The 72,089-nt window shown below is 43.1% G+C and overlaps 1 long non-coding RNA gene across 1 annotated transcript; it reads left to right on the top strand.

Annotated features, from left to right (window-relative positions):
- Positions 1 to 30,609: 30,609 nt before the first annotated feature.
- On the top strand, positions 30,610 to 64,846 carry LOC137517791 (uncharacterized). The gene is made up of 3 exons (XR_011020668.1): positions 30,610 to 30,755; positions 61,383 to 61,425; positions 64,650 to 64,846. It is a non-coding gene; the product is annotated as an uncharacterized lncRNA (long non-coding RNA).
- The last annotated feature ends 7,243 nt before the right edge of the window (positions 64,847 to 72,089 follow it).

Genomic DNA, 72,089 nt, shown 5'->3' with positions numbered 1-72,089 from the left:
GATGCAGCAGAGCAGCAGGCAGCTGTAGTAGTAAAGAAAACTGCCACCTGGAGCTTTTCTAAGTGGTTTGCTCTGCAAAATGAATGAATGTCGGTTAGTTAAGTCCCAGATAACTGGGGCTCTACTGTATTAAACTAGTCTTACATCTGCATCATGTTTTTCTCTGCTCTCTGTAAATTCTTCCTGTGCTGTCCATTCCTATGTGAAGATTTTACCTCGGTACTATTAACAAGCTGACACATCATTGCATTCCAGCAGCTCTGGAGGTGTGTCTAGCTTTCAGGGACAACAAAGGGGCAATTTGCATATTCAGCAGTCATGCGCTGTGTCGTATGCTCACTCCAACCTGATCAATCCCAAATACCTTCCGTTTTAAGAAGGCAAACTTCTGCTTTGCATAGCATCTTAGTAAGGAGGCTTTTTGGTCCTTTTTAGCCCCTTAAACACTCCTAGGAGTTCTGGCTCACCATGAGCTGGGCAATCTGTAACCTTGATACCAGTGATCTCTAGACGAGTCTGAACTGCACTCTGCATTTACCATTCCTCTGAATGCACTGTAAACAATAACCATCCAGAACATAGCACGTCATGGTGCCCATACATTTATAGATTGCCACTGAATGTGGCAAAATTATAGATACCTCACTCATCTGAATCTGATCATAGAGGGATCTATTACTTGCACAAAGGGCCCATAGATATTAAATTGATTTGAATATCTATCTATTAAATCTCTTTTAAATCTATTGAAAATCTGCTGATCTGCTGCATTGAACTGCTCAATGCAGTATGGGCCGTCCATCTACCGCCGCTCTTCCTACTGGGGGTCAGATTGATCATTTTGATCGGTTTTTAGTGAAATTATGATCAATCTGCCATGTTGGGGCATATATTTTTGGCAGATTCTATCACAGTTAGTGAACTTGCCAGGAATTGACAAGGAAAACATATACCGTAATCCCCCTTATGTTTCATGTTTACTAAATGAGCATGTAGCAGTATTCATGATGTTTTCAAACTTGCTTGCAAATTTTTTGCCAGTCATTTTTGCATCGAAAATTTTCGATTTTAAGAAAATATGGAAAATTCGCAAAAAAATGCAAAAGTTATTTTTATACTGAAAATTTGTGAAAAGTGTGAAAAATCACAAACTTATTACAAAATGACTTTCAAGGGCATTTTCGCTGGAATGTGTTGTGTATTTGTGTTGCTGGATATCTTGATTGCACAGTGCGTACAACTGCTCATGTACATCTAGTCCTGTTTTTGTACCATGTACAATGCAATGGAAGATGTTGGCACCGATATAAATAATAAAAAAAATAATAATAATATAAGTATATGTGCACATTAACTGTCTAAATTGCTTATTTATCAGATTACTACTATCTTATGCTAGGTACACACGATACAATTTTCAGACAGATTTACTGTTAGATCGATTATTTCCAACAGGTCCGATCTTATTTCCAATCAATTTTCCAATCAATTTTCCATAGAAGGAATGGAAAATCGATCAGAAAATCGATTTTAAATCAGATCAGACCTGTTGTAAATAATCGTTCTGACAGTAAATCTGTCAGAAAATTGTATCGTGTGTACCTAGCATTATTTTTCAATAGTATTTTTCCTTTACATCTGAAAACATGGAAAGCAATAAATGAGAGGTTAAGGCCTCTTTCACAGTGGGACATTGCGTTTGATGCGACGTTAAGGTCGCATAACGTGCCCCTAGTGCAACGCATTGAAAGACTATGACTTGGACGTTATAGTACATTCTTTAGCCCTGCGTTTGGTGCGCCGTTTTCGTCACACAGTGATGGAATGAAAACTGCGCATGCGTTACATAAGAAAAAAAAAACATTACTGAGCATGTGCAACACACACAACGCATCAAATTTATTGCTAAACGCACAGCATGCAGCACTTTCTAAATATTGCTACACGTTACACACAATGGAACGTGGGCACTGTGAATGTTGCACAGACTTAAAGGGATACTGTAGGGGGGTCGGGGGAAAATGAGTTGAACTTACCCAGGGCTTCTAATGGCCCCCCGCAGACATCCTGTGCCCACGCAGCCACTCACCGATACTCCGGCCCCGCCTCCTTTTCACTTCTGGAATTTCAGACTTTAAAGTCTGAAAACCACTGCGCCTGCGCAGCTGCATCCTCTCTCCCGCTGATGTCACCAGGAGTGTATTGCACAAGCCCAGTATGGTCTTTTGTCTGCGCAGTACGCTCCTGGTGACATCAGCGGGAGCGAGGACACGGCAATGCAGGCGCAGTGGTTTTCTGACTTTAAAGTCAGAAATCCCAGAAGTGAACCGGAGGCGGGGCCGGAGCATCGGTGAGTGGCTGCGCGGGCACAGGATGTCTGCGGGGGACCATTAGAAGCCCCGGGTAAGTTCAGCTCATTTTCCCCTGACCCCCCTACAGTATCCCTTTAATATTGCTGTGCGTTAGTCCATGTTAAAACATTTTCTAACGTGCGACTTTAACGTCGCACTGTGAAAGAGGCCTAAAGATAATATCTATCACAATATAAATGTTCTTTCTAGTAGCTCTACTAAATGCTCTTTCTAGCTTTTCGTGCAGATGTTTATATTAGTCCCAAAAAAGGAACAATGAAGAAGAAAGAGGAACATGGCAACTTGATTTCCATTTAGGGAGATCTGAGATGCTCCAAGGTGCTTTTTTAGATCTGGTTAGTGGTTAAAATGGTGAATGTATTTAATTGTTTTCTTGATTGATGCTGTTTCATACATTTACACTATAACCCCAATTCTACATTACTATCCGAGAGATCTACCCACAGTAGGCAGTCGTTAGTGTTTTTTTTTTTTTCTTCTAGAATTAGAAATCTGCATAGCTGTACTTTCTTCTGAAAAGCAAACACATCACATTCTAGATTACACGTTTCTGAATTGTTTTTTTGTCCCCCACCCTTTTAGTACACTGTGAAAATTGTTTACGTAGCCTATTCTAAACCCAAGCCCTAAGGCTGACCATTAACGTTATTTTTGGAACACTTTACGGTGGTTCTAAGCAACAGTGACATTTCTGCAACTTCCAACAAAAACAAATTGCCATGGTTATAGATGGCATAAACCTGCCACCAACAGCTTGTTAGTGAGAAAAAAATCACGATGCCAACCGCTATACTGCAAGCCAGTTCCGCTGCTATATGTACATGTCCTTTAGCTCGGTGACTTGGACCAAACGTGTTTTATGTATAATTGTTTAGTTTACAGTCAACAGTAGGTGAGATGTGTTGTATAGGTGAATTCTGCCACCTTCCAAGAGCGGAGTCGCTGTAAATCGAAATCAAGCTAATCCCTGCCATGTCTTGTCAACCTGTAAAGATGATCTTCATCTTGTTACTCTTAAATCCCGGTAATAAGAAAATCCTCAGCAGTTATCTCTTGGAAAGTGTAAAAAATGTTTCTTGAAGTCATTTATTAACTCTATTCCTGCCGAAAAACCTGGATTCCTCTTAATACAGGGAAATATATAATTAGTTTATCCTTGGAGATGATTTAATGTGTTTCTTTCAAAGAGCATCTAAACTTTCATTGAAAAATTGAATAATATGTATCGGTGGTATACAAGCTATTATATGACCTCTCTCTTTTAATTTGCACTCAGTTATCATTTTCTAGGTATAACAAATAATTAAAATTGTGATTCCTTGAAACCATAGCAACAGAGCAAAGTATGATGCACAGAAAGCAGGTGTATAACAATCGCCCCTGCTATGCCTGCATCTGAGGGTGGGCTGGGGGGGGTAAAACCCTGGGGGGGGGGGGCATGGAAACCCATATACATTTATTTTTTATTTACTTGGCGCCTCCGGTGCCTGGCGCAGGCTCAGGCTGTGTGGCTGTGCTGGTGTGGGCAGGCTCTAGTACCCGGGCCTACTTGGGCTGGGCTGCAGTGTTCCTGGCTGCTACTTCCTCATTTGCCCGGTCTGCCCCGCCCCCAGCATGCAACATTGTCCTGCAACTCCCATTCTCCTGACTGTAGCAGGAAGAAGCAGACGCTGTCACCGCCGGCGTTGCCATTGTGGCACAGCCTACCTGCGGCTGTGTCTGGACAGAGAGGGGCTCACCGGCTTAGGCTGCCTGCATAGTCAGAGACACCTAATTCCCATCCTGCTTTGGATCTGATATCTCCTGCTGTGTACATCAGAACTTGTTTATAATTATTTTTATTTATAACCTGCCTTTCTTCATTTTATTAGTTTTTTTTTTTCCTTGGGGGGGGGGGGGGGGGGGGAGCCCACTTCCAAAGTTGTGTGTGCATGTGTGTGTGCAGGGGAAGGGGGGGCACAGTGGTTTCTAGTGTTACGCCCCCGACAGAAAGCTCTTACATTCTTTCTGCCTTTGATGTGAGAAAAATGCAGAGGCTGGGAGCACGCTTGTCTGTTGGTTTTCTGTGTGCGTTTTTCTGCATGATTTTTCTGCACACCATTTGTGCTTGTATGTGGGGAAAAATGCATGGCTTTTCACAGCAGCTTATGTAATTGATAGCAAAAACACACACAGTGCGATATTGCTGTCAGTTTTTTTTTCTGTTAGTGAAAAATGCATTCAAAATGTACCTGTACTGAAAAAAAAAAGTGCTAAAAATTGGTACTCGCCACAGTAGAGTGAACTTTCTGGGTAATCCAAAGGCTACTCCCGCCCTTTCTCCACTGGGCCATTTTAGCGCAGGGCCCTCCGGAACACAGTTGACAAGCTCTTGCTTGCTTGCAGCTATTCATCGGGAGGAGGCATTTTACCGTACTAGCAGTCTCTGGTCCGTAAGGCGGCAGAGACTGCTGGTACAGAAATGGTTCACATGAGATCCATGATGTGTCTGTTGCTCCACTGCAGTCTGCTCAATTAATAAGACCATTTCTTATGTTAAAGGGAACCTGAAGCGAGTAAAATTATTTAAAATAAACACACGACGTAGCTTCAAATGAATATTACATACTAACCTCACAGTCAGTTCCTCTCAGAAGCTCACCATTTTCTTCTTACAGTGATCCCTTCCAGTTCTGACAATATTTTATCAGAACTGAAATATACCAGTTGCTGTCAGTTGCAGTATATATCAGTAGCTGTCAGTTACAACTGAATGTGCAAGGTAATGTCCATGTTTCCCTATGGCTCAAGTGGGTGATATTACAGTTTAACAGCGTGCTGACCAGGAAGCTGTTATGGGGTAATGGCCATTTTTAAAATGGAGAACGGAGAATTCCATTGATCACAGTGGACAAACAGGATGCAGGAGAGGAGAAAGAGATTGAGGAGTAGGCTACACTGGAGGTAAGTATGACCTGTGTATGGTTATTTTGACTTTTTATTTTCAGTTCAGGTTCTCTTTAAGTGTGGACCTACAGTAACTGTGCCTCAAAGGAGTTAACAGTATAATCTCTTAAATAGTCATAGTATAATGTCCATGACATTGTCTAAAGCCAATTTGGATTTAAACCAATTAACATATCAGTATGCTTTTAGGAAGGAACGAGAGTGCCTAGAAAAAAAAATGTAAACATGATGTGAACACAGACACTGTAACATGTATGTAAGCATATGCATAACATAAGTAGTAAAGCTCCACAGGGTATCCTGGCAGTTAAGCTCCACAGGGTCCTCTGTAGCATTCATTCCCTCTGGTGAAATGAAATGCGATGTTTCCCAGAGAATTTTTTTTTCTACTATAGTTCCACTTAAAAGTGAACCTAAACCGAGTACAATTATTGGAAATAAACACATGATGTGCCTGCAAATTAATAATACATACTTAGCTCGCCATCACTTCCTCTCAGAAGCTCATCACCATTTTCTTCTAACGACGATCCCTTCCAGTTCTGACAAGATTTATTCAGAACTGAAATATATCAGTTGCTGTCAGTTATATATCAATTGCTGTCAGTTATAACTGAAAGGACAACTGATGAGCAAGGTAATGTCCATGTTTCCCTATAGCTCAAGTGGGCATTATTACAGTTAAACAATGTGCTGACCAGGAAGCTATAATGGGGTAATGGCCATTTTCAAAATGGAGGACCATTGATCACAGTGGGCAAACAGGCTGCAGGATAGGAGAAAGATTGATGAGTAGACTACGCAGGAGCTCAGTAAACATGTGTATGTTTATTTTGTTTTTTAATTTTTAGTTCAGGTTTGCATTAAGGCAAATCATTTTAGATAATTCATGACATAAACGGATAAGGGCCTTTATTCAATTCATTTTTCCTCCTAGATTTTCTTCTAGGATATAATTTTTGATCACCTGTTTAACCACTTCACCACTAAGGGTTTTTTTCCCCTTAAAAACCAGAGCAATTTTCACATTTCATTTTCCCCTATTAATTCACCAATAACTTTATCACTACTTAAGACAGCTAAATCGTCTATACATTGTTTTTTTTTTCACCACAAATTAGGCTTTCTTTGGGCTGTACTTTTTGCTACAAATTATTTTATTTTATATGCATCTTAAAGGGAATAAAAATAAAAAGAATAAAAAAATCATTATTTCTTAGTTTTTAGCAGCTATTATAATTTTAAAGTAAAACGTGCTACTATAGCTAAAATGCACACATTTTATTTGATCATTTCTCCCGGTTTAAATTGTGTCCATAGTTTAATGCGTGGCGACAATATTTTATTTGGAAATAACGGTGTATTTTTTCTGTTTTGTGTTCCTTTATATTGTACTAGAACAATAATTACAAGCCCTTATTTACAAAAATAACAGTAATATAGCCTCATGACATACACATTAAAAAGCTGACTCCTTAAGGTAACTATTTATTTATTTTTTTAAATACTGTTACTGTTTTTTTTACAAGTGTTTTATTTTGATAACTGTGGGAAGTGCGGGAGAAATGTTTAATAATTAATGGGTAATTTATTTTTTCATTTATTTTAATGTACTTAACATATCTTTTGACCTTTTGGCCACTAGGTGTCCACACACTATCCTGTGTACTATACAGCACACAGAAAGTAATGTGTATGTGTGTGTTTTTACTTTCATTTTGTGAATGACCACAGGCATCTTGCTGATGCCGGTGATCATTCACTACGGGTACTTTGATTGGTTTTGGGAATACATGTAAATACAAAGATACATGTATCTATGACCCTGGTTGTGAAGTGAAGTCCAAAGGGGAGTAGATACAGAGTTGAGGAAGAGATTAAAATAATTTTTCAACACTTTGCATTTAAAAAAAAGTATCAAAAAGTTGGTGAAAAAAGTTGATCCAAAATTATTTAGAGTATTTTATTGCTTGCTGGTGGCTTATGGCATTTTATTGGTGAGGTATGACAATATCACTTAGAAGAAAAATGTAATAAAATTAGGACCAGAGAGATAAGTCATAAGTTTTGTGAATTAACTATACTGTCCATTTTGATATCAGGGCCCATATGCAATTTACAATTTTTCCTGAGTTTTCTCCTGGGTGATAATTTTTCATCTTCTTTTTTAAATAATTTTTCAACATTCTGCAATTACAAAAGTACTAACAGTAGTAGAAAAAGTACTGTCAAAAGGATTTTGTGTACTTTCTTGCTTGCCGAGGGTTTAACCCCCTCCCCCCTGGCATTATTCCCGAGCTGAGCTCGGGCTGAGATAAAGGTGCTGAGAGCAGTAAGCCCAAGCTCAGCCCGGGCTAGCCAAAACCACTGCGTGCATTGTTTTCCTGGGTCCCGCGCACAATCAGCGCTGGTCAGGCTTCTCCCCCCCCCCCCGGCCGCCGGGATCCCCTTTACCTTTATTCTCTTTCTGGGGATCCCAGCGGCTAATCACGTTGGCAGAGTGGTGGTATGCGGCATGACGTCGGGCTGCGTGTTGTCATCGGGGGTGGGCAAATAAAATTAAAGTGAACCTGAACTTTTGCACAGGGTAGAATGAAAACAGAGAACTGCACCCTGTATGAAAGTAGAGAGTTTAGCCTGCCTGATCCCCCCATCTGGACCCCGATCTGACTGCTGCACATGGCAGAAGGAAAACAGAGAAATGCACACTGTATGTTTCTAGAGAGTTAACCCTGTCTGATCCCCCCATCTGGACCCAATCAGCAGGACAGAAGGTAAACAGAGAAATTCTGCCTGCATGTTTATAGAGCATTTAGTCTGATTCCCCCTCATTTGTCTCTAATCACAAGTTGCAATTTGATCTTTCCCTCTTTTCACCTGACTGCCATGGCAGAGATGGCAGATAAGCTCATTTGAAAGCACAGGATGTTAACAATATAGCCATTTGGTTCCCAACTGCTTCTGAGCTAAGTGCTTCTGCCTTACTGTTACTGATATTTGCCTGGATTTTAACTAATCTTTGCCTGCCGCCTGCACTGACCTCTGCCTGGATTTTCACTACTCTCTGCCTGCTATCTGCACTTACATCTGCCTGGATTTTGACTACTCTCTGCCTGCCGTCTGCACAGACCTCTGCCTGGATTTTGACTACTCTCTGCCTGTCTTATTTGTACAGTTTCACATTTTTTTTTTAAAGTTTATTCATAAATGTAATTACTTCAACAATTTTGTGTTCCAGTCTTTTATTTATATGAAGAATGTGTACCAGGCTTTTATTCTGATATATATTGGTGAGTTATGACTTAAAGAGAATCTGTATTGTTAAAATGGCACAAAAGTAAACATACCAGTGCGTTAGGGGACATCTCCTATTACCCTCTGTCACAATTTCGCTGCTCCCCGCCGCATTAAAAGTGGTTAAAAACAGTTTTAAAAAGTTTGTTTATAAACAAACAAAATGGCCACCAAAACAGGAAGTAGGTTGATGTACAGTATGTCCACACATAGAAAATACATCCATACACAAGCAGGCTGTATACAGCCTTCCTTTTTAATCTCAAGAGATCATTTGTGTGTTTCTTTCTCCCTGCAGCTATCTTCCACTGAAGTGTCAGGCTGTTTCTTCCTGCAGAGTGCAGACAGCTCTGCCTGTATGTAATTCCTCAGTATGTGAAAGCCCAGCCAGCTCAGAGGAGGATTTATCCAGCTTGTAAAAGATAATAGAGCAGAGAGAAGCGGCACTAATCTAAATAACACACAGGCAGTGTGCAGAGAGGAGCCTGGAGGGGGGAGATGCATCACAGAACCACAACACTGAAGAACTTGGCAGCCTTCCAGACACAGGCTGACAAGTCTGACAAGAGAGAGATAAGTTGATTTATTACAGAGATGGTGATAGTAGAATGTGCTGCAGTAAGCCAGAGCACATTAGAATAGATTTTGGAACTTGTAGGATGGAAGAAAACCGGATGAAATTTTTGTTACGGAGTCTCTTTAACAATTGGAGGCCTAAAATTCTTGAAACAAATGTACTGCTTTTAGACCAATAATTCCAGACAGACATGCACCGGCAGGGAAGTTAAATGCATTTTATTGACAAGGTGTGAAAATATCAACTTGGAAAAAACTAAGGAGAAAGGGTGAATTGCATATGGCCCAGGTCTTTAACCACTTAATGACATGCTGACTTATAAATACGTCCTGCTAGAGCCTCTTAATGGCTCCAGGACGTTTTCATAAGTCAGACAGTGCTGCTGCCGCTGTGCGCCTGCACGCGCACGTGTGCAAGCGTGTGCGTGCACGTGCACGCTCCCGTGTGTGCACCTGCACCCTAGTGCACGTGCATGTGAAAATAGTGAAAAAAAAAATCACCCAAAAAAAATACACCTTTATTTCCAAATGATATATTGTCCCTATACTTTGTACTAGGAACATAATTAAAATCTTGTGATAACCAGGACAAATGGGCAGATAAAATGTGTAGGTTTTATGTACAGTAGCAGTGTTTATATTAAAACCATAGGGGATAAAATTGGAGAAATAGTGTATTTTTTCATTTTTTCCTTGTATTTCCCTTTAAAATGCATAGAAAAGAAAGTACTGAAAACAAATATCAACCTCAAACAGCCTAATTGGTGGTGAAAAAAACACGATATAGATCATTTCATTGTGATTAGTAGTGATTAAGCTATTGGCAAATGAAAGGGATGAGCACTGAAAGGTGAAAATCGCTCTTGTCCGTTAGGGTAAAAACCGCCTTGGGGTGAAGTGGTTAAATCAAACCTGAAGCGAGAAAAAAAACTTTTGATAAAATGAACTGTATGTGTAGTACGAATAATGAATAGAACATTAGTAGCAAAGAAAAGTCTCTTATTTTTATTTTCCATTATATAGGTTTTTTTCTTTATAACATTGCATCATTCTGTCACATTTCCAGTTTACAAACCACACTCTGTATTTTAAACTATAAACCAGAGCAGAGCTAGTGATACTTTGAACCTGTAGTAAAACCTTATCTCAAGTTCTCAACCTGTCTCTGAGCCAGTACACACCAAAAATCTCTAGCAGATCTGCAAAACACTAGAGGTTTTTGAAGCACATTTTCAGAACGATTCTAGGCATGTTTAGAGAGGTTTTCTACACATGCCTGGCTTTTTTGGAGCGTTTTTTGTGTAGCAGATTTCATATGTTGTTACAGTAAAGCCGTTACTGAACAGCTTCTGTAACAAAAACGCCTGGAAAACCGCTCTGATCTGGCATTTTTATAAGCGGTGTGAGCTTTTTCTATGCTTTACATTGAGGCAGAAACGCGTCTGCAAACCGCAAAAATGCTGCAGGAGCCACGTTTGCTGTTTGCTAAAAAAAACGCAAACCGCTGGTGTGCACCATCCCATTGAGATACATTAGCCAAGCGTTTTCACAGGCGGCAGCGGTTTTGAAAAACGCTACCAAAAACGCTTGGTGTGCACCAGCCCTCTCACTGTTTCTTGGCTGTTTAAGTGTTTCAGAAAACAGGACTGTTTGGTTGAAGAGCCCAGCGAAGCTATTTTGCATATATAACAACCTAAGTTCCTTAACTCTTCCTGTACTGGAAAACAATATGAGACTTTTTTTTGCTATTAATGTTCTATTTCTTAGCTGTACTGCACACACAATTCATTATTTTTGCTTCAGTATTGCTTTAAAAACTGACATATAATCCCAGGGGTTTTGATTTTTTGTATAGTATTGTTAAAAAATACATTTAAATGATTTATATTATAAGCTCAATACTGTGGAAAATGCTGTTGCATTCTATTCCAATGAGATAACTTTACCTCTAGTACTCGGATAACTATACGCTTAGAAACCTGCACATCTGTCCAACATCAGTGGTAAGAACTGCGCCCGGTAATCCAGATACCGAGCATTTATATTGTTTTTTTCTTGCGGCGACTATTACGGAAGAACTTTAAACTTACTTCCATGGTCTTGCAGACCCAATGATGATCAATACAGTGGGGAGAGAGGGACTTGACTGGAACATCAAAATGGAGCTATTGTGAAAAGGCAGCAAGACAGAAGGATGAAGTGTTGAGGATTATAGTGCATGAAATCATTTTCCGCTACTACTACATTAAGTGGTGCATTCAACAAGCCCTGTAAAAGCAAATTGCATAGCGATCACACCAAAATTCAGCTGACTTGGATAGGCTTTGTGATGAATGGAACAAAAAGACACTTCCATTTCCTACGTAAAAGCAGTACTTGTGCCAGAGACATCTTACTGAAATGTAAATACAATCTGAATGTATTTCACAACTGGAGACCAAAATGGCACAATTGACAAAGCAATGAAATGTGAACAGATGTTCATTGATGTTACAATGAATTTTACTGTTTCATGTGGCTCTTTTATGGAGGGAAAGTTGCATTCGGCCTTGTTCAGAAACATCTTTATTTTGACTAATTGACGCTTAAAGTGAGCCCTATCCTTTAAAAGAAAATATTCATGATTAAAATAGCGTCTCCTCGGCTGTGGTTAAAAGTGATGATGTGTCAGTGCATATACTTGCTTTTCAGGCAGGAATGCTGAGAATTTACTCTTACAGTGTCAGTCACATGACCAGTGCTTTGAAGCATTTGTAACATCACAAGCAAAACTGTAAGTGCAGCCATTCGAGTCATTGAATAAAGCTTTTGCATTATTTTATGCATCAACTAGTTATTATTATGTGGTATGTATATAGTGCCGACATCTTCCGCGGCACTGTACAGAGTATATTGTCTTGTCACTTAAAGAGAATACATAATAAAAAAGTGCCCCTGGGGGGTACTTACCTAATGAGGCTTCGCCAGTCCTCCTGTGTAGCCCTGATCCAGTGCGGGCTTCCCCCCAAAATTTACCGACAAGCTTGTCAGCTGATGCACGTAAGCGCATTCGGTCTCCGACGAAGGACGGAAGTCCGATACGTGTCAGACAGTTTTTGAGCCCAGCCTCGCTCAGTGGACAGCAGCACTCTTGGGGTAAGTGGATCCATCAGACGTTGTTATTATACATGAGTTGCCAGTTATTTATAGATGCATGTATCTTCATTGCAGCTTATCCGGACTTGTATGCATTTTTCTGATGTGATTACCTCCCTTGATGTATGTAAAAGATTTTTTGTACTCATTTCACAGTATTGGATATATTGGCCTCGATTCATCAACACTTAGCAAATTTGTTAACAACAGTTTGGTAAAATACCGAATTTGTTAACTTCATTTCAGGATTCATCAAAGTTATCTACAGCTGTTAGCGAACATTCGGTAACGATTCGGTAACGATTCGCTAAAACGGAATAAAGTGCAATTCATGAAAAAGAAAGTGGGCGTGGTTTAGCGTTACATTTAGGATTAGTTATCTCGTTCACTGCTCTGTCGTTATTCCTGTCAGATCATTGCTGACAGAGAAGATGGAGCCATTTGAAGTGGTTATGTATCAGCTGAGAGTGATTCAAAGGCGCAGAAGGGCAAGAATAAGGTCTGCAACCATATCAATTTGTAAGAGAATAGATTTATTTGCTATAACACGACATCTGCATTTCTCTTGAATCATCTTGTAAGAGAACACAGGCAGTGTCAGGGTTAACTAGTTTGCTAGCTGCACTATAATTTTTTAGAAAAGGCTCCTATCAAATTGTGGGATTGTCCCAACCACTTTCAGAATCCTGGTCCAGGTGTAAAGCCCTATTCAGAATGTTGCTACGTAGTGCTCAAAGGACTGCATTTTACCCACAATTCCATGGGAATCTTATGGCCTTGTGTTAAAGTACCACTGTAAAATGGAAATATCGACACGTTACCGAATGGTTACCGAATTGTTATCGAATTCACACCGAATGAGGAAAAACCTTGATGAATACAACTAGAAATTGCTAAACTTCGAATTTGGTAATTTAACAAACTGGAAAAAGTTATCTCAAAGAGAATGATGAATCGAGGCCATTGTCTGCTGTGCGCAGAGTGTTGGGCTCTATGGCCTCGATTCATCATTCTCTTTGAGATAACTTTTTCCAGTTTGGTAAATTACCGAATTCGAAGTTTAGCGATTTCTAGTTGTATTCATCAAGGTTTTTCCTCATTCGGTGTGAATTCGATAACAATTCGGTAACCATTCGGTAACGTGTCGATATTTCCATTTTACAGTGGTACTTTAACACAAGGCCATAAGATTCCCATGGAATTGTGGGTAAAAGGCAGTCCTTTGAGCACTACGTAGCAACATTCTGAATAGGGCTTTACACCTGGACCAGGATTCTGAAAGTGGTTGGGACAATCCCACAATTTGATAGGAGCCTTTTCTAAAAAAATTATAGTGCAGCTAGCAAAATTAGTTAACCCTGACACTGCCTGTGTTCTCTTACAAGATGATTCAAGAGAAATGCAGATGTCGTGTTATAGCAAATAAATCTATTCTCTTACAAATGTATATGGTTGCAGACCTTATTCTTGCCCTTCTGCGCCTTTGAATCACTCTCAGCTGATACATAACCACTTACAAATGGCTCCATCTTCTCTGTCAGCAATGATCTGACAGGAATAACGACAGAGCAGTGAAGGAGATAACTAATTCTAAATGTAACGCTAAACCACGCCCACTTTCTTTTTCATGAATTGCACTTTATTCCGTTTTAGCGAATCGTTACCGAATCGTTACCGAATGTTCGCTAACAGCTGTAGATAACTTTGATGAATCCTGAAATGAAGTTAACAAATTCGGTATTTTACCAAACTGTTGTTAACAAATTTGCTAAGTGTTGATGAATCGAGGTCTATGTGTTTTTAATTGCTTTTATGAGCATTCCTTAAATAAAATTCAATATTTATCTTGCTTGGAGTTGCACCTATTCTTTACTATTTGGTTCAGTATGGACTTCTGTTTGGTATTTTAGAGTTTGGTTGGTCCATGAACATGGATTTATTGTATTATATCTTTATTGTGCTCAAATTGTTGTTGTGCCGTAAGCGCATTCAGGGCTGGATTTGTACTGTTTACCATCCAAGGCCACTGTCACCAGCTGCCCCTTCAGTATAGGTAGCAAGATGACCCCTCTCCCCTTCCGTCCAGTATAGGTAGCTAGATGACCCCTCCCCCCTTCACTCTGGTATAGGTAGCCTGATGACACCCCAGTGTAGGTAGCCAGATGACCCCTCCTCACTTTCTCTCCAGTATAGACTAACCAGCAAGCTCATGGTGACCCAGAACTCATTGGAGTGTGTAAGGGACTACAATGGTCCTAAAAGCCCCCTTACTAAGATGTTAAGAAAAACAAAAGTTTGCTTTCCTAAAACAGAAAGAATTTGCGATAATTCAGGTTGGAGTGAGCTTGAGATGTCTCCCAGAGCAACACTGCTGAATATATGCAAATTAACCATTGTGCACTTAGAAGCTAAACACACCTCCAGAACCGCTGGAATGCAATGATGTGTCAGGTTGTTAATTTGTACAGAGCCATAATAATCCAACATGCATACAGACTGTTTCGGATGTATAGTATAGGTATACTCTCCAGTATAGGTAGCCAGATGACCCCTCCCCCTTTCCCCCCCAGTATAGGTAGCCACTGACTCCTTAATACAGGATGACTTACCTCCTCAGTAATGACACAGTTGTAAAGATGATAAACAATTTATTCTTACTCCAGAAAACCTTTTCTAAGTTTTTCTGGAGTAAGAATACATTGTTTATGATCTTTACAACTGTGTCATTTCTGGGGAGTTAAGTCATCCTGTACCCCCCATTTTAGAAGTTTTAAAGTGTTTTATTCTTCCTGGCGCCTCTGTTATCCTCCTGTTATAAGGTTGTCAATCATGCGTGTGCTGGCTGGCCAACGGTATGCTGGCAGTTAAACTCTACAGGGTCCTCTGTAGCGTTCATCCCCTCTGGTGAAATGAAATGCAACTCTTCCCAGTTGGAATCACCCAGGTGTTTATAGTCACATTATCAAGAATGTGGGATGGATAAAAAATATGTAAGTGTAGACTTTATTTAAAGTGTACCAGGAACAAATCAATACAAAAGATTTATACATACCTGGGGCTTCCTCCAGCCCCATCTGCATTGATCGTTCCCATGCCGTCTTCCTCCGCCTTCTCCTGGTCCCATTAAAAGCCCCGTAAATTTGCCCAGTTGGGGTTAGTCAGCACATGGGCAGTGCGGCTGCAGCCCCCCCCCCCCCAGGTCTCCATCCCGCAGCTAGTAGTGTTTTGCACTTACGTAGTAATACTGCACAGGCGCAGGGCTCTCCCAGCCATTAGTGGGCAGCACATGCGCAGTGCACATTGACTCACCAACAGTGATGCTTGGATGCCCCCAATCACGAATTCGAGTGATCACGAATTCGACTCCACCCACTTACAAATTGACTCACGATCACGAGTAGAAATAGATATCGTCGTGATTGGTGTTTAAAAACAGACCGATTTTAACATCTTTTTAAAAAGACCTTATAGTTTCTGAGAAAATCGATTTTAAAATTTCAAAGGGAAAAAGTATTTGTGATTAAAAACCCACCAAAACCTGCCGACTTTAGCTGTTAAAAGCAAAGCCCTCTTACATGCTAAAAACACCAAATTTGTCAGATTTGTTAAGAAGAACAGTGGGAACAATTTTTTGAGAAAATCGATTTTAAAGTTTCAAAGGAAAAAAATGATACATTTAAATGCGGTAAATACATCAACTGTCATTGACCGCATTTAAATGTATACTTTTTTCCTTTGAAACGTTAAAATCGATTTTCTCAAAAACTAACTATAAGGTCTTTTTAAAAAAATGTTTTCCTCTTGTTCCCACTGTTCTTCTTAACATTATCTGCCAAATGTGGTGTTTCTAGCATGTAAGGGGGCTTCGCTATGAACCATTAAAATCGGCTGGCTTTTAATCACGAATCACGACTAGTGATCTTAAGTAGCTCGTGATCATGAGTCGGGTAACGAGTGCAATCACCAGTGCATTCATTATTGGCATTCGTGATTGAGAGACGATCATGAATGCGAATTACGACCTCGTGATCGCAAAAAATGACTCGTGATCACGAGGTCGTGACGAGCAACTGTGCTCACCAAACCTACAGGGCTACTACTAGGACCAGGAGAAGTCGGAGGAAGATGTTGTGGGAATGATCAATGCTGAGGGGGCTGGAGGAAGGCCCAAGTATGTATTTATTTTGTATTGATTCGTCTCCGGTTTACTTTAAGGTTTAAAGCAAACAACTCACATACATGGGATGCAAATTATATGTACACATATCCTCCCAAATGAAATCTTCATACCTCCCATGAAACCCTCATGTTTTTTAGCTTAGTCACCACTGTTCGCTATTGTGTCCTGGACTTCTCATGAGTTTCACCTCTCCTTTGGACCTCTCCTCCATCTCTTGTGCACCATGCTCCAAACCTGAAAACGTTCAAAATCATCTTTGAAATTCACCTTTTCAGGTAAGCCTATAATCTGTCATAGTTCCCTATCAGAGTTACATATGAGATGCTGAGGCCCCTGAGTCTCCTTCTAGCTCCATTTATCTCTTCACCTGGTGTCTCTACTCCACTACCCTTGAGACTGTAAGCTTAGGAGAATGGGGTTTTCTCCTGGTGTTTGTAATTTCTGCTTTACTTATTCTGCTAAATTAACATGAACCTCTTCTGCTGTTTTTTTATACCACACATGAACTATATATGCATTAGGTATATGGCCGGATTTGAGGCAAGGCCACAAAGACCATGGCCTAGGGCAGCAGGAAGCAAGGGGCAGGCAGCCGCTGGCACACATAGGCAGTTAAATTGCCAAACATGTAAATGGCAGTGGTCACAGACCCGGTCCCTGGCAGTGAAGGACATTGCAGGGTGGGTGAGAACAGCACAGGATTGGGGGGAGAGAACAGCACAGGGGAGCACAAGAACTGAATGGGACGGGTGCGGTTGATGACAGTCGGCCTTCAGTGGTAAAATGTACAAATCCGGCCCTGATTATGTACTTGTGTTGTTGAATGTTTTATTATAGAATGCATGACATGTTTATAGATTCATGGTCCCTGCTATTGTCTCTTTTGTACTCTGTACAGCTCCATGGAAGATGTTAGCACTATATAAATATATTAAAATAAAGTAATTATAACAATGATTATCTATCTATCTATCTATCTATCTATCTACATTATAACTTGTCAAGCACCTCCAAGCTTACCAGCATATTACATTTGATCTCATAGCCAATATATAATAATACATCTTAATTGAGCTATACGTTTAAGGTGTAATTATCCCTAGAATTTAATCCCACAGAGCTTAGTTCACACAATTATGCATTTTTTCAGCAGCATACCTCATTTAAGTGAGCGTATGAAGCCTCAGGTAACCTCTGCCTATCACCAGTTATGACATTATGACCTGCAGGATCACACAGTGCTCAGGAGCATGACAGATAAAGACAAGAATTACTACAAAACCTCTAACACAGGCAATTATCATAAAACAATGGTTAGCCTGCCACTTTTCATGCAGGGACTTACAATGTTCTGTTCTATAAATACTTCTCATAATAATTCCACTATTTAATTTGCGCCTACAAATTACACATTCCATAAATTGAAGTTGTGGCTTTATTGTGACTTAAGAGTTATATTTCTATAGGAAGGATGGGGCAGGGGGGCATATTCCCTCAGAAGCAAAACATTATTTACGAATGCTGTATATATGTACAGTAAAACCTTGGATTAAGAGTAACTTGGTTTGAGAGCGCTTTGCAATACAAGCAAAAATGTTTGACTTGATATACAAGCAACGTCTTGATATACAAGCAAAAAATATTTACACGTGTCACATCATTACAAATGGGCTGATGTCTCTTCACTCCTTGGCTCAGCAGAATTGTACTTAATTGTACTTAATCTGAGTGTAGGGACTGTACAAAGTCATATTTCCGTGAAATCCTCAGGCTGGTTTCACACTGCACACTGACGGTGCAGTACGGCAGTCACACCGCCAGAAACAGGACTCGGGGAATACAGCACATCTGGCCAAGCAGGAAGTGATGGTGACTTCCTGCCGGCCAAACCATCATGTGCGCGGAAGTGTATTGTAAAAAATACACTTCCACGCATGTGCACTGTAACATCACGTCGGAAAGTGTTTAAAAATTCCCGCGTCGCAATAGACTAACATGACTTCCAGGCCGACGCAGAACGCCGCAGGTAACTTAGTTTTGGAGCCGCGTCAGATCGAGGACTTCCGGGGGAACCGTGGTGTAGGTAATGTATTTTCCCCATAAGTTTGCATTGGAGTGCGGTAGCAGTTCATCATTTTGACGCACCACCCCAGTGTGAAAGGGCCCTCTAAAGTAATAAGCAGCAACTGTCATTGGATAGGTTCCCTGTTAAAGCCACACTAAAAAAAAAGGTTGGTGTGAGCCAACAGATGGCAATGATTCTGTTAGTCATAGTAAAAGCCTTGTTTACATCATTTTTTTATACAGTACAGTACTTTTGTATTAACCTCCTTAGCGGTATGCCCGACACTGTGTCGGGCATACCGCTGGCTGTCCCCAGGAGTCCCCCAGTATAATTGTAAGCGATTGCATACCTGTAATATCTTCAGCTAGCACTAGGCTAGCTAGTAGTGCTGGCCGGCATCTCCCTGATTACTTCTGATCCCCCCGACCGCCGCTAAATACATTACCCAGCCTGGATCCAGCGATCGGCACAGCCTCCCTGGACAGCTCTGCTCTTCTCTATGGGGAGGATCGAACATGACGTCATGCACAGACCCGATCCTCCCCATAGAGAGGACCGGAGATGTGCAGGGAGGCTGGGCCGATTGCTGGATCAAGGGGGGTAATGTATTTAGCGGCAATCGGGGGAATCAGAAGTAATCAGGGGGATGCCGGCCACCACTACTAGCTAGCCTAGTGCTAGCTGAAGCTATTACAGGTATGCGATTGCTTAAAATTATACTGGGAGACTCTCGGCTGCAAACCCTCTGTGGTGCGTAACGCTCAGGAGGTTAAATATTTTTCTGTAACTGTTTTTGGATTGTGGAACGAATCACTTGAATTTACATTAATCCTTATGGAGAAATTTGCTTTGATATAAGAGTGCTTTGGATTACAAGCATGTTTCTAGAACGAGTTATGCTTGCAAACCAAGGTTCCACTGTATTCTAAAATATTGTAATTTAGTTAACCAGTATATGCTATGATGAGATTGCAGGGCACTGTGTCAGTTGAACATCATCTTTTATTATGCTATTTCTAGTATTTATTTGTAAGGTTACGGCCGAACTACAATGCACCACCTATGTGCCGTTCACAGTGCGGCCGTTGCAGAATAAGGGCATCTGGCATTGTCAGTGAAGCATATGTTTCGTTGACTGTGTGCTTCGCTGTATGAAATGTAATATCCGGACAGCGTGCGTTGCGACTTTCCTGTTCCATTGTGATGCATTCCTGCTTTTACAGGAAATACAACCCAAATGCCCACTGTGAACCTAGCCTTACAGAGTACATAGAATCAGTGACATATGTACTTGTCTCCAAAGGGGTTCAAAGATAGTGGCGTCCATTTTCTAAGGCTGTTCGGTAAATAAAATTAGGTTAGTACAATACCGCACTCTGTAATCTCCACACATATGATAATAGTTCAGTAATTTACCCCAAAAAATTTGCTTCAGTTCATTAAGATCTGCTTAGTAATGTAGTGTGCATTCTCATTAAACGATGTTGCGCGATATCATGGAAAAAATTGTTGAGAAAAATCACGGCGTGGGAATGGGCCTTAATATCACCAACCTTGGATGGTGCCAGGATGAGGTATAGCTGATAACAGAAGGAAAAAGAAAAAGGGGCATAGCTAGAGCTGGATTTAGGCCAAGGCCTCCTAGGCCATGGCCTAGGGCATCACCAGAGAAAGGGAACCAAAGCAGCAAGCTAAACTTATGCAGCATTTGCAAGCTTGCAAATGCTGCAGTGCAGGGAAATCAAGCGAGTGTCTGACCACGGTACTTCACGAGTCATCTAGCTGCCTAAACTGGTGGGAAAGGGGGAAGACGTCATCTGGCTACCTATACTGGAGGGAAAGAGGGGGAGGGGTCATCTGGCTACCTACACTGGAGAGGGGGTAATCAGGTTAACTATACTAGAGGTAAGGAGTCATGTGGCTACCTATACGGGGATGGGAGTTCGGCTGATGACAGTGGCCTTGGGCGGTAAAGATTACAAATCTGGCCCTGGGCATAGCTGTGAGTGACTGGGATGACAAAGACTAATGACACTTGCTGCACTGTTCAGACAGCACTATAAGGAAGCTCAGCGCTGACTGCCAAAACTGGGTGCCGCAGTAGCAGTATTGTTATGCTGTACGGGGCACGTAACGGTAATTCGAAGCTCGGTGAATCACCAGACCTTGAAATACATCTCCCTCTGAGTTGCGAAGACTCGGATGGGGAATCGTATTTTAAGTCGCCAGGGATTTGGGCGGCAGCAGGGTAAGCCGTCAGTCAGTACGTCGCCCACCTCACTGGCGACGTACATATACGTATGCCATTATGATTACTGAACCTCACCCTACAACTGAAGAGACTGATAAGGTAGGAATGCTTACATTTTCTTGCTTTGATACTAAAACCAAGGAAAACTTTCCTGAAATGTTCAGCATTTGCATGGCATTGATTCTGCTACTCCTTATTGGCTGACAAAAATCAATACCATTTTTTTACGTTCCAGCTATGAGTAGCCTGCTGGAGGATAAAGCTTCAGAACTATCAAGAGTGCTGCTTCTGCATGTGTTTTAAAATCCCTTATTAAACATATAACACATGTTGTACTGTAGGTTACAATTAACAATTGCCCCCTGAGCCAAAAGTAGCTGACCAGTCATGGATTCCAGATGTCGGTTTGCACTTAGCTGGTTTGACTTTTTGAGAGATTTCAGTTTTGTAGTGAAAAGTGGATTTTTATTCTTGCTATATGTAGAAAGACAGGCTTTCCAGAAAATATCCATAGACACAGAGCCCGTCAGACCCTTTTTTGAATGTATTAGAATTAGCCTGGATTTTGTGGAATGTAATAAAGTGTAAGATTTCAGAAGCTATTACTAGCTTTGGGCAAACAAGGTATTCGCAGGGCATATGCACAAATTCACAGATGTGAACACGTTTGCATGCATGTGACTGCGCACGTGCATACAAGTTAGTTTTTGACTTGCCATCCCAGCTGAGCTCAACTCAGTTTTTAACCTGTTCAAAAGTGATGTGGTTCAAATTTGTGCTGGTGGCTGTCATGACGTAGATTTCACTGACCATGGTCCACGCACTCCTGCATGTGATCACTACGATCGGTAGTGATCATAGAGGTAAACAAATGCTTCACCTGTCCACATTCCCCCGACAATTGGCTGCGCATGTCTGTCCTTATTGGTAGCCAGCCCCACACTGAAGCATGTACTAGCCTGGCTTGATGTTGTCATCAAGCCAGGACCCCGATACATGCTTCAGTATGAGGGTGGCTGCTGTGATGCCTGTTCATCTCTGGAGAGGGACAGAGGCAGGGCCGGCGCTACCATATGGTCAAAGGGGGCAATTGCCCCAGGGCCCCAGGATCCATGGGGGCCCCAAGTGTCCCCTTCATCCCACTAAATTATGTGGCTGAAGCCCCTCTCCTCTCTCCATGTGCACTCCCTCTTCCACCAGCAGAAATATGGAGACAATGGGGACAGGCACAATCTCACTTTGTCCGAGTTCAGAGGGGCCCCTTGGTTAGTTTTGCCCTGGGGCCCCATTGTAGCTAGAACAAGTCCTGGACAGAGGTGAGTAATACTCACCCAATATCGCTTACTGCTGACAATCTCTGCATGGAGGGGGACAGGGGGGCAGACACACACACACACACACACAGACACACGTGTACCGCCCCCCCCCCACACACACACACACACAAACACACACGGACACACGTGTACCCCTCCCCCACACACAAAAACACACACACACACAATAATTCTCCATTCTCCCAGTTGCTTGATTCAGTAAGGAATGGACATGTCCGATTAATTTTGATCAATATTTCAAGCAAAATGCTTGCAATCAAAGTGCTATTGGGGTTGATGCGTGAAAGGCAGCACTCAACAATATTGCCATTACTACTGGGAACATTGTACTTCGTGTTACTCTATTAACAGGACCTGAGCTACTCGAGCTGCATGAGCGTTGCTACGGTAATGTGTGTTACTAATGCGTATTGCTGTAGCAACACTTTTGTGCATCAACCTCATAGATTTTCACAAGATTCATTTTGAACCAAATCTAACACCTAATCTGTTGAACTAAAATCCACTAGTGTATGCCCACCTCAAAAAGGAACTGTACTGAAAATAACGTAATGAAGAAAATTGCTTGTATTTTTTTTTACAGTATTTATTTAAAAATTATTGTAAACATTTTCCTCACCCTTATTTACACTCTGAAATTTATGAGAGGTGAGGGTGGTGACATTTGTAGACCTGTCAGATGATCTCTGAGGAATGTGTGTTTACTGAAAGTTCTGAGGTCAGTACAAAATATACCTAGTCTCCCAGAACGCTTTGGGGGGGAGGGGCGAAGGGGGGATTCCACATAGCTAATCAGCCTAGGCTAAACATCATTGGGAGGGCAGGGCTACATTCAGTATACAGCGATATATTAATATAGGAAGTGTTTCTGATGTTGGAACCAGGATATCCCTTAATCAATTCTATAACTGACACCATGTGTGTTTTGGGAGGTGCGCATAGACTTACAGCACCTTCCGTGGCCCGGCTTCTGTCTCCGTTCATCTAAAAAAGATCTTCGTCCAAAGCAGTGGTCGGCAGGGTCAGCGCAGCGGCAGTATGTCGCGCACTCCTGCAAGAAGATGTAGCCAGCGCGCATACTCCCGCAGATACACTGCGGCTGCACTGCCCCGGCTGCTTACTGCATTGGACCGGGACCTCTTTTAGATGAATGGAGACAGACCCCGGGTAACGGAGGTGATGTAAGCTTATGCACACCTCCCCACATGCACAAAATGGCGTCAATTACTGAATTCATTAAGGGCTAAGGTATCCCTTAAAGGGACTCCGAGCTCAAAATAAAAATGAAATTTCTACTTACCTTGGGCTTTCTGCAGCCCAGTGTAGGTCGGGAGGTCCCACGACGGCGTCCTGGCTCTTCTCCTAGGCCTTCGCTCAGAAATGGCCGCCCGGCGGCTCCCGGCGACACAGGGCCCGAGCGTCGGGCTTCTTCTTCCTCAAGCGTCACGCTGTCATCACCACGCCGGCCGCCTCGCATCATCACGGCAGCCGGCGTAACCTTACGGCACATGCACGGTTTAATCGCGCATGCGCAGTAAAGTCACGCGCCCGCTGTGATGACGCGAGGCGGCCGGCGTGGTGACGACAGTGTGACGTTTGAGGAAGAAGGAGCCCGACACTCGGGCCCAGTGTCGCCGGGAGCCGCCGGGCAGCCATTTCTGAGCGAAGGCCTAGGAGAAGAGCCAGGACGCCGTCGTGGGACCTCCCGACCAGCACTGGGCTGCAGAAAGCCCAAGGTGAGTAGAAATTTTATTTTTATTTTGAGCTCAGAGTCCCTTTAATATAAAAGGGTATCCTGCATAATTTACTGCATACTAATATAAGTCACTTCTGTGCCTCTTTTAGAAACTAGCTAAAATCACCTGTGCAGAAAATCACTTTATGCACAGACACATTTTTTTTTTTTAATTGCCTTAGTGTTTTGCTGTGGAAGTTGGGAGAGTATTGACATTTTATACACACAGCTTTTTTAGTGGCATTCTTCTTTAAGCGTACAGACAGTTTAAAATGATTACATTGGACCACACTCAAAAATGGGACACTGTCATAAGTCCCTTACACCTACAAGATTAACACACGCCTGCCTGACTACAAAAAGCCTGCACTATATAATGGACCAACTGTGCCTTAATGAAGTCCCTGAGGGCAGACCTAAAACCAAAAAGGACACAGAAAATTAATAGCATGCCACCCAGTAGGCTCCACTACATTGATATCAGCAAAGGATGTCCTGTCATGTAGGGGATGGTCGTATTTCGTGGTTCCTTTTTATAGCTGTGTGGATTAAAAATGAAAATGATCTGTGCCAGAATTCAGGATCTTTTGGTCAGATTTTGTAGGGGAATACATCATTCCTGGAGTCTCCTCTAAACTATGTCTCATTTTGTTAGAAAAAGCTACAAGCCGGTTTGTAAAGGTGCCGCATTCTGTTTTATACGACTAGGAACTGAGGAAATCCATTTCTAATACTAATAGGTCAGTATAGAGACAGTGAGGATAATCACAGAAACAGGTGTGCAGTGTGCAGTGTGCTATGCATGTGGCCTACAAAGTACAGGAAACCTGAAGGATCGATTACTGACACAATGACTAGCAAGTGAATGTAGCACAGAGTAAGGCATAAAAAAGGCGTGCATGAAAAAGAGGCTCAAGGAAAAATGGGCACCTGTTTTTGTTCGTAAATTATCGTTAATTTCTACTGACCATCTTTGTTTTTAAAGTGTAAATAGTGTAAATGATCATATTAAAATATCGATATATATTATTGATATTTTACTGCAACTTAACCTAACCCTACTCTCACACAGTACCCTCCCCCCTCGGATGCCTAACCCTAAGACCCCCCCCTTCCTGGTGCCTAACATTAAAACCCCCCCTTCCTGATGCCTTAACCTAAACCCCCTTCCTGATGCCTAACCCTAAGACCCCCCCCCTTCCTGATGCCTAACCCTAAGACCCCCCCTTCCTGATTCCTTACCCTAAACCCCCCTTCCTGATGCCTAACCCTAAGACCCCCCCTTCCTGATGCCTTACCCTAAGACCCCCCCTTCCTGATGCCTTACCCTAAGACCCCCCCTTCCTGATGCCTTACCCTAAGACCCCCCCTTCCTGATGCCTTACCCTAAGACCCCCCCTTCCTGATGCCTTACCCTAAACCCCCTTCCTGATGCCTAACCCTAAACCCCCCTTCCTGATGCCTAACCCTAACCCCCCCTCCTGATGCCTAACCCTAAACCCCCCTCCTGATGCCTAACCCTAAACCCCCCTCCCTGATGCCTAACCCTAAACCCCCCTCCTGATGCCTAACCCTAAACCGCCCCTCCTGATGCCTAACCCTAAACTCCCCTTCCTGATGCCTTACCCTAACCCCCCCTCCTGATGCCTAACCCTAAACCCTCCTTCCTAATGCCTAATCCCAACCCCCCCCCTCCTGATGCCTAACCCTAACCCCCCCTTGCTGATGCCTACCCCCCCCTCCTGATGCCTAACCCTAAACCCCCCTCCTGATGCCTAACCCTAAACCCCCCTCCTGATGCCTAACCCTAAACCCCCCTTCCTGATGCCTAACCCTAAATCCTCCTTCCTAATGCCTAACCCTAACCCCCCCCCCTTCCTGATGCCTAATACTAAAATCCCCCTTCCTGATGCCTAACACTAAAACCCCCCTTCCTTATGCCTACCCCCCCCCCTCCTGATGCCTAATACTAAAACCCTCCTTCCTGATGCCTAATCCCAAACCCTCCCTCCTGATGCCTAACCCTAACCCCCCCCCCCTTCCTAATGCCTAACCCTAAACCCCCCTCCTGATTCCTAACCCTAAAACCCCCTTCCTGATGCCTAACCCTAAACCCCTCCTTCCTAATGCCTAACCCTAAACCCCTCCTTCCTAATGCCTAACCCTAAACCCTCCTTTCTAACTGCACTGCCACACAGACACAGGGAGAACATACAAATTTCTTGCAGATGTGGCTGGGATTCGAACCGGGGACCAAGCGCTGCAAGTGAGAGCGCTAACCACTACGCCACCATGTTCTTCTTAATATCTTACCATTTTCTTCTTATGATTCCTTGCAGTTCTGACAAGATGTTGTCAGAACTGAAATATATGAGTTCCTGTCAGTTATATATATGTTGCTATCAGTTATAACTGAAAGGACAACTGATGTGCAAGGTAATGTCCATGTTTCCCTATGGCTCAAATGGGCGATATTACAGTTTAACAGTATGCTAACCAAGAAGCTGGTATGGGGTAATGGCCATTTTCAAAAAGGAGGACAGAGAATTCCATTGATCACAGTGGGACGTGGGAGCGGAGAAAGAGATTGACGAGTAGACTACATGGGAGGTAAGTATGATGTGTGTATGTTTATTTTGACTTTTCATTTTCAGTTAAGGTTTGCTTAAATGAATACATGCTGCATCTGAACTAAAGGATGGTTTGTATGTGCGTTCAGAGATCTGCTTTAATATCTTTGAAATAGAGCGTATGCAACATTTATATCTGAGGTTTTGTTATTCTTTTCTTGTAAGAAATTCATAAATTATGGTTTGGTGTTAATATTTAACAATACAGTTTAACAACATGATGGAAATTGACCTCTTATCCATTCATTGTTGCTGTTAATAATGCACCCCACAGCCCAAACTATTTTTCTTTTGTTATATTTGTTTAATTTCTCACAGCCATATAAATGTGTACTTCTCACTCCAGGAGCACATTTGTTGTCGATGTTTTTCATTAGAAAAGGGAAATTAAAATAAAATGTGCTATGTTAACATTTATTGTTTAATATAATTAACAAACAGTGCATTGTGGGCTTTCATTTCTTGGAGCCGAAATAATAGATGATGTCATGTCACATATAATTTGTTCTTAAACTTCCAGCAATGTGGAAATATACTGTAATTATAATCACTGTAATGTAAAGAAGGAAGATGTTAAAGAGAACCTGTGTAAAGGTCACTGTGGATGCTGGTGACAGCACCAGTGGTGTATCTAGAGGGGTGCAGCCATGGCTCGTGCCATGGGTGGTACAACACCATAGCCCATATGCAATTAATGTTTTCTCCTAGGGGATATTTTCAAAATTGTCAATAAAATACATTTAAAACCAGCAGCAAGCAGGAAAATACTCAAAATAATTTTGATAATACATTTTCACCAACCTTTTTGTACTTTTTCAGTTGCAAAGTGCTGAACAATTATTTTAAATAGAAAATGAAAAATTATCTCCTAGGAGAAAACTCAGGTGAAAAAGTGAATTACATATGGGCCCATGTGTGCCATGCCTGCACCCTCATCCCTCATGCCGCAACGCCGTACTGGGGATGCCTCTCACCACCTATACAAGGGAAGATATTTATACTGAGGGACTCCTCTCATTACCTTTGCTGGGGGGGGGGACACCTCCAATCACCTATTATGGGGAAAGTTACTTATACTGAGGGACACCTCTCATTACCTATGGGGGCGGGGGCTACTTGTTTACCTTGAGGCAAGTGGCTACCTAACTACCTGTGGACCGAGCGAGTATAAACCTATGGCGGGCAGGGGGCGCTGCGGTCCTGACCGGTCATAAGCTCTACGTCCCATTGACGGCGCGCCCCCGCCCTTCCCTGTCGCTCGGTCCGCTCTGCCCCCACCGCAATGTGATGCCCTGCCGCCTCTATGAAGGCAGAGCACTGTGAGCTGGGCAGGAGCCGTTTTCATTGGCTCCTGGCCCTGTCATTCATGTAAGCCGTTCCCATTGGCTTACATGGAGTGACAGGGTCAGGAGCCAATGAAAGCGACTCCTGACCGGCCCACAGTGCTCTGCCATCATAGCGACGGCAGAGAGAGCAGCCTGCAGCGGGGACAGAGCGGCGTGTCCGGCGGGAGCGACGGTAACTTGCGGCGATTCGTCGGGAACCGGCGGTTTGCTGGACCAGAACCCTCTGGTCCTTAAAGGGAACCTTAACTGAACGGGGGGTAAAGAGTTTTACTTACCTGGGGCTATTACCAGCCCCCTGCAGCAGTCCTGTGCCCTCGGCGCCGCTCTGGAATCCTCTGGTCCCCCGCTGTCACTTAGTTTCGTTTTTGACGACTCACCAGTCGCCGGCCGCCATGCGTATTATTGGACGCATTCACCAATGCAATTAGCGCTATTGCGGACCGCAACGCGTACAAAAATACGCGTTGCCGCATATCTACGCGTGCGGAATGCAAAGTGCCCGCTGCGTGTGCTGCTTTTTATTTGGTCTGAATCGGCCCAGCAGGGCCTGAGCGGCACCCTCTGGCGGTAATGACGAGCTGAGCTCGTCCATACCGCTAAGGTGGTTAAAGAAATAAATAAATAAGTAGTTCCACACTTCCAGATAAAATAATTAAGTAGTCCCATGCTTCCACATAAAATCATAAAATAATCAAATAGCTCCCTACCTCCAGATAAAAGAATGAAGTAGTCACATGCCCCCCAATAAAAAATAATAAGTAGTCACAACAAGTATCCAGATAACTAATTATTTACATACCTCCAGATAAAATAATTAACCCTTTCTGGACCAGCACCCTCTGCCCCCTTAAGGGAACCTTAACTGAACGGGGGGTGAGGAGTTTTACTTACCTGGGGCTATTACCAGCCCCCTGCAGCAGTCCTGTGCCCTCGGCGCCGCTCTGGAATCCTCTGGTCCCCCGCTGTCACTTAGTTTCGTTTTTGACGACTCACCAGTCGCCGGCCGCCATGCGTATTATTGGACGCATTCACCAATGCAATTAGCGCTATTGCGGACCGCAACGCGTACAAAAATACGCGTTGCCGCATTCCGCACGCGTAGATATGCGGCAACGCGTATTTTTGTACGCGTTGCGGTCCGCAATAGCGCTAATTGCATTGGTGAATGCGTCCAATAATACGCATGGCGGCCGGCGACTGGTGAGTCGTCAAAAACGAAACTAAGTGACAGCGGGGGACCAGAGGATTCCAGAGCGGCGCCGAGGGCACAGGACTGCTGCAGGGGGCTGGTAATAGCCCCAGGTAAGTAAAACTCCTCACCCCCCGTTCAGTTAAGGTTCCCTTAAGGGGGCAGAGGGTGCTGGTCCAGAAAGGGTTAATTATTTTATCTGGAGGTATGTAAATAATTAGTTATCTGGATACTTGTTGTGACTACTTATTATTTTTTATTGGGGGGCATGTGACTACTTCATTCTTTTATCTGGAGGTAGGGAGCTATTTGATTATTTTATGATTTTATGTGGAAGCATGGGACTACTTAATTATTTTATCTGGAAGTGTGGAACTACTTATTTATTTATTTCTTTAACCACCTTAGCGGTATGGACGAGCTCAGCTCGTCATTACCGCCAGAGGGTGCCGCTCAGGCCCTGCTGGGCCGATTCATACCAAATAAAAAGCAGCACACGCAGCGGGCACTTTGCCAGCCGCGTGTGCTACCTGATCGCCGCCGTTCTGTGGCGATCCGCCGCGAGCAGTGGTGAAAGAGGGTCCCCCCAGCCGCCCGAGCCCTGCACAGCCGGAACAAACAGTTCCGGCCAGCGCTAAGGGCTGGATCGGAGGCGGCTGATGTCAGGACGTCGACTGACGTCCATGACGTCACTCCGCTCGTCGCTATGGCGACGAGGTAAGCAAAACAAGGAAGGCCGCTCATTGTTAATTCTGATCGCCGGAGGCGATCGGAGTTACGCTTCCGGAGCGCCCTCTAGTGGGCTTTCATGCAGCCAACTTTCAGTTGGCTGCATGGAATAGTTTTTTTTTATTAAAAAAAACCCCTCCCGCAGACGCCCTGGCGATCTTAATAGAACGTCAGGGTGGTTAATTTTGAGGTACTTAATTTTAATATCTAAAAGACCATGGCTACTCAATTTATGCATCCAGGTCATATTCAGTTCTGGTATTTGGGTAACCCAGCTGCTTAATTCTGGTATCTAGGGACAACACAAGTAACTTCTGCAATATCCTGTGCAACAAAGCGATAATGTATATATGCAAGAAAAGAAGCTTTTATTATGGCGCAAGGTGGTCTTACCGGGGAAGGGGGCGCAATTTCAGTGTCTGCCATAGGTGCTATTTTTATGCCCCGGGCAGCACTCACAAACTAGTTACTTCTTGTCATTAGCATAATAGCAATATTTGTTATTCAAAATCTGCTGAAACCCAGGTGTCACTACAGTGGTATGGATCTTGAGCTATAGCTAACCTCTCTCACATACAAGCAGTCACCCACTAAGTGATGTCAGTCCCTGCCCATCTTCCTGTTGCTACTTCGTAGACACACAGTGGTGAGCGGTTTGAGTGGATGGAGTAGCAGGGAAAGATGGGCAGAGAATTATATCACTGAATGGGTGTATCTGCCCTTCTCCTTCCTTTCCATCCCCTTCACATTATTCCACTGTTCTTATTTATGCTTCGAACTAGGTATACTAATTGAAACCATTGTATTTATTCTCAGATATATACATCTCTTGTGTCAAACTCTTTAACTGAAGACGTGAACTCTGTATCACGAAAAACACATCAAGTGCTTTGGGAATTATTAAACATGTTGACGTCCTGTACCATTCTTTCTATTGAAAAAACTTACCGTAAACCTGATGAGCAGTGAGGTGAGTCATCAAACCCAGTTTGGTCTTTTGAATACAACAACTGATCACTGTTTATTAATTAGACTGGTCCATATGTTTGTAATTAATGAGGATTATTATTAATATTATTATTGATTTATAAAGCACCAACATATTACATGGCACTGTACAAAGTAAGAAACAAACATGGGGTACAAAACAACACAAATCATGGTGTACACCAATATACAAACTATAGTACTGTACAAAATACAGAATTGGTAATTACAGTGAGAGGGAACAAAAGGTGGGGGAGTATTCAATATTCATACCTAGAGGCAGTGTGTTTTTAGTTTATCTAGTAAGGAGTACAACTTGGCCAGAGGTCAATGGGGGATTGGCCTAATTTAGAACGTATGCTTGTCAGAACAGCTGATTTTTGAAGGAGCGTTCAATGATTTCAAAGGTTGGAGAGTGACAGATGTATTGTGGCAAGGGATTGCAGAGGAGGGATGAAGCACATGTGAAATCTTGTATACGTGAATGTTATTTGGCACCATAACAATGGTTTTCTTTATGTTTGTTTTTTAAAATGTCTTTGCTTTATACTTGTGAAATAAATGTTAAGTTTTAACCTTATTTAATGTGTGAAATAAGGCATATATAGACGTTTCATAACTTCCCCTTTAAAGGAAACCAGAGACTATGTAAAATAAAAGTTTTATACATACCTGGGGCTTCCTCCAGCCCCATGCACAAGGATCGCTCCTACGCCGCCGTCCTCAGCCTTCTCTTGCATAGCGCACTTCTCTTGCGCAGACTGGCAGTGACTGGCCAAAGTTACGGTAGCCGGGACCGAAGCTGGAGAAGGCTGAGGACGGCGGTGTGGGAGCGATCCAAGCAGATAGGGCTGGAGGAAGACCCAGGTATGTATAAAACTTTTATTTTACATAAACTACACACTACACTATAAAATCCCATGTTGGTTAACTAGCCTTTTTTCTTATTGATAGTTTATAAATTATTATTATAGGTTTATAATCTATAAAATCATAATTAACATGAGCTCTTACCTATTTACTAGGAAGGGGCAGACATCTGGGGCCAGGGGCGTAACTATAGGGGCTGCAACCCCTTCAGCTGCAGGGCGGCCTGGGCTGTTTTTGGGGGGGTAGGAACAGAAGCGCTGTGTGCGAGGGGAGCGCTACCGCCCGATTGTGGGACTCCACAGGTGTTGAACTGGCTGCAGCATCTAATAGATACCGTGCCAGTTCTTTACCAGCAACCCGCAGCTCACCTTAGCCTGTGAAAGTCTTCTGGGAGGCAGAGAAGGGCTACGGAAAGATGGCGTCTGAAGCCCTGCACTGGAGACATTCTGTGCTCACCAGAAATTAATCGTAAAGTGGGAAGCATTTCACCAGAAATAACCATAATGTGTGCAGCATTTCACCAGAAAATAATCGTAAAGTGGGCAGCATTTCACCAGAAATTAATCGTAAAGTGGGAAGCATTTCACCAGAAAATAATCGTAAAATGGGCAGCATTTCATCAGAAAATAATCGTAAAATGGGCAGCATTTCACCAGAAAATAATCATACAGTGGGCAGCATTTCACCAGAAAATAACCATACAGTGGGCAGCATTTCACCAGAAAATAATCATAAAATGGGCAGCATTTCACCCGAAAATAATCATACAGTGGGCAGCATTTCACCAGAAAATAATCATACAGTGGGCAGCATTTCACCAGAAAATAATCGTACAGTGGGCAGCATTTTAACAGAAATTAATGCACCTGCAAATAAATTATTTACTCACCCGGCAGAAGTCTCCCCTGATGCCCAATGATTCTCCTGCAGCAAATCTCCCGCGCTGGGAGGAATAGCAGGGCTACAGGAAGATGGCGCCCAAAGCCCTGTACAGGGCCCACTGTGCGATTATTTTCTGGTGAAATGCTGCCCACTGTATGATTATTTTCTGGTGAAATGCTGCCCATTTTACAATTATTTTCTGATGAAATGCTGCCCATTTTACGATTATTTTCTGGTGAAATGCTTCCCACTTTACAATTAATTTCTGGTGAAATGCTGCCCACTTTACGATTATTTTCTGGTGAAATGCTGCACACATTATGGTTATTTCTGGTGAAATGCTTCCCACTTTACGATTAATTTCTGGTGAAATGCTGCCCACTTTATGATTATTTTCTGATGAAATGCTGCCCACTGTACGATTATTTTCTGGTGAAATGCTGCCCATTTTATGAATATTTTCTGATGAAATGCTGCCCATTTTATGATTATTTTCTGGTGAAATGCTTCCCACTTTACGATTAATTTCTGGTGAAATGCTGGCCACTTTACGATTATTTTCTGTGAAATGCTGCCCACTTTACGATTATTTTCTGGTGAAATGCTGCACACATTACGATTATTTTCTGGTTAAATGCTGCTCACATTACAATTATTTTCTGGTTAAATGCTACACACATTACGATTATTTTCTGGTAAAATGCTGCCCACATTGTGATTATTTTCTGGTGAAATGGTGCCCACTTTACGATTATTTTCTGTTGAAATGCTGCCCATTTTACGATTATTTTCTGGTGAAATGCTTCCCACTTTACGATTAATTTCTGGTGAAATGCTGCACACATTGCCGCATTTTGATTATTTTATGGTGAAACATTGCTGCGATACGATTATTTGATGGTGAAATGCTGCCCCATTACAATTATTTTATAGTGACACGCTGCCCCATTACGATTATTTGGCACCTATGGGAGGGGGACCCATCCAAATTTTTGTAGGGGGGCCCAATGATATCTAGTTATGCCTCGGTCTGGGGCCGTACTTATTATTTAAAGGGGTTTATAAAATACTGTATATGTCACCCCCATACTATTACCCTCATCTCCTACTGACCTTTGGAGATGGAGTTGAGCCCCTAATGAAGCTTAGTGATGCCATTTCTTTTCTATTCTTTCTTTGATCTATTTTTTTTTTGGGGGGGGGGAGACTTTTGCAACAATGCAAAAAGCGGGATCACATGGATTGCACTGCTTTGGCGTTGAATGTTTATTTGAATAATAAATAATACCCAGGACAGCCCAATAGGGAGTGCAATTTATTTAAAACATGGACAAATGTGCAGTGCTTTCTCTTCATACAGTTCAGTCTTTGATTGCATCACTTCCTCCTGCACCCTGCCATGCTCTAGCTGTGCTCGATCGTGGTGGTTAAGTAGATGAAAATAACTTTGAATCGATGCATATCTATGCAAATTTTAATGCAAATGTATGCATGTATGAAAATGAACCAATCGAATTTTACCTCAGCAGGATTTGATTGGTTCATTTTCAAGCTGGATAAATTTGCATACATTTGCATCAGCTTGAAATGATTTGCATTTACTTGACCATCACTAGTGCGTGATACAAAAACGCCCTTTTTCAATCACTGTTTAATCAGCAAGAGGATGCAACATCTTTCGGGTAAATTCTCATTGTTACTAGAGCTTCATTAGATTCAATGTCTAATCTATTGAACAACATATGGGGACCTTCAGAGGCAGACAGAGCTGAGAACACATTGCGGGTAAGCAGTGGCATAACTGTGAGAAACAATGGTGTCAGCAGCAGCTACTGCCATTATCTCATCCTTATCCTTATATAGCATTTAAAGCATTCTCTCTGTCTGCAATCTGTTCTGCATATGTTGTGACTCAGAGAAAAAAATGTGGAATTTGTGGAAATTTATGGACGGCTGTTAGACAGCAAAAGAGAATTCTTATTTTATGACAAGAGACTTTTAATACGCAATCCAAATTGTCCTTTCTATGCTTCTTTACAGAAAAAAAATTGGCTCCAGAACAAATGCTGTACTGCACATGCATGTGATTAAATTACAGTTGTATTTATTGTCTTCTCCACTCCCCCTTCACTGTACAATCCAAAACTGTATCACATGGTTCTGGGTCTGCTGACAACTGGGGCTCTGCGTATAAAGCAGTGCATATTGGTCTCAAGGTGAATGGATAATGTACATTCTCACTACAAAGCACCGGCTGCACACATAAATTTACTGTATTTTCTTCCCTGTTCTACAGTGTTCAAAATCTAGTTGCCACTTCAACACAAGATTTATAAAAAGATGGTCAGTTTTCGTACAGTGCTGATTCTTGCACTTGGGTGTACCTAGAGCACAGGTGACCCCCACCCCAGCAAAACTAAGCCAGTCAGGCCCCCTGCAAAATCCTACCCCTAGATCCCCCTCCAATAAAAAATTTGACCTGTTCCCCTGCATTATCAACATCAAGGGGTGATAGATTGTCCTGACAGCCGTTTCACGGGTCTCTCTGCTTCCTCAGAGGCCAATAGAAGTTGCAACAGTTTAGCCCTGGTGGCCCTGTAAGTGTATGTTTGCCAAGCAGCATTGAGTGTCTCTTCATATACACTACACACATATAAAATAATTATGTTTGAACTGGTGCTTTCGGGATACTAGTGATGAGTTTACTTAATTGCCCAAACAGTGATCATCTTACAACTAACCCATTCTTTACAACTTTTTTCATGTGGTCTTTTTGATTCCTGTAGTTCTCCAATTCTTGGGGTGCCTATTCACTTATTCCACCCTCTCTCCATAGCAATGAACAGGTATGCCTTATAGAGGCATACACTTTTTGCTCAGCCAGCTATAAGGCCTCTTTCATATACTGTAAGCAGCTGAAGGTGGTGAATTAATCGCCTGTCATCTGTTCTTGCGCATCGGTTGTGCACTTGTTAGTGTTGGTACCGCTGGTAGACACTAGACAGGTGGTCCTCTCATGGAGTCTCATCGGATCATGGCCACAGCTGCTCAGACACCACAGGTCGTGGTTCTCCGCCACGTGGTAACACCATGTGTGTCAAGCACTGACAGGTGTGGTGTAGCAAATGCTGACATTTGGCTGCATTTTAATTACAATACAATAACATTTGTAAAGCGCTTTTCTCCCATAGGACTCAAAGCGCATAGCTGTGTCTCAGATTAATACAGGGTTTCAGGCTGGGTTGTGTTACAGAGGAGATAGTCAGATGTTCATGAATGCTAGACTGAAAAGGTAGGTTTTCAGTTTAGACTTAAATGTTTCCAGGGATGGCGCTCAAAGGTAGCAGGCGGGAGGCTGAACTGCCCAACAAACGTGCAGTCCAGCCTCCTATCTGAAAGAGGCCTAATTGTCAGTTCAGTGACCAGAGGGCTATAGAAATGTACCTGGATGTCTGGTGGCTCCCACTTATCTGCACAGGGCTTACATCCAAAGCAAGATCACCTTTTTAAGTTTGCAGATGTGCAGCAAAAATCTAGCATTCAAACAGTTAAGAAGCTGGAAAGCCCGTAGATTTCTAAAATTAGTTTTGAGATGAGAATTGAATGGGTCCAGCTGACCCACAAACATATGTGTTTCATCTTCTGCTTAGCCACAAGCCAATCATTACCCCCAGATGACACGTATGCTGACCAGTTTGTAGCATACAGTTTCTGCTTCAAGCTGGAAATATATCTGTCTATTGAGATACATGTGTATATCATTAATGATTAAAAAATGTAGTGTTAATTAAAAGTATTGCACAAAAGAATAGAGACAAGAAATAAAAGTGTGTGCATCAAGCCTATTCAGTGTATTTTTGATAAAGGTTTTCATTAAAATTACATTATAATGGCTTATTGCACATGAAGTGAGTGGAATGCAGACGCTGCCATCTTCGCTCCCATATTAAAGCGGGATTGTCACCATAAAAATCAAATTTCAACAGCAACTGGTCTGAGTGTATTAAGTGATAAAGATTATAATCCTGCAATCAAAACTTTCAAAACTTTTTCTGCTGTTATGGTTTGGCGTTATCACATACCTTAGGTGCATTGGCTCTTAAATTGCCATTGCCAAAAAGTTGCATGCTGGGGGAGTCTTTTTATCTATAGTATATTCCTCCTCTTCCTTTTTTTCCCCCTCCTTCTAATGACATAAGAAGACAGTGCACTTCCTAGTATAGACCTCTGTGGGAGTGTGTGAAGACTCTGGGGTGAGGGCGGGTAGTGAATATACAATTAGCAAGAGGAAAAAAAAAGAGTGAGGGAGGAAATTATGTCAGGAGGTCAAAGTTAACCAAGATGGAAACTGTATAGAATAGGATTCTCTGCTATTCCTTTATAAAATTCACAGGAATCATAACACGGACAGTGCAATACATCTGTTACGTAATTAGAACTAGTATTTATCGACATATATATGTGGGGTTTTTTTTATTTCTAGGTTAGCATGGGTGTCACTTGTTCTTTAAAGGGGCACTATGGTGTAAAACTGTAAAATTTTAATTATGTGCAAACAAACAAACAAAGTACGTTATTTACAGAGTAAAATGAGCCATAAATTACTTGTCTCCTATGTTGCTGTCACTTACAGTAGATAGTAGAAATCTGGCAGAAGTGACAGGTTTTGGACTAGACCATCTCTTCATAGGGGATTCTAAGCAAGGCTTTTATTCTTTATAAAGATATTCTGTCATAAAACGGCGGCCTGACCGCATTCAGCAAGCGGAACGCGGAGGTTTGTCCGCGTCCGCATCAGCGGCACCATCCACCACATGGTCGCATGCGGAACGTGGAGAAACATCCGCATCGGCGTTGCGATCCACCGTTCGGTCACAGGCCTCTCGGCGTACTTTACGTCGAGGCTGTGGTCCGGTTCTTCCCTCACAGGCCTCAGGGCCTGCCACACACCAACGCTATCCTCAATCCAGTCTGGACCCCGTAGGGGCTGCGCGCGTGTGCAATAAAGCCTTTTATACTCTTAGAAGGAGAGTCAGCTGACCAGCTGGTCAGCTGACCTCAGTAAGGTCCTTGAGCTGTGCTGCAAGGTCCTTGAGCTGTGTTGTGATTGGCTGATTGGCTGGGCGGGCTGGTTGAGCCCAGCACAGTATAAAAGCAGGCATTCTGTCAGTTGCAAGTTGTCTGCAGTAAGCGTTACTTTGTGATAGCCCTCAGACCTTAGCTAGATCCGAGAGAGACAGTCCTAGCTGGAGCAAGGCTCCTGTCTCTCCTCAGTCAGTCTTTGTTGTTTTCCTGATCATTGTATATTTGTATGTAACCTGATCTCTGTTATAGTCAGCCAGTCAGTTGATCTAATAGTCAGCCAGATAGTGATCTGACAGTCAGTACCATCGTGGGCCAAGTGCGGCTTGCCGTAACTAGCCCACAACAGTCAGATTTGTTATTTTCCTGATCTGCGACATATATTGGTTTTGCCAATATATTCGCAAGCACTATTGTTATCTGTGCCATTTTCTGATCTCCCGTTGCCAAACCTCTGCTTGTCTATTTCACTACGAGTTTGGCTTTCTGACTTTGTACCTCCGCCTATCTGATTTCCGTTACTGACCTTAGCTAGATTTCTGACTCTGCTCTCTGTTTCACGATTTGGTACCTCGCAGCCAGTTTGTTACCGAATTGTTTCCGTCTGACTTTGCCCCCTTTAGTGGTTCTCCCACTAAAGGATTTATTCTGCTGAATCTCTCCTTGCGGAGGTCTCAGTGGTTCCCCAGTATATCATTGCTGCTGGGGAACGCGATTCTAGCGTTACGTCATCTAGTCGCAGAATCGCACACACTGCGTTTCTCTTTTAGAGGTAGCCAGTCCTCTTAAAGATATCAGTGTGGTGAGTTTTCCACTGTCGTTATACCCGGTATCCAGAGTTACAAATAAATATCCGCATTATTGGCGATTCCGCAGATCGCCACATAATCGGATATATCAGCATTATTGGTGATACTGTGGATCACCAACAATCTGAATACTCTGAGTGTGCACCAAACACCACACATTGTTACATATTCCATAAAAAGGATTCAATGATGCTGGCCAGCTTCCCTGCTCGCTACACAGTTTTTTGGCAGTTGGACAGAGCAACTGCCATTCATTAAGTGCTTTTGAAAATAAATAAGTCCCTGAAAATCCCCTATGAAGAGATGGACTAGTCCAAAACCTGTCGCTTCTGTCAGATTTCTACTACCTACTGTAAGTGACAGCAACATAGGAGAAATGTAATTTATGGCTCATTTTACTCTGGAAAAAAATGTACTTCTTATTTGTATATGTTTGCATATATTTTAAATTTTACAATTTTTTGCCATAGTGCCCCTTTAACAATGCCTGTTGCTGGGAATTCTGTGCTGATGCTTTTCCTCTAATACTAGAAGTCTCTGGCCCAGAATTAGCATGCACATTAAATGCTTTGACTGTGGACTGACCCCATGGGCTGCATGCTTGTTGCAGATTCATGACTTAAAAAAAACAACAAAGACAAAAGCTCAGCATGACAGCCAGGAAACTGACATTGTATATAAGGTAATGAAGATGGCAGCCTCTATATTTGTCTCACTTAAGGTTCCCTTTAACTAAATTTGTAGGCAGAACTGGTTATTTTGGATTTGGTAAGTCATAGTACTGCAGTTCTTCTTAAAGGACCACTGTTGCCAAAAAACTTAAAATGTAAATTATATGTACACATATACAAATCAGAAGTACATTTCTCTCAGAGTAAAATGAGCCATACATTACTTTTCTCCTATGTTGCTATCACGTACAGTAAGTAATATAAATCTGACAGAATCGACAGGTTTTGGACTAGCCTATCTCCTCTTAGAGGATTCTCAGGGATTTCTTTATTTTCAAAAGCACTTAGTGAATGGCAGTTGCTCCGTCCAACTGCCAAAAAAGTATACGGTGAGCAGGGAGGCTGGTCAGAATCTTTGTATAAATCTTTTCCCTGGATCGTCTTTATAAAGAATAAAGACCATGCTGATAATCCCCTATGGAGAGATAAACTAGCCCAAAACCTGTCAATTCTGTCAGATTTCTACTACTTACTGTAAGTGACAGCAACATAGGAGAAAAGTAATTTATGGCTCATTTTACTCTGGAAGAAATGTACTTATTATTTGTATGCGTTTACATGTATTTTACATTTTTAAGATTTTCACGACAGTGGTCCTTTAAGGCACTATTTGAAGTTTGTACTGTTACCACCATTTTACTGGTGTTACTACCATTTTTATAGATAGTCTCATTACTACCTATATGCCAAAAACATTCTGTCCAGAAAGCTGGTAAATGACTAACTTGACTTTAGTCTCCCATTGCCATCTCTCGAGTCCTTGCTGAGTAAGGAAGAAAATTGGCTCCCAAGCTACTAACTCTACTGTAAAAACATATAAAAAAAAACCTCTTTCCACCAATGCTGATTTCTTTTTTGTGTTTCCACAACCTCGCAACGTGGGTAAAGGCACGCAGTTAAACGAACGACATTTGTCGTGATAACGCCCATAATGACGGATCGGATCTTTAAGATCCCGACGACTTTCACAGTTCCACAAACGCTTGACTTCTTATTCGCATCTGTCATGTGCCGTTGCATGACGTCACTTGTTCCTACTGGTAGGAAGATGGATCAGGGAGCCTCGTTCATTGGAAGGTGTCACTGTGAGGTTCCTGATCCATCTTTAGATGAATATTGAGCTCAACAACCCAGAGCTGAGAGGAACGAGTTGCTCCCATCAACAGCTACATCTGGCAAAGTCTCCTCTGTTCAGCACTGCGACTATAATCACTCTAGTATTGTTCAGTTCCACCTGAAAACTTGTTGCAGTTGTTCATAGGAAAAAAAAAATCAGCAGCACTGTGGCGTAGTGGTTAGTGCTCTCGCCATGCAGCGCTGGGTCCCCGGTTCGAATCCCAGCCAGGTCAACATCTGCAAGGAGTTTGTATGTTCTCCTTGAGTCTGTGTGGGTTTCCCCTGGGCACTCTGGTTTCCTCCCACATCCCAAAAACATACGGATGAGTTAATACATACGGTACAAACATAGATATGATACATAGATAGATATAGGACTATGGTAGGGATTAGATTGTGATCTCCTCTGAGGGACAGTTAAGTGACAAGACAATGTACTCTGTACAGTAATGTGAAGATGATGGTGCTCTAGAAATACTAAATAATAATAATAAATGAGATTTTAGGGAAAACAGGTGAAGCTGTTTATTTTGAATAACTGGTACAAATAAAGACTTTACACCCCTTTCCTTTACTATTTATCTTCTCCTCTCTCCTTCTTCACCAGAGGAGTGCAGAAGCATTAGCAGCAGCAGAAAAAGCTATCTAAAGGGGAGGGGGGGGGGCACATCTGGCTATCTAGATGGGGAAGGGGGGCACATCTAAAGGAGCGCACATTTGGCTATTTTAAGTGGGGCACATCTGGCTATCTATATGGGGTAAGGTGGCACATATGGCTATCTAAATAGCATTTGACCCCACCCATGACCATCACCACATTCTGATGTGTGGCCACACCCATTTTGTCCAGAGGGGGCGCAATAACTCTCTTTTGTCCCTGGGTGCTGAAAACCCTAGCTACACCTCTCTCTTTTGCCTCCTTTGCCTCTATGGAAGTGCCAGCCCTGATGTGGACAGATCTTGGGTGTCCGTTTATAAAAAGCCACAGTAAAAATACTTCTTTATCAGCTCATGCAAGAGAAAACAAATAATTTTACATAGCATCAAAAAAGCACAAGCAGAACCTTCCTGATATTTGACTTAGCCTAGTTTATAAAGAGCTACCTGTGGTACAGAAATGCTTCTTCACACCAGAGATAAAATCCTCCAGCATCTGTAGAGTTAAACATTTAGAGATTGCCTTTTCGTACTTTGGCAAAATTCTGAACAGTGAAGGGACCAAGGTTCAAGTTTAAATTCCACTTAACGTTCAAACATTAAATTCTAGGAAAAAAAGACATTTTATTGATCTTCTCTGAGTTATAATACAGTGCAAGGTTGTATAATTCTGCTGTAGTGGATTCTCCCCATGTACTCAGCTCTTTCTTTATCTATAAAATCCTGCAAAAGAGATTCTGCAGAAAATAATGCTTTTTCTATGTCTGGCCTGTCACCTGGTGCCTCTTACAGGTTCATCTTGATTGAGGAATGTTTGTAGCAGTTTTTCAGGATCCTTGTGTAGTGCAGTAATTAACACTCTCACTAGTAATAACTTGAACAAAGGCTGGTAGGCTCTTCAATCTTTGTGCATTGTTATGCATACCAATTAGTATAGATCACTAAATATTGAGGAATATTATATATTCAGTTCAGAAGAACCTACCAAAGCTTCAGTTTGTCTGTGGGTAAAAGGTACACAATGCAGTTCATTTAGGTGAACAGTGAGATCAGTGTTGCTGTGTATACTAGTATATGAGTAACATTTTTTTAACAGAATATCCAGAGAGCTTATGGTGACCCAGAACCATTAGGAAAGTATTAGAGGCTTAAAGTGGGATAAAACTCTGACATAACATTTAATATAAATGTGTTTTCCTACTTTTTATTACCCATACAGTTGCCATAGTTGCTTTTGTGCACAAGTAATATTGTCTGTCTACAAATTACAAGTTCTCAAAGTACAGTTTATCTGCCGTGAAAGTTGCCATTGCATTTTATTGCATAGCTGCTGTATTTATATATTAAAATCTATTTAGTGATCACCTCTGAACTCCACAGATACTAGAAGCAGAGAGAGCTCAGTTTCAGCATTTTGCTAATGTTTACTAAATGTATCTTTTAAAGGAATGTAAACAAAAGACAATGTTATCACCTCTTTGGATGCAGCCAGAAGCTTTCCACTGAAGCAAGGAGCTTTCCACTGAAGAACATAGTGCTGTGTTTAACTGTTTGAATGCTGTTTTGCTACTTTTCTTGTGGTAGTAGATTTTATGCTGTAAATAATCTTTTAAAACAAAGAGGAATTGTTGGCGTTTCATACCACATTAAATAGACCAAACGGCCCTCTTACTAAAAAATAAAGTATTCTTAACCACTTCATCCTACAGTGTCATTTCAGCTTATGCATCCGAGCAACGTTCACCTCCCATTCATTCACCAATAACTTTATCACTATTTATCACAATTAATTGATCTATATCTTGTTTTTTCCACCACCTATTAGGCTTCCTTTGGGTGGTACATTTTGCTAAGAATTATTTTTTTCTAAATGCATTTTGACGGGAATATTAAGAAAACAATGGAAAAAAAATAATTATTTCTCAGTTTTCAGCCATTATAGCTTAAAAATACTACATGCCACCATAATTAAAACCTACATATTTTATTTGCCTATTTGTCCTGGTTATTACACCATTTAACCTCCTGCCGCCCGCGTCACGCCAGTAGGCGTGGCCGCGGCGGCAGCCCCAGGACCGCCTAACGCCAATTGGCGTAAAGTCCTGGGGCTCTGTTTAGCATGAGATCGCGCGCATGGTGCGCGCGCATCTCATGCTTGGAGGGCGGAGCTCCGCCCCGCCTTCAGTCTCCGAGCGGCTATTGCCGCTCGGGAGACTGTTAGACGGCGATTACGCCGTCTATTTACACTGTGCAGCGCTGCGATGAGCAGCAGCGCTGCACTGGGGACAGCCGTGTGACACGGCTGTCCCCATGGGAGACAAGAGAGCGATCGGCTCTCATAGGCAGAAGCCTATGACAGCCGATCGCCATAATTGGCCGGCTGTGGGGAGGGAGGGAGGGAGGGAATACATTTAAAGAAACAGTTTTTTTTTCCTAAAATCCCATAACAATAATATTTATTTTAAAAAAAATAAACATGGGGGGAGCGATCAGACCCCACCAACAGAGAGCTCTGTTGGTGGGGAGAAAAGGGGGTATGGGATCACTTGTGTGCTGAGTTGTGCAACCCTGCAGCTTGGCCTTAAAGCTGCAGTGGCCAATTTAGCTAAAAATGGCCTGGTCAAAATGGCCAAGTGGTTAAATTATGTCCCTATCACAATGTATGGCGCCAATATTTTATTTGGAAATAAAGGTGCATTTTTTCAATTTGCGCCCATCACTATTTACAAGCTTAGTAGTATAGTAATACACTTGCTTGACTTGCATATTAAAAACGTTCAAACCCTTAGGTAACTATTTATGTTTTTGTTTTTGTTTTATTGTAATTTTTTTTTTCTTTCTATTAAAACTTTTATTTGGGGGTTTTCGGAGTGGGGATTTAAACAGAAGATTTTAAATAAAATTTATTGTGTATATTTAAAAAAAAAATGTAGATATAGTTTTACTATTTGGCCACAAGATGGCCACAGTGAGTTTTTGATTCTCCATCCTGCAAGTGAGAGCTCTCTCTTGCAGGAACAGAAGGGGTGAGGTGGGACACAGAAAAATTGCGGCTTTCCGGAGAAAGCCGTCAGTTTTTCTTAGGGGAACACAGATCAATTAATGGGATCTGTATTCCCATTCATCGATCTCAGGGGCAGCCAAAGGCGTCGGGAGCGCACGTGGGGGCACGCACAAGAGCACACGCGGCCCCGCAGCAGCTGTGCAGTCTATCTGGATGGATATACCCGTCCAGATAGACCGAAGTGGTTAATGTAATTTAGTCTTCTTGATGCATCACTGCTGAATATGCAAATCATCTATTTATGCCCCATAAAGCAAGGCACACATTCAGAACTGCTGGTGTATAATGAGCCTATAGGTTATGGATGTTTACAGAGTCACACCAATCCACTTTTAAAAGCCTTTGCCAATGGCTCTATAAAATGTATAATCTATAGGCTCACTATACTTCAACGGTTCTGGATGCGTATCAGTCTTTAAAGGGCATAAACACATGATTTGTATGTATATTTAGCAGTGATGCATCATGGCATATCTTACTTGCTCATTTGAAGCTGAATTATTGCAAATATGTGAAGGATAGCGGAATAGCCGCCGCGTGCTCTGACGGCGTGGCGGCTGTTTCCGCGTCTAGTCCGGCGGTTTACGCGCGGCGACATGTGTCTGATCTAGTGCAACCTTCCTGTGCACATAGACTGAGGAATACACGCGTGCGCGCAGAGAGGCAGAGGCTTTATGGGAAACAGAGAGGGATCAGCTGACTCCCTTGGTCAGCTGTTCCTAGGATGTATGCGGATTGGCTGGAAGGGACTGGGCGGCGCTGATCAGCGCTGCACTATATAACCACTCGTCCCTCAGTCTCACGTTGTCTGCCGTTGCAAATGCTTTACGTGTTACCACACAGACCTCAGTCAGATCCTACAGTGTCCAAGCAAAAAGCTCCACAGCGCTTAGTGAGGTACCACGATATCTGCAGATCCACCGCAGTGTAAATATTCAGACAGTGACCACCACCAGGAATGAATTCAACAAAAGGTCACTCACTGTCTCTAAAAACATCACAATTTAATAAAACTTGACAAACATAGCACATATACAATAGCTTACTTTAAGGGTCGTTTTGACAGGGACCCTTGGTAAGTAAAAGCGTATAGTGTATACCAATACAAAATAAAATCTCACGGAAACAGTTGATTTGCCCAGTCTCCAGTTTTGACCGGTTTCGGCTTTCCGCCGTCGTCAGGGAACACTGGAGACTGAGCATCTGGGCAAATATATAAAGGGTTACCTAATTCCGTTCCGTGCAGAGCCGTTGCGGACGCACTTTAAGTGGGAGCAGCACCTGTATTCTACTTTAAAAAGATCCTACAGTGTGTTGGAACCAGGACGGACCTGGGAAATCACACTGAGCTAGATTTCTCTCGCTTGTCATGCTATGTTATGTTATAGACTAGTTCCAGGGTGTTGTGACTATGGACCTCACACCCAAGCTTAGGAAACTGTCTCAATGCTATGTTATGCTATAGACTAGTTCCAGGGTGTTGTGACTACGGACCTTACACCCAAGCTTAGGAAACTGTCTTAATGCTATGTTATGCTATAGACTAGTTCCAGGGTGTTGTGACTACGGACCTCACACCCAAGCTTAGGAATCTGTCTCAATGCTATGTTATGCTATAGACTAGTTCCAGGGTGTTGTGACTACGGACCTCACACCCAAGCTTAGGAAATTGTCTCAATGATATGTTATGCTATAGACTAGTTCCAGGGTGTTGTGACTACGGACCTCACACCCAAGCTTAGGAATCTGTCTCTATGCTATGTTATGTTATGTATGCTAGTTCCAGGGTGCTGTAACTACTTTCCTCACACCCAAGACTAGCACTGTGTATCTTTATTACTTTAGCCCGCCACTAGGGTAGAGAGCCAGGATCTCTCATCCAGTAGGGCAAGTTGGTTCATTTAGCAGCAGGGCTTCCTGCAACCTAGCCCAGGCCCCTCTCCTAGGGAGCCATTGGGCTTTAGGGATTCACCCACAGTCCGGGGTGAATTCCCTTCATCATCCTACCTCCAGTTCCTCTGGTGGTTCTCACTCAAAGTGTTACTGTTACACCAAACGCTCACATATCTATAGGTGTCCAGAGGTTAGCAATATATCTGATTATCTGTGATACTGCAGATCATCAATAATCGGGTATATATCTGCATTCTTGGTGATACTGCAGATCACCAATAATCAGATTCTCTCTGCGTGCCGACACCGTTCATTACAGAACGGCAGACCAAAACAATATGGACACACTTGACAGTCGTCTGCTTGCACTCACCACCTTGGTGGAGAATTGCATCAGCGTGCTGGATAGTCATCAGACCCAGATCAATGCCTTGTCTGGGTCCATACAAGCCCTTCAGACGACTGTTAATATAGTGAGATCCCCTCTTGTTACAGACTTACGCATGCCGGGGCCCGAGAAATTTTCTGGTCATAGATCTGACTTTCGAAACTTTAAAAATCGAGTGTTATCTTACTTTGAGTTGAGACCTAATACTTCAGGTACTGCCGCACAGAGAATTATCTTTATTAAAACACTGTTGACTGGGGATTCCCAGACCTGGACATATGACCTTCAACCAGGGGATGGGGCCCAGACCTCTGTGGAGGAATTCTTTAAAGCGATGGCTATAATTTACGATGATCCGGACTTTGCCTCGACCGCTGAGCGGAAGCTCAAGATGTTGCGGCAAGGCAAAGATTTGGTGGAGACTTATGCAGCGGAGTTCAGGAAGTGGGCGGTGTCAGCTAGATGGGGCTCATTTGCATTGTTAGATTGTTTCTTGTCAGGATTATCAGATGCAGTGTCTAATCTAATGCTGGGATATCCTGAGCCTAAAACTATTGATGAAGCCATTTCTCTAGTGATCAGAGTGGACCGTCGCCTACGGTACCAGAGACAAAGTCGGGGTAGGAGTAGTGTGAGATACGTTACCTATGCTTCTTCTCCACCTACGTCACCCCCTCCTGAACCCATGCAGATTGGACGGTCAAAATTGTCCCGAGTTGAGCAGAGTCGTAGAAAAGCTGAACAGCTCTGCATGTACTGTGCAGAGGAGGGGCATAAAGCGCAGAACTGTCCCAAAAAGTCGGGAAACGCTGCCGCCTAGGAGTGGTCAGAGGTAACACCCTAGGCGCGCAGAATTTACCTCTTAAAGACGATTGCCTGCTCCTCCCATGCACCATTTCATGGGAGGACCAGACAGTTTCTACTGAGGCCTTTGTCGACTCGGCCGCCAATTTTATTGACTATGATTTTGCTAGAAACTTAGGAATACCTATTGTTCCATTAAGTCATAAGGTGTTGGTTACTGCGGTGGACGACTCTCCTCTGCAGAGTAAATACCCTCTGTCCCAGACTCCAGAGTTGGGGGTCACCATAGGGGTTTTACATAAGGGGCCTGATTCACAAAGCGGTGCTAACAGTTAGCACGCTGGTGAAAAGCCCTTTATCATGCCTAAACTCAGTTTAGGCATGATAAGTTTAGGTGTGATAAGTTTAGGTGTGATAAGATAAGGCATGATAAGTTTAGGTGTGATAAGTTTAGGCATGATAAGTTTAAGCGCCAACTGGGTTAGCACCGCAGTGCACAGCTGATCAAAAGTTTTACGCTAACAAAGTCTGGTGCACTTTGTATAAAGTTTAATGGCGCTGCTTTGCGTGCGGGACTTTGCAAGCGATCTAAACTTATCTAAACTTATCATGCCTAAACTTATCACACCTAAACTTATCATGCCTAAACTTATCACACCTAAACTGGCTTTTCACCAGCGTGGTGCAATGGTTATCACACCTAAAGTCTCTAACTGGGTTAGCACCGCTTTGTGAATCGAGCCCAAGGTGAGTCTGCAGTTTTTTGTGTTACGGATGGCAACTTCCACCATTATCCTTGGTCTGCCATGGTTACGACTTCACGCCCCTCAGATTGATTGGGCCTCTGGTCAGCTAATGAGCTGGTCTACCCGCTGCTCTCATCATTGTTTGGCAAAGGTAGCCATGGGTAACACCAGTATTCAGGTGGAAGGATTGCCGGAGCAGTATAAAGATTTTGCTGATGTCTTTTGTCCTAAATCAGCAGACAGATTGCCCCCCCCCCCCGCATCGTCCCTTTGATTGTCCAATTGAATTAAGATCTGGTTGTATGCCTCCTAGGGGTCACCTTTATAACTTGTCCGGGACAGAGAAGTTGGCAATGCAGGAGTACATCCAAGAAAATTTAGCTAAGGGTTTCATTCGCCCCTCCCGGTCACCTGCGGGCGCTGGGTTCTTTTTTGTAAAAAAAAAAGATGGAGGCCTCCGTCCCTGCATAGACTATCGGGGTTTGAATAAGATCACTGTGAAAAATCGTTACCCGTTGCCTCTGATTGACGATTTATTCTCCCAGATCACCAATGCTAAAATTCTCTCGAAATTTGACTTAAGGGATGCATACAACCTAGTGCGCATCCTGGACGGTGACGAGTGGAAGACGGCCTTTAATACACCCGATAGGCATTACGAGTACTTAGTGATGCCCTTCGGGTTGTGTAACGCCCCGGCCGTCTTCCAAGGGCTGATTAACGAAGTTTTCAGACCAATTTTGGGTAAATTTGCATTAGTATATCTCGATGATATACTAGTCTTTTCAGCCACTTTGGCCGAGCATCGGAGACATGTTAAGTATGTGCTGGAAAGACTAAGACAGAATCAATTATATGCCAAACTGGAAAAGTGCATTTTTGAGGTGACCTCTGTGGCATTTCTGGGGTATGTAATATCTACCTCGGGCCTCTCTATGGACCCTGGGAAAGTCTCTGCAGTACTGGATTGGCCACAGCCTGTAGGTCTGAAGGCCCTCCAGAGATTCTTGGGTTTTGCAAATTACTACAGGAGATTTATTAAGGGGTACTCTACGGTGGTTGCGCCCCTCACCAGTCTCACTAAGAAAGGGGCTGATACTCACCACTGGTCCGAGGAAGCTCTGACGGCTTTTGATACCCTAAAGAAACTGTTCTGTTCTGCCCCTATCCTGAGACATGTCGATGTCACCTTCCCGTTCATAGTAGAGGTTGATGCCTCTGAGGTGGGGGTGGGAGCTGTGTTGTCTCAGCGTTCCAGTTTGCAGAGTAAGCTTCATTCTTAAGCTTACTTCTCCCGTAGGTTTTCTCCAGCAGAGAGAAACTACGATATAGGCAACCCTGAACTCCTGGCCATCAAGTTAGCCTTTGAGGAATGGCGACACTGGTTAGAGGGTGCAGAACATGTCATTACAGTTTACACGGACCATAAAAATTTGGAGTACATAGAGAATGCTAAGAGACTCAGTCCTCGACAGGCCCGGTGGTCACTGTTCTTTTCCAGATTCTCATTTATAATTACGTACACCCCTGGTAGCAAGAACGTTAAGGCTGATGCCTTGTCCAGGTGTTTAGAGCCCGAGACGGCACAGTCCTCGGCACCCGAGACTATTCTGCCTCGGAGGGTGGTTTTGGCAGCCACACAGAACTGGAAGGATTGGGCTGCCACTCTGGCCCCATATCAGCAGGATGTCCCAGAAGGAAAGCCCGAGGGAGTGTTGTTTGTGCCCCTGCCCTTTCGTTTACAGCTCTTACAGCTGTTTCACTCCCATAAGAACGCTGGTCATCCCGGCGCCACCAGGACACAGGATCTCCTTGCCAGGTGTGCATGGTGGCCATCCTTGGCCACAGATTGTAAGGAGTTTGTGAGGGAGTGTGCTGTGTGTGCTAGGAGCAAACCTTCCCGACAGGCTCCAGTGGGGACCTTACAGCCTTTGCCGGTCCCAAATGAACCATGGACCCATCTGTCCATGGATTTTGTGGGTGAACTCCCCAGGTCTGAGGGCATGACTGTCATCTGGGTGGTAGTAGACAGATTCAGCAAGATGGCCCATTTTATCCCTCTGAAAGGACTCCCCTCCGCCCAAGAGTTGGCTAATCTCTTCATCCAGCACATTTTCCGGCTGCATGGCATTCCGGAGAATGTAGTGTCAGATAGGGGAGTCCAATTCGTTTCTAAGTTCTGGAGGGCATTTTGTCATCTTATGGGCATGGATCTTTCATTTTCATCAGGCTACCACCCACAGACAAATGGCCAGACCGAGAGGGTCAACCAATCCATGGAGCAGTTTCTCAGGTGCTATGTGGCTGATGCACAAACTGACTGGGTAAAATTTCTGCCTTTCGCGGAGTTTGCGCACAACAACCTGAAGAGTTCTTCCTCTCGGTTTTCCCCTTTTCAGGTGGTGTCAGGAAGGTCTCCTAACTTTGCTCCCTTGCCCGTGGTATCTACTCCTTTCCCAGCATTAGAGGATTGGCAGGTGGGGTTAAAACAAATTTGGGCGCTGGTGAAAACAAATTTGTGAAAGGCTTTCAAGTCTCATAAAAAGCAGGCTGACAAGACACGCTCTGCTGAATGGGACTTTTCACCCGGAGATTTGGTCTGGGTGTCTACACGACATCTGGCACTGAAACAACTGTCACCCAAATTAGGGCCTAGGTTTATTGGGCCGTTTCCAGTCACCAAAAGAATGAATGCTGTCACTTATACTGTTGATCTTCCTACCAGTATGCGCGGTGTAAGATCATTCCACGTGTCATTGCTCAAGCCGGCAGTACAGGTGGATTCCACTCCCCCCCCCCTCCCGTATTAATTGATGATCAACCTGAGTATGAGGTTGAGAAGATTCTGGACTCCCGGCTGGTGCAAAATTCTGTGCAATATTTGGTACACTGGAAAGGTTATGGTGTGGAGGATAGAACTTGGGTACCAGAATGCTGCATGCACGCAGAGGAATTGAGGAAAGAGTTCCATGACTTACATCCGGGGAAGCCGGGTGGCAAGTGTCCGGAGTCCACTCCTCAGGGGGGGGGGGGGGGGTACTGTGAAGGATAGCGGAATAGCCGCTGCGTGCTCTAACGGCGTGGCGGCTGTTTCCGCGTCTAGTCCGGCGGTTTACGCGCGGCGACATGTGTCTGATCTAGTGCAGCCTTCCTGTGCACATAGACTGAGGAATACACACGCGCGCGGAGAGGCAGAGGCTTTATGGGAAACAGAGAGGGATCAGCTGACTCCCTTGGTCAGCTGATCCTAGGATGTATGCGGATTGGCTGGAAGGGACTGGGCGGCGCTGATCAGTGCTGCACTATATAACCACTCGTCCCTCAGTCTCACGCTGTCTGCCGTTGCAAATGCTTTACGTGTTAGCACACAGACCTCAGTCAGATCCTACAGTGTGTTGGAACCAGGACGGACCTGGGAAATCACACTGAGCTAGATTTCTCTCGCTTGTCATGCTATGTTATGTTATAGACTAGTTCCAGGGTGTTGTGACTACGGACCTCACACCCAAGCTTAAGAAACTGTCTTAATACTATGTTATGCTATAGACTAGTTCCAGGATGTTGTGACTACGGACCTCACACCCAAGCTTAGGAAACTGTCTCAATGCTATGTTATGCTATAGACTAGTTCCAGGGTGTTGTGACTACAGACCTCACCCCCAAGCTTAGGAAACTGTCTCAATGCTATGTTATGCTATAGACTAGTTCCAGGGTGTTGTGACTACGGACCTCACACCCAAGCTTAGGAATCTGTCTCTATGCTATGTTATGTATGCTAGTTCCAGGGTGCTGTAACTACTTTCCTCACACCCAAGACTAGCACTGTGTATCTTTATTACTTTAGCCCGCCACTAGGGTAGAGAGCCAGGATCTCTCATCCAGTAGGGCAAGTTGGTTCATTTAGCAGCAGGGCTTCCTGCAACCTAGGCCAGGCCCCTCTCCTAGGGAGCCATTGGGCTTATAGGGATTCACCCACAGTCCGGGGTGAATTCCCTTCATCATCCTACCTCCAGTTCCTCTGGTGGTTCTCACTCAAAGTGTTACTGTTACACCAAACACTCACATATCTATAGGTGTCCAGAGGTTAGCAATATATCTGATTATCTGTGATACTGCAGATCATCAATAATCGGGTATATATCTGCATTCTTGGTGATACTGCAGATCACCAATAATCAGATTCTCTCTGCGTGCCGACACCGTTCATTACAAAATACCTGTTTTAAGAAGACAAAATTAAATTTAACAATTTTCTTTTAGGTTTAGGGCCTGAATACACTAATTGACTTGTGATGCTTTTCAGCATCATTAACATGGATGTGTTGCTGAGAAGCAAACAGAAGCAAGTTAGTGTGTTTAGGCCCTAGAGACCTTGTGCATGCTCAGCCCACAGGATCTCATGTGTGGACAAAAGCGACTGCATCTCCGTCAGGCAAGCCTGCAGCAGGGAGTGGCGTGAAATGGGGGGTCCCAGAGGTGTCCATAGGCACGTATACAAACCACTAAACTTTGGAGCTTTTAATAAAAGTTACTTTATACTGTGAGTAACGTCCCACTGTCCGGTTTGTCTTTACATGAGGGAGGTGAGTCCACCAACTTCCCCTTTTTTAAATGGTTTTTAATCGCTTTTATTCTACTTGGCGCCTTTGTGTTACTACTCTACCAATTATTTAGTCCACCCTTGGTGGAGGGGTGTATCCCCATTCCTTTCTGTCTACAGAGAACGACTTCTTATACCTGAGCGGGGTCAGGTCATAATTCTCCCCGCCTGCCTATCCAGTGGTTGCCTTTGTGGTAACCCACGTTTGTGAGTATAACCATTGCCTTGTTGAGCATCTGACCAATTGTCACAGAGATACTACACTATATTGGGCTCTCGGTTTCTTTTTTGTCTCTTTCAAGCAAACCACTAAATGTATTTTTTCTTTTAGGTCGCATTCACAGTGGGACGTTATGGTCGCACGTTATAAAGTCTTATAACGCAGCTTACCGCACTGCAAAGCTAATCCTATTTATTTATTTATTGTATTTATAAAGCGTCAACATATTACATAGCGCTGGACATTAGTTTAGGTTAAGACAATATTTAGGGGTGACATACAGCAAAATTACAATACCTGAATACAAGAAAGACCAGATCATGCAGCACAGTATGAGTACAAGGTAATGCTTAGTCACTGGAGGGGACTAAGCCCCCTGCTAGACCTTTCTGCAGCCTTTGACACAGTTGACCATGACATCTTGATAAACAGGCTACAGGAATACTGCGGCATTGATGGCATAGTACTTCAGTGGTTCCAATCCTTCTTGAGTGGCAGAACCCACAAAGTGTCTATGGGGCCCTTCCTGTCCACCCCTGTAACACTTAAGTATGGGGTGCCCCAGGGCTCAATCCTCTCTCCCCTGCTTTTCACGATTTACATGCTACCGTTGGGAAAACAAATCCAAAAACATGGCCTGACATACCACTGCTATGCAGACGACACCCAACTATATCTTTCCTTCAAGCCTGGTGTGACAGACCCAACTCTAACTATAAACGCCTGCTTACGTGAACTACAGCAATGGATGAATGACAACTGGCTGAAACTAAATGCAGACAAAACTGAAGTCCTTCTGATTGGAGGGCAGAGCATGATAACAAAACAACTTAACTTGCAGTCTTCACCACTGGGAATAGGAGGCACGGATCTACGCAGCTCTGATCATGTGCGTAGCCTGGGAGTTCTAATTGATGGGGATTTAAACTTCAGAACTCAAATCTCTGCTGTGGTGAAATCATCCTATTTTCACCTGAAGAACATTGCAAAAATCAAGCACCTCATACCCCCAGAAGATCTGCCAACCTTAGTCCACGCCTTCATCACATCCCGACTGGACTACTGCAATGCTCTCTACACCGGCCTTCCAAAAAAGGTCTTGTACCGCCTACAGCTGATACAGAATACTGCTGCCAGACTGCTAACCAACCAACCCCGTCACTGCCACATAACGCCAGTCCTGCATTCCCTTCACTGGCTACCTATAGAATGGAGGTTCCTATTCAAGATCGGCCTACTGACATTTAAATCCCTGAATAATCTAGGCCCTGGATACATGAAAGATATGTTACAGCTACGTAGCAATCCCCGCATTCTCAGATCCACAGGTTCTAATAATCTAGTCATACCCAGAGTCCATTTGGAAACTTTTGGTCCCAGAGCCTTCTGTCATGCTGCCCCTACGTTTTGGAACTCCTTACCTCAACAGATCAGGACAGCCCCATCCCTGGACGTGTTTAAATCCAGACTGAAAACCCACCTGTTCAGTCTGGCATTTGCAGAAATATAACTTTTGTTGTGTGAATACTTCATCCTACTAATTACTGAATCTGAGAGAGCCTAAGCGCTTTGAGTCCTATGGGAGAAAAGCGCTATAAAAATGTTATTGTATTGTATTGTATTGTAGGTTGACTCAGATGAATAGCATGGGTTCACAGTAATGGAGGTAGGACACAAAAGGAGGAGGACCCTGCCCAAAGGCTTACAATCTAGAGGGAGAGGTAAGGACACGAAAGGTAGGGGACCAGAGTTCAGCTGTGGGTTTGGAGCACTCGTGAGGGGTAGTAGGCCAGAGTGAAAAGGTGAGTTTTGAGGGCCTTCTTGAAGATGTTGAAGTAGGGGGCTGCCCTAATGAGTGGAGGTAGGGCGTTCCATAGTGTTGGAGCAGCTCTTGAGAAGTCCTGGAGGCGTGCATGGGACTTTGTGATGCGGGGGGGCAGTTAGGCAAAGTTCATTGGAAGAGCGGAGTGAGCGGCTAGGTGTGTAGCTCTGAGTAAGATCGGAAATGTAGGTTGGACAGGTTTTGCGGACAGATTTGTAGGTCAGACACAGTATCTTGAATCTGATTCTGGACTCGATAGGAAGCCAGTGGAGGGATTCATAGAGGGTAGCCGCCATGGTGGAGTGATGGGAGGAGTGGATAATTCTGGCTGCCGCATTCATGATGGACTGCAGCGGGGCAATTCGGTTCATAGGGAGACCAGACAGAAGGGCATTGCAGTAGTCAAGGCGGGAAATTATGAGGGCATGGATGAGGAGTTTGGTGGTGGTAGAGGTCAGGAAAGGGCGAATCTTACAGATGGTACGAAGGTGGTAGTTGCAGGAGTTTGTGAGGTTTTGGATGTGGGGAGTGAAGGAGAGAATGCGGAGTCCAGGGTGACACCCAGACAGCGGGCTTGAGAGGTAGGGCGAATGGTAGTGTGGTTAACAGTGACATGCACATCTGGGAGGTTCATGGATGGCCGGGGTGGGAAGATCATTAATTCCGTTTTGTCTAAATTTAGATTCAGGAACCTAGTGGTCATCCAGGAGGAGATGGCTGATAGTGCAATGTTAAAGTCGCGTTAAAAATGTTGCGTTGTGGTAACTCACTGCTTCCAGTTTGTTACCTCTTAACACAGATACATTGCAACTTTAACGTCGCATTAAAACGCAATGTCCCACTGTGAATACAGCCTTAAATGCCAGTTCAGCTGTACTATTAGTGTAGTGGTACTGATATTGTAATGCTAGGCTCCAAAATTTATAGTAGTTTCCTGTCTTTTTTCCTGGTAATTATTGATTGACTAGGCGACCTAAGCCCATTTAAAAACGGGCACTAGGTCAGTCACACCGCAGCATTACAGCGTGCATGCACATACGCCCTCTGGTCCGTCCTCTGTCCTGTCCCAACGGCTGTCCGTGCACCAACACAGGGACATGGGACGCTGGGCCACAGGGAGATTATATAAAGAGATTGCAACTTTGGTGTTTATACACAAACCCCCTTGTCAAAAATTATAAGCATATCACTAAATCCAAGTTCTGTTTTCCTTATCAAAATGGGAAAAGATCAGATGGTTAGAAAAAGGAGCTAGACTGTAAGCCTGCAAGGGCAAGGACCTCCTCCTATTGTTTCTTATTTTGCTGTAATTTATCATATGAACTTGTATTCATTTTAGTGATTTTTTTAAACCACACATCAACAATGTATGTATTGTTTTTTTGTATTGCTTGATGTCCTGATTGTACAGTGTTTGTTTTGTACTATGTACAGCACTATGGAAGGCATTGACGCTATATACCGGTAAATAAAAAATAATAATACATGGTGTTTGGATTAAGAAGCCTCCCCTGTACTGGATACTGCCATACTGGCCTTAAGTTAATTGCAGTGTAAACTTGTGAAAAATTCAGTACCATCGCAGATATATTTCTTCCAAATACAAAATGAGATATAGAAAATAGAAGCTTACAAAACAATTTTAGGCCCCTGCTACATTCTTAGTGTTACAATCACTGATCTGCTGAATAACACACAATAGAAGTTATATATAAATGTTTAAAATATGGAAAAATGTGCATTTTCTTAAACACCACCACAGCAGAATAAGATAATACATAGTGCCTACATAGCAGCTACCATAGCATTAGGAAAGATATGAATGCAAAGCTGGGATACACAGTAATGCTTTGCTTTGTCTCACCTCATTTTTTTTCATTGTTTGAGCTGCACAGCCATATTAATTCAGCAATATCACATAGGGATCTTAGACACTAAAGCTACATGCATCTGCGGGTACTGAAATATACACTGCACTGCGGAAGGGACTAGCGCCTAGTAATAATCCCTTCAGAAAAGCAAATTGCTTAAGAGATAGAGAAATTGTATTCCTCACGCTGCATTATGGATAAGACAGAGCTGTACCCAGTTATGTTTGCTAAAGTAGAGGATAATGGAGGTGTTGCTCATGGCAGACATGCAGATTCCAGCTTTTACTTTGCAAAAGCTGACTCAGAAATCTGATCGGATGTAATAAGTGTAAGTGATAGTGATATTTGTCCGGAGTTTTGCAATTTACCATTTCAGTTCTGAGTTAAAGAGGCCTTGTAGTCGAACCAAGAAAATAAATCCACTAGTCTGTCCTGAAAAAGTGTGTAGTAAAAGTGCTAGTGTTGTTTCCTAACCACTTCAGGACTGCAGGCTTGCCCCCCCCCCCCCCTAAAGACCAGGCTATTTTTTACAAAAAGGGCCACTGCAGCTTACAGAGCTTGTTGCAGGGCCGCACAACTCAGCACACAAGGGATTTTCCCCTCCTTTTCTCCCCACCATCAGAGCCCCCCGGATGTTTGTTTGTTTATTTATGATTATTTATTTGTTTATTTTTTAACACATTTTCCTCTTTTTTTTATTGATATATTCTCCCTCCCTCTCCCTGCCAGCCAATCAGCGTGATCGGCTGTCATAAGCTTCAGCCTATGACAGCCGACCACTTCAGGTCTCCCAGGTCTCCCAGATCTAGGCGCAGTACATGCTAATTAGATGGTGGTTTCGCCATCTAACAGTCTCCGAGCGGCGATCGCTGCTGGGAAACTGAAGGCGGAGCAGAGCTCTGCTTACCAAGCGGGAATGCGAGCACAGCTGTGCGCGTGATCCCCTGCAAAAGCCAGCCCCAGGACTTTAAGGCAAATCGGCGTTAGGCGGTCCCAGGGCTGCCACCACGGCCACGCCCATCGGTGTGACGCGGTCCTTAAGAATTTGTAAAGCAGTAACACAGAGGCGCCAAGTAGAGTAAAATCGATTAAAAACTGTTTAAAAGGGGGAAGTTAGTGGACTCACCTCCCTCGTAGAAAGAAAGACCGGACAATGGGACGTTACTCACAGTATAAAGTAACTTTTTATTAAAAGCTCTTGACAGAAGCGCTCAGCCAAGCCATTGACCCGATTTTGTACCCTCCAAAAATGTTTGCCTGATGAAGCGGGATTGTGACCCGTGAAACATGTTGCAACTTTGGAGCTTTTAATAAAAAGTTACTTTATACTGTGAGTAACGTCCCATTGTCCGGTCTTTCTTTCTACGAGGGAGGTGAGTCCACCAACCTCCCCCTTTTAAACAGTTTTTTAATCAATTTTACTCTACTTGGCGCCTCTGTGTTGCTGCTTTACAAATTGTCTAGTCCACCCCTGGTGGAGGGGTGTATCCCCATTCCTTCCTGTCTACAGAGAGCGACTTCTTAAACCTGAGCGGGGTCAGGTTATAATTCTCCCCGCCCGCTTATCCAGTGGTTGCCTTTGTGGCGACCCACGTTTGTGAGTAAAACCATTACTTTGTTGTACTTTGTTGTACACCTGACTAATTGTCCCTGAGATACTACACTATATTGGGCTCTCGGTTTCCTTTTGTCTCCTTCAAGTGGTCCTTAAGAAGTTAACCTGTAAACGTTTTTCTCTTCTTAATTCAGCCAATTAAAGACTGTGTTAATTAACATCTCTGCTAACCCCACATATTTTTCAATCGTGGATTCGCAGTTTGCCTGAAAGTAACACTTTGGGACTCTCCAGAGTTCCCCTTAAGTTCAAGTTTTCTTAGCAAAAAAGTGCTTCTGTAGAAGGTTTGTCAGGCAAGGGTTTACACTTTACCTATGCAGAGTTGTAAAACTTCGCCTGTTTAAGGGCTGGTTCAGACGGACGCTTGCGGAGCGTTTACCGCAAGCGTTCGGACCGTCGCGGTAAACGCTCCTATTCAAGTGAATGGGAGCGTTTACACCAAGCTTTTGCGCGCTTTTACCCGAACGCGGCGTTCGGGTCCCGATTTTCGAGAGCGTTCGGGCTGCCCCTGGAAGCAACATGTAGCTTCCAGGGAGCGGCCAACCGCGACGGCTAATGTTCCCCTACGGGAAAAAAAAACCGCAACCGCATCACGACGCGACCGAAGGCTACTGAAAGCCTGACCGCGCAGCCGCCGCAACGCCCCCAGACGCGACGCTACGCAGACGTCCGTCTGAACCAGCCCTAAAGGGGCAAATAAACCCATTACCCCGGCTTAGTTTGCCAGAGCTACATTCCAAGATCTGATTTGAACAGAATTGAGATAAGAAAGTCAGGAAACCAGAACCCTATCGTAAAGCATTTACTGTCAAAGCAAATGAGTGGGACCATCACTGGTTAAAATGCGAATGTCCCCTTGGGCGCTTGACTTAGACTTCTGTGTATGGACTCTGACCACTGTAACTCAATCCTTCTCCTATGTTTGTAAACATATTCTTATTCTGTCTGGTTGCTCTATTTTTTTCTTTTTTCTCTTCTTATTGTGTTGATTTACTGTACAATTTGCTTGGCTGGGGGCTTTGCTGGATGCTTGGTGCTGTGCAATTTACTGGGCTGGAGGCTTTGTTAGGTGCTGTGCAATTTGCTAGGCTCGGGTTTTGCTATTTGCTGAACTGGGAGCTTTGCTAGGTCCTGAGCAATTTGCCGGGCTGGCGGCTTTGCTGGGTGCTTGGTGCTGTGCAATTTACTGAGATCGGGACTTTGATATTTGCTGGGCTGGGGGGCTTTGCTGGATGCTTGGTGCTGTGCAGTTTGCTAGGTGCTTTGCAACTTGCTGGGCTGGGAGCTTTGCCGGGTGCTTTGCTGTACTGAACAATTTGCTTGGCTGTGGGCGTTGCTGGGTGCTTGGTGCTGTGCAATTTGCTGGGCTTGAGGCTTTGTTAGGTGCTGTGCAATTTCTGGGCTTGGGCTTTGCTGGGTGCTGTGCAATATGCTAGGCTAGGGGCTTTGCTGCGTGCTTGGTGCTGTACAATTGTCTCAGCTGGGGGCTTTGATAGGTGCTGTGCAATTTTCTGGACTGGAGGTCTTGCTGGGTGACGTGCAATTTGCTGGGCTCAGGGCTTTGCTGGGTGCTGTGAAATATGCTGGGCTGGGGGCTTTGCTGGGTGCTTTGCTGTACAAATTGCTGGGCTGGATGCTTTGCAATTTTCTTGGCTGGGGGCTTTGCAATTTGCTGGGGAGGTGGGCCGACATCATTTCACCCTCCCTCTCCATAGCTTCCCCCCCTGTATCCCCCTGCAGAGCTAGGGCAGCGTGCGTTGACTCACCTGCAATGTACGCTACAGATGCTGGCTCCTCTCTTGCCGCCTGATCTCTGCATGGTCATGCAGGGAAACAGGAAGTAGAGAGGAGCTGGCAGCCGGAGAAGACACTGCATGGAGCTGAGCAGGTGAGGCAACTCACAGCTGCGCTAGCTTTGCAGGGGGACACAGGAGGGGGACCCATGGAGAGGGAGGGTGGAAAGATGTCAGCCCCCCTCCTCCTCGCTCCTGTCAGGTGCGGGTGGCCCCATAAGAGAGTGGTGCCATGGCAGCTGGCACTGGCGCCAGTTTTAAAAAGCAAGAAAGCCCACCGGGAATTCTCCCGGCACCTCGCTGGGCCAGTCCGACCCTAATCCCATCACAGATCCATCTGCTAGCCCAATTGGATTTGGGCTTTTTACTTTGGTCTATTAACAATGAACTACCAACATTCTTGGACTAATAATTCCAAAGGACATGGTAATTCCATAAACTGCTCAGACTTTATCCAGTTATTATTTCTCCTTTATTTTCTCCTAATATTTTACCATATCAATCTGTTCCTTTGAAATATAATTTTTATTATGTTTTTGTATTCATTTTATGCACTATTTTGTGCATGATAATGTGAAATGGCAGCAGGTTACATGATCTCTAAAAGTTACTTTGCCTGCAGTGCTGGATGCCTTGGCCACTGTGTTATGGTGGTGGAATTTTGAAAGTTGGTTGATGCACCATTATAGGCTGTCCCGTTGCAGGTACTTATGACATCTTTGGAGTCTCAGGAAAAGGAACGGATGCTGCTTTGCAGTTTACTGTATATTGGAATATCTTTTATAATTTTAATAACTGTTGCACTCCTACTGAATTGGGTGCCAGGGAGGGTGTATAGTAATACCATATATTGAAACCAATTTCTGGTGTGGTTAGTGCAGCTATATATTCCTTATCTTCATCCTTCCAGTACCTGTCCCTTTTTCCTCCTAAATGAGAATGACTGGCCCACTACATATAGGCTACCAGCGAATGCTTCAGGAAGGGGAGGAGACACTAGATCACCAGGGATTATTAAAATTGGAAGGGGGGGGGGCACTAGATAACAAGATCCTTAAAGTGGTATGAAACCCATCATTTTGTCTTTGCTCTTAAAAGAATATTTACAGGATATTATATACTACCATTTTTTTTACTAGAACAGCATTCAACTAGTTAAACACAGGACTTACAAGCTCCCTGCAGGGAAAGCTGGACGCATCCGAACTGGATATAACATTAGCTTGTGTTTACTTAATTGTATCAAGTGAGGAATGTAAACATTCTCTGGCAATTCAGACACTCCAGAACACAGACAGACATTCGGGAAAGCATTTCTGGCTACATTATAATATGAATACACCAGTTATGAATAAAATGCAATGTCAGCTCTCTGAGCAAAAAAAATGTTCTTTGGGAACTTGTAATTTCTAAATGAATAATAATACTTGTGCACAAAAGCAAATATGATAACTGTTTGGGAATTGGGATATAAAAAGTAGGAAATCATGTTTTTATTGAATATTATGTCAGAGTTTTATACCGCTTTAAGGGGGGAAACCATGATGTCCTGAAAGGGTTAAATAGACTATAATCTGTGTAAACATTTATATTTATTCATATATTCCATTGATTTGTTTCAAACCACCTTTTTCTGTCTATACGTAGGGCATGAGCACAGCCAGCATCTGAAACTACGACTAAAGTTCATGTAAGAGATAACGTTTGATGTATAATTTATAAAGCACAATTAGCCGGTAGACCTGAACAATGAAAAGTAATGTTTGTATTCTCTTCACTGAGTTTTATCAACTTCCTCAGAAAAGGTGAGAAGGTGAGATACCAAGAATGTACTTCATTCAGGCTGGATAAAAATGTGTGACTACTTTAAAGCGGAATTCTGGGCAGCAATCCAAAGAGATAGAGAAACATGTAACTTTCTATATACTGTAAATATAATTTTAGCATACAAATGTATACTTATCTTAGCTGATACATTGAAAACCAATTTTAGACTTGGGTCATGTGGTCCTCAGCTGCTGCTTCCTGAACAAAAAAGATTCATCTTTGTGTGCTAATAGTCACACAAAGCAGAGTCCATTCAATACACTGAGTGGGTGAGATGGAAACTTAGCTAAAGGTGCTCATAGACTAATCAATTTTCCCAATATGGCTGCCTGATTGTAATTTAGATCAATTTCAGTCTAAAATTGATGGAAACTATTGATCAATCCAGACAGAAGATCTAGCTCGAAAGGGGGCACAGAAGGGGTGCAGTGGTAGGCAATTGCCCAGAGTTCATTAGCCAGGGATGGCCCCAACCCCTCAGCTAATAGTGCATTGGGGGAGCAGAGGACCTGCGGCAGTGCTCCCTCTAGTTTGTGGCCTTCAATGCAGAAACATCTGGCCAATGCACAAATGAAGCCATTGCCATGGTCCCTGGAATGCAACACAGACGTGTGCCACATATGGTAGCCACAAGACCGGAATGTCACCTCCTCATAAAGTGAACCACGATTTGGCACAAAAATGTTAATATAAAATGCACAAAAATATTACACATTAAAATTAAACGGAGACAGCACCAATATCCCAACCCACCCTTCACTCGAAGCACAAGCCAGTTACCATGTAAAATTAAGATCATAAATTCGATTGAGCCCCACAGTCCCTAGCGCATCCAGTTCTCTTATCCAACAGACCTTCTAAGTAGTTATTTTTCCCATACCACCTTAAAGTAAGGGGTACACCGTTTATGATCTAAACACGGAGCAACAAAACACTCTACCGGCTCCCTGCAGATGTCCTGCCAAGACAAACTGGTCCTCCAGTCCACCGCAGCGAGCTAGTTTTGTTTCCTTAGTCAGCAGGCCACTGCTCACACAGCCATAGCCATCCTGTGCATGCGCAGGACAAGATTTTCTCATACTCACGTCACCATACTGCATGCGCAGGAAGATGAAGTGAGCACAGGGCCATGCAGGAGCAGTGGCCCACCGACTGGTGAGTTGGTGGAAATCAAACTGGCTCCCTGCGGGGGACTGGAAGATCAGTTTGTCCCAGCGCGGTCACAGGATGTCTACAGGGAGCCGGTAGAAGCCCTATGAAAGTTAAACTCTTTTTTTTTTCATTTAGTTAAGGTTCACTAAAGGAAAGCTATCATGAAAAATTGGAAAGTTGAAAATACATGTGTAAAATAAGTATATTTCTCCCAAATTAAAATGCACTATATAATGCACTTTTCTTCTTTATACCTGTCGCTTACAGTAGGCAGTAAAAATCTGACTGATTTGCTTTTAGACTAGTCCATCTCCTCATGGGGGATTATCTGGGTTTTCTTTATTTTTGAAAGCACTAACTGAACAGCGGTTACTCAGCGTTTACTCATTCCAACTGTCAAAATAATGTGTAAATAAGTAGGCAGGCCAGGGGGCATCTTTGTGTAGGTCCTTTCCTCTCCTGGACTGACATCCAAGATCAGAATGTACTAATTTGGACCTCAGTGATGGGGCCCTTTTATATGAAAACAAGTTTCTGAAACTCTGGAACATGTGTCTTTCAAAACTTGCCAATGTTTGGTGACAATATGGTGTACGTCGCCGAATGGGTACTCACTTTACTCTGTAAAATCCAGATAATCTTCCTCCACATGTATCTGTCCTAGTGCTGGGATACTCTGAAGGTTGGGACCACCCCCTCAAAGCCATCGACAAGTTCTTGTCCATGACTAGCACCTTGACAATCGGGCTTGGCTTTTTCTGACAAAGCCTGAGTGGATCTGTGCTACTGCACAGGCACAAGCTGTCTGTTCAGCAGCACAGACCCCGTCGGGCTCCACTCCCCTCCCCTTCCCCGAACAGGTCCATGCTACTGCGCAGGTGCAGTGCATCCATGCTCATTCACGTACGGGAGCACAGGTGCAAAGTTCCAGGGGTCCCGGTATGCAGGAGAGGACGGGGAGGCCTCTGGAGGATGCAGAGGCTTCCTCGAACTGAGGTAAGTATCAAACTTTTTCCTTTACAAAAGTCAAAGGTGTACTTTAGTCTGTCAGCTCATACATTTCCTTACTTATTTTCAGATACCCTTCCAACCACATTGTCCCTTCTGCAAAGAGGTATTCTCCTATCCTCTAGCCCTCCATGTTTTATATGCCACGTACTATTTTTTTCTTAGCACTTACAGTGGAACCATGGTTTGCGAGCATAATTTGTTCCAGAAAATGCTTGTAATCCAAAGCACTCTTATACCAAAGCAAATTTTCCCATTAAGATTAATGTAAACCCACTTGATTCATTCCACAATCCAAACACAGTTATAGTAAAATAGTATAAAATAACAATGTAAACAAGACTTTCACTATAACTAACAGAATCATTGCCATCTGTTGGCTCGCCCCAACCTTTTTTTTTTGTGTGGCTTTAACAAATAACTTATCCAATGGCAGCTACTTTTGAGGATTTCATGGAAATGTGACTGTGCACAGTCTCTAAACTCAGATTAAGTACAATTAAGTACAATCCTGCTGTGGCAAAAGGAGAAGAACTATCGGCTCAGTTGTGATGCATGTATACTCTATTTTTGCTTGTATATCAAGTCAAAATTTCACAAAAATGTTTGCTTGTATTGCAAAGCGCTCCTAAACCAAGATACGCTCAGTCCAATATTTTACTGTATTTGTATTATGGATAAACTATACATTGTATGTATTTTTTGTTTGTTGCACCAGTCTATGTTGCACTTTGTATAGTGTCTCAGGAGGTGATCATGCTCTATAAATAGAAATGAATTCAAAACATTTCTATTCAGCTTTTTTAAGGCAGGTCTGGATAGTTCACTCCTACTGATAGCATTGTGGTTCATTCACATGCTGAACCACACAGGTGGTAGTCTACATCCTTTGAGCCAATTTAAATGCAAAATTTTTGTGTTTGATAGGACATTACCTTTAAGAACGAGAACCCGGCATAACAAAGTGGACATTCCCTCTGGAAGAGATGATGAAATACTCTCACAGAACCTGAGGAAAAAACATACACTTCTATTCATACAGCAATACGTTCTTCTGCTGAACCTGCTTGGTAGCTCGTACTAGCAACTGTGACTCACTTGAAGCAAGCAGATACAAATGATAAATGCACAAGACATATACTTTATTGCAAGGCCATCATGGAACAAAAACTTGACAGAGCATATATCAGTGGTAAAGTAAGAAGGGCAGTGAGTGCTGAATTTAAAACCAGACAGAGAAATGGCAGTGTTGCAATCTATGGCTGTTACTCCTGACTAGTGATGGTCATGTCTAGGAGAACTGATGGAGAAGCATGTGATTTGTTTGATCAGCTGATAGATTTGCAAAGCTCTGATTTGCTATGATCACATCCTGCTTTAGCATAGGACCATTACTAGCAAATCAGAGACTTACACATCTATCACCTTACCAAACTGATCACATGCTTCTCAATGAGTTCTCTTAGATATGACCATTACAGCTCCTGACGTATAACTTGTGATGGGAAGGATTGTACCAAAAAGGACTGGGACCAATCCCTTAAACCCCCCCCCCCCCCCCTCCACACACAAAAACACAAAAGACCCACAAAGAAAACCAGGATCCAATGGTGTAGTAGGTTAGAGCACTAAGAGTAAGTATAAAGATATAATACACTTTAGGTTGCAAATTTCAACCACTTACAGTGCATGCAGGGGGATAATACGCTCTCATCTGTAGTAGGTTTGTAGAACTGTCAATAGTAGTAGGAACTTAGTTACAATAACAACCTCCTTCCAGAGTGTAAAACATGATACAAGGGTGGGATTGGAGGCGCACCAAAAAATAAAATTACTTAAAAAATAAAAGGCTTACCTTTTCTGCAAGACCATCAGTCTAATATAGTATAAAAAGTTTATCTATATATATAAAATCGGATGTATGTGTGTATGGTGTGTGGTGTGTGTGTGTGTGTGTGTGTGTGTGTGTGTGTGTGTGTGTGTGTGTGAACGAAACTTGGTATACAGATCCCTTACTAACTGGGATGATATGTTCTGGGGGTCTCGCGTCCCCCCTGCACACCTGAGTGGAGCTACAAATAGCAAATCAGATTTGCCCCATTCATGTCAATGGAAAAAAATGGAAAAGGCTGCTATTTTCACAGAAGTCAAGCCAGAGTCCCCAAACTTAGCACAGTTGGTCAATTGTGACCGAGGTTACAAATACAGAAAAAGTGGGTGGAGCATAAAACAGCCAATCAAATTTCAGCCATTCATTTTTAATGGGAAAATATAAACTGCAGCCATTTTTAGACTGTTAACCGCAGGGTTCTCAATCTTGCCACACTTGGTCACTGGGTGACTGAGATTAAGATTCAGGAAAGTGGGTGGAGCCTACAAGAGCCAATCAAAATTCACCTATTGATTTTCAAGGGGAATATTTAAACTGCTGCCACTCCTACACTGTTTATGGCAGAGGCTTCAAACCTGCTACAGTCGGTCATTGGGTGACTGGGGTCCAAATTCACAGGGACAGGGCCAAAAACAGCCTATCAAATTTCTTTGGTGGATAAACTGCTTCCATTTACACATTTTTGATGCCAGGAACCTGAACGCTCACAAACTTGGTCATTGACTGACTGTGTGTCAAAGTTACTAAAAAGTGGGTGGAGCCAAAAACAAATTTCACTGCTCAAATATAAACTGCAGCCATTGTTACACTGTTAATGGCAGGGTTCTCAAACATTGCACAGTTGGTCACTGGGTGACTGAGATTAATATTCAGGAAAATGGGTAGAGCCTACAACGGCCAATCAAAATTCACTTGTTGGATTTCAAGGGGAATCTTGAAAGTGCTGCCAAAAATAGCCAATCAGATTTGATTAATTTCAATGGGAATATACAAATTATTGATACCAAGGACACCAAAGCTCATAAACTTGGTAATTGAGTGACTATAGGTCAAGGTCAGAAAAAGTGGGCAGTACCAACATCTAAATTTTTTACATGGTAAAATATAAACTGCAACCATTTTTACACTGTTAATGGCAGGGCTCCCAAACTTGACACAGGTGGCCACTGGGTGACTGGGATTAATAGTTAGAAAGTGGGTGGAGCCTACAACAGTCAATCAAAATTCACCTATTGATTTTTCAAAAGGAATATTTACATTGCTACAATTCTTACACTGTTAATGGCAGAGGCCTCAAACCTGGAACAGTCATTCGTTGGGTGACTGGGGTCCAAATTCACTAAAGGGGTGGAGCCACAAACAGCCAATCAGATTTGTTAGATTGATTTCAGCCATTTTGTTATTGGCAGGGGTTTCAAACGTGACACAGTTGGTCACTGGATGACTGGAATTAATATTCAGGAAAGTGGGTGGAACCTACAACAGCCAATTAAAATTCACCTATTGATTTTCTAGGGGAATATTTACATTGCTGCCATTCTTACGCTCTTAATGGCAGAGACCTCAAATCTGGTACAGTCAGTCACTGGGAGAGGGGTTTCAACTCTGAAAACGTGGCGGGCTACAAACAGCCGATCAGATTTTTTTAATTTCAATGAAAAAATGCAACTTATTAATGCCAAGGATCCCAAAGCTCATAAACTTGGTCATTGAGTGACTTTATGTCAAGGTTAGAAACAGTCAAAAACTACTAACTTTTTAAATGGAAAAATATAAACTGCTGTCATTCTTACACTGTTAATGGCAGGGTTCTCAAACTTGACACAGTTGGTCACTGGGTGACTGGGATTAATATTCAGAAAAGTAGGTGGAGCCTACAACAGCCAATCAAAATTCCCCTTTTGGTTTTCAAGGGAAATATTGAAATTTCTGCCATTATTACACTGTTAATGGCAGAGGCCTCAAACCTGCTACAGTCGGCCATTAAGTGACTGGGGTTCAAATTCACGAAAGGGGCGGAGCCACAAACAGCCAGTCAATTTTTTTAGCTGGAAACTGCTTCCATTCACAATTTTGATGCCATGAACCCGGAACTTCACAAACTTGGTCATTGAGTAACTGTGTGTCAAAATTACAAAAACTGGGTGGAGTCAAAAACAAATTTCCCTGGCAAAATGTTAACTGTCACCCTTCTTCACTGTTAATGGCAGGGTTTTCAAACTTTGCACAGTTGGCTACTGGGTGACTGGGATTCAAAAAAGTGGGTAGTGCCTAAGAAGGCCAATCAATATTCACCTGTTGATTTTCAAGGGGAATATTAAAATTGCTGCCATTCTTGCACTGTCAATGTCAAGAGCCTCAAACCTGGTACAGTTGGTCATTGGGTCACTGGGCTTCAAATTCAGAAAAGGGGTGGAGCCACAATCAAATTAGATTTGTTTTTAATGATGCCAAGGACCCAAAAGCTCACAAACTTGGTCATTGAGTGACTGTGTGTCCAGGTTACAAAAAGTGGGCAGAGACAAAAACAAATTTCACTGGGAAAATATAAATGGCAGGTCTTCTTACACTGTTAATGGCAGGGTTCTAAAACTTTGCCCAGACGGTCACTGCGTGACTGAGATTAATATTCATGGAAGTGGGTGGAGCCTATAATAGCCAATCAAAATTCACCTGTTGATTTTCAAGGGGAATATTTAAATTGCTGCCATTTTTAAACTGTTAATAGCAAATGAGGCAAACCTGCTACAGTTGGTCATTGGGTGACTGGGGTTCAAATGCTGGAGAGCGATGGAGTCACAAACCACCAATCTGACTTATTTAATTTCTATAGGAATATACAAATTATTAATGCTAAAGCTCACAAACTTGGTCACTGAGTGTTTGTGTGTTAGGGTTAGAAAAAGTGGGCAGAGCCGACACCAACCAAATACATACCCGGGCAACACCGGGTCATCTGCTAGTTATACATAAAAAAGGACTGCACATTAATAAAAAATAATGTATAAAGTTGCATCATACTCCTCATGACATGTACTATACACACAGGGTTAGACTCCTTAGGCAGTTCCGTTTGCAGTTTTTTTTTTCTTTGTGGTTTAAAATTGGACACCTTTCTTGTGCATTTACAATAAAAATGTATTTTGCCACAATCCAAAATAGTGAATGTTAAGGGCTTGTTCACACTGCAGGCGTTTTCAACTTTTTTTCGCCCGAAGCCTCCCACCTGAATGCAAATTTATGTAATTCCTGCTAGATTTGGTACAGCAGGCAAAGGGTGTATGACAGTACACCTGATTGGCTGACTGGCGTCTGCTGGCCAGATAGAGGCAGGATATTGCTCTAGCTGGAAGTTAGCAATTGTGTTTGTTGCAGTTGGCATTCAGTTTAGAGGTGGTGGGGTGAGTTCCCTGGAGGTGAGAAGTCCAGGGCTTGCCCACACTTCCCTCTAGGTGTCGCATGGTGGTTTGGGGGCCCCAGCGAGTGAGAAAGACCTGGGGCCCCTGGGCTGTCATGTGGACCAGTGTTTGTGATTTTAAATTTATTTTTTGAAGCTTCTAGGATGCGGTTGACAGGTGAGTGGTTAGGGAGGGGACCGTGTGGGAGATGTGCCTACACGGGGCGTCCCTGTAAACGATGCAATTCACGATTGCGTCCAACCAAAGCCTTCCACCTGAATGCTAATTTATGTAATTCCTGCTAGATTTGGTACAGCAGGCAAAGGGTGTATGACAGTACACCTGATTGGCTGACTGGCGTCTGCTGGCCAGATAGAGGCAGGATATTGCTCTAGCTGGAAGTTAGCAATTGTGTTTGTTGCAGTTGGCATTCAATTTAGAGGTGGTGGGGTGAGTTCCCTGGAGGTGAGAGGTCCAGGGCTTGCCCACACTTCCCTCTAGGTGTCGCATGGTGGTTTGGGGGCCCCAGCAAGTGAGAGAGACCTGGGGCCCCGGGGCTGTCATGTGGACCAGTGTTTGCAATGTACCAGATGCAAAGGATCTGCCATATACCCATAAGCTAGGCATAAACATTTCAGTAATATGGAAGCTGACAAATTATTTAATTTTAAACATTACAAATTGTCTGACTGTCACGCTGATACTCTGCCTTTGATGCTTTTAGCCATAGACCCTGAACAAGCGTGCCGATCAGTAGTTTCTGACAAACATCTGGTAACCTGCATGCTTGTCTCAGGTGTGTGAATCAGATGCTGCTGAATCCAGAAAGATCAGTAGGACTGCCAGGTAACTGGTATTGTTTAAAAGGAAATAAATATGGCAACCTCCATATGCCTCTTGCTTCAGGTTCACTCTAAGGTCTGATATGCTGAGTTGATTGACTAGTCTCTGGAATCAATTGGAAAGTCATCAATTCTTACACCACAATTTTTTGCTCAGTCTCTAGATTCAAAGCAGGCCTCAACAGAAAAAACCCCCAGAGCTAATTAATTGTATGTGTAGTAGCAATTATCAATGGTTTATAGAATACCATGGTGTCTTCTATTCTAATTGTCACTGTAAGGACTGTAAGTGTAAGTGTAAACAGCAGCTGTATCATTGTGATGTAAAATGTAGTTTCTTTCAGCTCCTAATGAAAAGAAATGATTTGTTTTGGATTTGGAGAGCACCCTTTTACTATCAGTATTGTTTGCACAGCCAGATTAAAGTATTTTGTTTCTCTATCTTTTGAGGAGAGCCTGGGCTGAATTCAACTTTTCTTTGACTGCATGAAGCACTGATTTATTTATTTTTTTGCAAATGAAAAAATTGAACACATGTTAGTTCTAACTAAGCTTGGTACTGTATATATCCATGTTTATCTCAACATTTCACAATGCAGTTCAGGTATGAACCCCCCTCTGATGGAAATCTAGTGTGTGTACGGCAACCCCAACTTTTTTTTCACTCCTGTAACACTCTACGGATGTCCACCCCTTGCACCACTTACTCACGAGGCTCCAGGACTTCTCCAGAGCAGCCCCTATTCTATGGAACTTCCACCTGCCCCCATCAGGCTCGCCCAACCTTCAACTCTTTCAAGCAGGCCTTTAAGATCATTTGTTCTCTATTGCTATCACGCCATCTTCATAGCTCCCTTGGACATGCACCCCACCCTTATGTGACCCTTTACCCCAGGCCCTTAGATTGTAACACTGGAAGGGCCCTCCTCCCAGTGTGCTCTTTTCCATCACCATATGGACTCAGTGACTTGTTTGCTATATTTATTCCAATCTGTGCACCACCGTTTATTGTTACATCGCTATTTTGTGTACCATTGTCTAATGTTGTATTGTCTCTATGTAACATTGTTTAATGTTGTAACGTCTCGCCATCTATTGTACAGTTTATTAATCATAATATGAAGAAATGAAAGGGAAGTGTATTTTGACCTTCTTAAAGCAGAAGGTAACTGCTCAGTTTACCTTGTGTTAATTTGCATCACTTTAGTAAAGTGGGAGGAGCTGTAGAAGTTTTCCAGTTTGCCTCTGTGAGGCGGAAAGGTATTTTCCTCTGTGAGGCGGAAAGGTATTTAGAGCAGCTGGTTTATAGGACACATAATCAGATTCCCAAGTTCAGTTAGCACATAGCTGTGTGGAAAGGCTGAAGCAGACACACCTGGTGCAAAACTGGGTACACACATCAGATAAAAATCTTTGCAAACTGAAGAATCAATCTGAAGCATGCGATTAGCAGAGCTTAAGCCGCACACCATTCACGAGGTGCTGGGCCAATAAAGCAAATAAAACAATCCATAAGGTCCACACACCCAATAGAAGAATAAAGCCTTGTTTATTTACAAATCGTGACAAAAATCCATTCAATCAACAAACTACCATGTCAGTGCCTTGGCTGGTCCCCTTTGTGAAAGTAACAGAACAGAATGATAAGTATTTGTTTCTGTTACCTTAACAAAGGAGACCGGCTAAACTGTTGTTGGTCGATTGAATGGATTTTTGTCACAATTTTGTGAGTAAACCAGGTTTTTTTTCTACTAACGTGCTTTCTCGAAAATAAGACAATGTCTTATATTAATTTTTGCTCCTAAAGATGTGCTAGGGCTTTTTTCCATGGATGTCTTCTATTTCTACCAGGAAGTGTCTCAGCAGAACATTTTCTGTTCCTTTGTACCGTGCTGTTCCTGGATTTGAAGGTATGCTACTGTACTGATCAGGCACCGCCCTGTCATCCCTGCACACAGCTGATAACCTACCGTATATACTCGAATACAAGTCGACCTTGTGTATAGGTCGACTCCAATTTTCAACCCTCGTAAGCTGAATTTTTTTATTGACTCAAGTATAAGTCTACTCAGCAAAGTTAATGGCTGCCATTGGGGCTCAGGAGCGGTAAATGACTGCACTGGATACAGTATTGCAGCCATCAACCCCTCCTGTCCTTTACGTGCAACCAATACCTCCTCAGGCCCACAAGTGCTGCAATTATTCACTCCCTTTTATGCAGCTCATTATTTTCCCC

This window comes from Hyperolius riggenbachi, chromosome 5 (genome assembly GCF_040937935.1).
Source record: "Hyperolius riggenbachi isolate aHypRig1 chromosome 5, aHypRig1.pri, whole genome shotgun sequence".
Lineage (NCBI taxonomy): Eukaryota > Metazoa > Chordata > Amphibia > Anura > Hyperoliidae > Hyperolius > Hyperolius riggenbachi.
This window is presented reverse-complemented; position numbering and strand designations above follow the sequence as displayed.